Here is a 72,089-nt window from a genome sequence, read left to right as displayed (position 1 = left end):
ACCTAAACCCTAACAAACAATCTAGCAAATCATGGAGAAAAGGAAATCAAAACAGCAAAACCTTTTTCTCTATAAACGACCGTAGCCGCTCCCCCCGTTTCTCAAATAGTCATCCACCTTCTTATCCACCTTCCTTTTCTTTTATTTCATTAATCAAAGTATCAAAATAAATTATTCTATGAAATATCTTGCATGCAAGTTGATGTCGTCATCAATATCTTTCACCAAATAGTATTGCCACCTCATTCTTCCAATGAAATAATAAACTCCCTTTATTTCCAAAATCTCCCAAATGAAGAAAGATTTATTTTATTTCCAAAATAGTCACGTGTAATATTCCTCAATTAATTCTCACATGACAAATAAATTATCTTTCTCGGTGGAATATATTTGTAATAAAGTAAGAAAGATAAAATAGTTCTTATTTTCAGTTTCTATGTGCCAACCCCACTTTGATTTCAATTCCTTTGTTGCGTTTCTGCCTCGCTGATATATATGGAGATACCAGGCCAGCTACATTTTGTCATTTTTTTTTATTGTGGTATCTGATATATGGAAATACCAGGTCAACCCATTTCATCATTGTGGTTGCTGATATATGGAAATACCAGGCCAACCCGGCTGTTGATACATGGAAATACCAAGCCAGCATAATAAGTACTGCTGATATATAGAAATACCAGGCCAGCATAATAAGTATTGCTTATATATAGAAATACCAGGCCAGCCTAATAAGTGTTGATGATATATGGAGATACCAGGCCAGCATAGTAAGTGTTGCTGATATAGAAATACCAGGCCAGCATAATAAGCTGCTGATACATGGAAATACCAGGCCAGCATAATAAGTGCTGCTGATATATAGAAATACCAGGCCAGCATATTTCATCATTGTGGTTGCTGATATATGGAAGTACCAGGCCAACCACATTTTGCCATTTTCGTCGCAAACACCATTAAGTCTCACATTTTGCTGTTTATTCGCTGGATGATCGAATTCACTTGTACTTTCTACAAAAGTACTAAAATATTGTATCCTAGCTAATATAAATATGGGTATAAAATGTAGCATTTACATGCTTATCAACACCCCCACACTTATATTTTTCTAGTCCTCGAGCAAAACAGAGATATTATGCAAAAAAAATTATTTTATTTTTTTTGATAAAAATATGGATAATAACCCAATCCCCCACACTTAAACATTACATTGTCCGCAATGTAACTGAGTCATCCAACGTAAAAATTAAGATGGGAAATGCAAAAAAAAAAAAAAAAGATAGAGTAGAGGGAACAAATCTGATGGGTTGACTCCCGTGAAGTGAAATGTATTTGTTTCCCTGCTTTCAGTAGCACGTTCTCAAACAAGATGAGGTTGGTACCCCAAAGTACGCTGCAAATCATATATATACAGTCTGAAAATTTGGGGATCAATCCAACTAATTAGTTTTGATGAAAAGATGATCCTGTAGCAATGATGATTAGTACCCAGAGAGCAAAAACTGAACTCAGTCTTATACGGAACATTCACATAAGCTTTTAGAAAATCACGATCTGAGAAACAATTGCTCAACGGAACAATGATATCGTGACTAATTGGCCCATTATCATCTACAACGGTTTCATTATTAAGGGTCAAGGTCAGAGTTTCCTCAACTAATGGAACTAGTCGAAACTCGGGAAGAATTAAATGTTCTAGCTTGGGCTTCCATTTATTAGTGTCTAGCAGCGGTGTGGAATCTAACAAAGCATTGACTTCACAAATAACACTATCATCATCAAAACCATACCCAAAATGAGCTAAGCAAACATCTAATGGATCTTCCGAGTGGCTCTTACAAAAGGCTTGCGAGTGCATACTTTCTTTTCGCCCACAACACTTAAGGCTAAGGTACCTAAAAAAAAAATCAAATAAAATGCGTAAAAAGAACCAAAAAAAATCTAAAAGAAAAACAAAATAAAATTATGTACAAAAAGATATCAGTCAGAGAGTATTTTGCAACCAACTAGTAGAACAATGGCAAGTACAGGTCGTTCCCTCGAGGAGTGTGAAAAACTCAGCCAACGAATATCAAAACTAACTAATCGACAAGATGATGTTTTAACGATTTTTCAGGAGTTTGGAACAAAATGATATAATATAAAAATGGGTTATTAAGGTTTTCGGTTTCCACCAATTAATTATGCAAACTCTACTAATCTTTAAAAATATATTCCATGCTTTTATTTTCAAATATTGTTTCTTTGCTATAGTTTTCTTCGCTTCATGGGTAGTGATTCTTAAGCATTACCTATCAATCCTTGCATACCACGTCTAGGGATTTAACCGAAGCACGAAATATCAATTCAAAAGCATAAATAATCAAGAAAATCACATAAACGATTAAACACCAAGCTTTGTGAAGAAAAAATATTAATCAATCAAATCATTATTAAGCATATATAAATGTAGAATTTTCACAATTAATTGGTTTCTACCTAAATCCTAACAAACAATCTAGCAAATCATGGAGAAAAGGAAATGAAAACAGCAAAACCTTCTTCTCTATAAACGGCCGTACCCCCCCCCGTTTCTCAAATAGTCACCCACCTTCTTATCCACCTTCCTTTCCTTTTATTTCATTAATCAAAATAAATTATTCTATGAAATATCTTGCATGAAAGTTGATGTCGTCATCAATATCTTTCACCAAATAATATTGCCACCTCGTTCTTCCAATGAAATAATAAACTCCCTTTATTTCCAAAATCTCCCAAATGAAGAAAGAGTTATTTTATTTCCAAAATAGTCACGTGTAAATATTCCTCAATTAATTCTTCATATGACAAATAAATTATGTTTCTCGGTGGAATATATTTGTAATAAAGTAAGAAAGATAAAATAGTTCCCATTTTCAGTTTCCATGTGCCAACCCCACTTTGATTTCAATTTCTTTGCTGCGTTTCTGCCTCGCTGATATAAATGGAGATACCAAGCCAGCTACATTTTGTCATTTTTTTTCATTGTGGTTGCTGATATATGGAAATACCAGGCCAACCCATTTCATCATTGTGGTTGCTGATATATGGAAATACCAGGCTAACCCGGCTGTTGATACATGAAAATACCAAGCCAGCACAATAAGTACTGCTGATATATAAAAATACCAGGCCAGCATAATAAGTGTTGTTGATATATAGAAATACCATGCTAGCATAATAAGTGTTGCTGATATATGGAGATACCAGGCCAGCATAGTAAGTGTTGCTGATTTAGAAATACCAGGCCAGCATAATAAGCTGCTGATACATGGAAATACCAGGCCAGCATAATAAGTGCTGCTGATATATAGAAATACCAGGCCAGCATATTTCATCATTGTGGTTGCTGATATATGGAAGTACCAGGCCAACCACATTTTGCCATTTTCGTCGCAAACACCATGAAGTCTCACATTTTGTTGTTTATTCGCTGAATGATCGAATTCACTTGTACTTTCTACAAAAGTACTAAAATATTGTATCCTAGCTGATATAAATATGGGTATAAAATGTAGCATTTACATGCTTATCAACACACCCACACTTATATTTTGCTAGTCCTCGAGCAAAACAGAGATATTATGCAATTTGTTTTTATTTTTTTTGATAAAAATATGGACAATAACCCACTCCCCCACACTTAAACATTACATTGTCCGCAGTGTAACTGAGTCATCCAACGTAAAAATTAAGATGGGAAATGCAAAAAAAAAAAAAAAAAAAAAGGTAGAGTAAAGGGAACAAATCTGATGGGTTGACTCCCATGAAGCGAAATGTATTTGTTTCCCTGCTTTCAGTAGCACGTTCTCAAACAAGATGAGGTTGGTACCCCAAAGTACGCTGCAAATCATACATATACAGTCTGAAAAGTTGGGGATCAACCCAACTAATTAGTTTTGATGAAAAGATGATCCTGCAGCAATGATGATTAGTACCCAGAGAGCAAAAACTGAACTCAGTCTTATACGGAACATTCACATAAGCTTTTAGAAAATCACGATCTCAGAAACAAGTGCTCAACGGAACAATGATATCGTGACTAATTAGCCCATTATCATCTACAACGGTTTCATTATTAAGGGTCAAGGTCAGAGCTTCCTCAACTAATGGAACTAGTCGAAACTCGGGAAGAACTAAATATTCTAGCTTGGGCTTCCATTTATTAGTGTCTAGCAGCGGTGTGGAATATAACAAAGCATTGACTTCACAAATAACACTATCATCATCAAAACCATACCCAAAATGAGCTAAGCAAACCTCTAATAGATCTTCCGAGTGGCTCTTGCAAAAGGCTTGCGAGTGCATACTTTCTTTTCGCCCACAACACTTAAGGCTAAGGTACCTAAAAAAAATCAAATAAAATGCGTAAAAAGAACCAAAAAAAATCTAAAAGAAAAACAAAACAAAATTATGTACAAAAAGATATCAGTCAGAGAGTATTTTGCAACCACTCCCCGGCAGCGGCGCCAAAAACTTGATAGGCTCGAAAACCTACAATAATAATACTGTAAGTGCACAGTGTCTAACTAGTAGAACAATGGCAATTACAGGTCGTTCCCTCGAGGAGTGTGAAATACTCAACCAACTAATATCAAAAGTAACTAATCGACACGATGATGTTTTAACGATTTTTCAGGAGTTTGGAACAAAATGATATAATATAAAAATGGGTTATTAAGGTTTTCGGTTTCCACCAATTAATTATGCAAACTCTACTAATCTTTAAAAATATATTCCATGCTTTTATTTTCAAATACTGTTTCTTCGCTATAGTTTTCTTCGCTTCATGGGTAGTGATTCTAAATCATTACCTATCAATCCTTGCATACCACGTCTAGGGATTTAACCGAAGCACGAAATATCAATTCAAAAGCATAAATAATCAAGAAAATCACATAAACGATTAAACACCAAGCTTTGTGAAGAAAAACTATTAATCAATCAAATCATTATTAAGCATATATAAATGTAGAGTTTTCAAAATTAATTGGTTTCTACCTAAACCCTAACAAACAATCTAGCAAATCATGGAGAAAAGGAAATCAAAACAGCAAAACCTTCTTCTCTATAAACGGTCGTAGCCTCCCCCCCCCGTTTCTCAAATAGTCACCCCCTTCTTATCCACCTTCCTTTCTTTTTTCATTAATCAAAGTATCAAAATAAATTATTCTATGAAATATCTTGCATGCAAGTTGATGTCGTCATCAATATCTTTCACCAAATAGTATTGCCACCTCGTTCTTCCAATGAAATAATAAACTCCCTTTATTTCCAAAATCTCCCAAATGAAGAAAGAGTTATTTTATTTCCAAAATAGTCACGTGTAAATATTCCTCAATTAATTCTTCACATGACAAATAAATTATCTTTCTCGGTGAAATATATTTGTAATAAAGTAAGAAAGATAAAATAGTTCCCATTTTCAGTTTCTATGTGCCAACCCCACTTTGATTTCAATTCCTTTGCTGCGTTTCTGCCTCGCTAATATATATGGAGATACCAGGCCAGCTACAATTTGTCATTTTTTTCATTGTGGTTTCTGATATATGGAAATACCAGGTCAACCCATTTCATCATTGTGGTTGCTGATATATGGAAATACCAGGCCAACCCGGCTGTTGATACATGGAAATACCAAGCCAGCATAATAAGTACTGCTGATATATAGAAATACCAGGCCAGCATAATAAGTGTTGCTGATATATAGAAATACCAGGCCAGCATAATAAGTGTTGCTGATATATGGAGATACCAGGCCAGCATAGTAAGTGTTGCTGATATAGAAATACCAGGCCAGCATAATAAGCTGCTGATACATGGAAATACCAGCCAGCATAATAAGTGCTGCTGATATATAGAAATACCAGGCCAGCATATTTCATCATTGTGGTTGCTGATATATGGAAGTACCAGGCCAACCACATTTTGCCATTTTCGTCGCAAACACCATTAAGTCTCACATTTTGCTGTTTATTCGCTGGATGATCGAATTCACTTGTACTTTCTATAGAAGTATTAAAATATGTATCCTAGCTAATATAAATAAGGGTATAAAATGTAGCATTTACATGCTTATCAACACCCCCACACTTATATTTTGCTAGTCCTCGAGCAAAACGAGATATTATGCAAAAAAAATTTTATTTTTTTTGATAAAAATATGGATAATAACCCATTCCCCCACACTTAAACATTACATTGTCCGCAATGTAACTGAGTCATCCAACGTAAAAATTAAGATGAGAAATGCAAAAAAAAAAAAAAAAAAAAAAAAGATAGAGTAAAGGGAACAAATCTGATGGGTTGACTCCCATGAAGCGAAATGTATTTGTTTCCCTGCTTTCAGTAGCACGTTCTCAAACAAGATGAGGTTGGTACCCCAAAGTACGCTGCAAATCATATATATACAGTCTGAAAAGTTGGGGATCAACCCAACTAATTAGTTTTGATGAAAAGATGATCCTGTAGAAATGATGATTAGTACCCAGAGAGCAAAAACTGAACTCAGTCTTATACGGAACATTCACATAAGCTTTTAGAAAATCACGATCTGAGAAACAAGTGCTCAACGGAACAATGATATCGTGACTAATTGGTCCATTATCATCTACAACGGTTTCATTATTAATGGTCAAGGTCAGAGCTTCCTCAACTAATGGAACTAGTCGAAACTCGGGAAGAATTAAATGTTCTAGCTTGGGCTTCCATTGATTAGTTTCTAGCAGCGGTGTGGAATCTAACAAAGCATTGACTTCACAAATAACACTATTATCATCAAAACCATACCCAAAATGAGCTAAGCAAACCTCTAATGGATCTTCCGAGTGGCTCTTGCAAAATGATTGCGAGTGCATACTTTCTTTTCGCCCACAACACTTAAGGCTAAGGTACCTAAAAAAAATCAAATAAAATGCGTAAAAAGAACCAAAAAAAATCTAAAAGAAAAACAAAATAAAATTATGTACAAAAAGATATCAGTCAGAGAGTATTTTGCAACCAACTAGTAGAAAAATAGCAAGTACAGGACGTTCCCTCGAGGAGTGTGAAATACTCAACCAACTAATATCAAAAGTAACTAATCAACAAGATGATGTTTTAACGATTTTTCAGGAGTTTGGAACAAAATGATATAATATAAAAATGGGTTATTAAGGTTTTCGGTTTCCACCAATTAATTATGCAAACTCTACTAATCTTTAAAAATATATTCCATGCTTTTATTTTCAAATACTGTTTCTTCGCTATAGTTTTCTTCGCTTCATGGGTAGTGATTCTAAATCATTACCTATCAATCCTTGCATACCACGTCTAGGGATTTAACCGAAGCACGAAATATCAATTCAAAAGCATAAATAATCAAGAAAATCACATAAACAATTAAACACCAAGCTTTGTGAAGAAAAACTATTAATCAATCAAATCATTATTAAGCATATATAAATGTTGAGTTTTCAAAATTAATTGGTTTCTACCTAAACCCTAACAAACAATCTAGCAAATCATGGAGAAAAGGAAATCAAAACAGCAAAACCTTCTTCTATAAACGGCCGTAGCCTCCCCCCCCCCCCCCCCCGTTTCTCAAATAGTCACCCACCTTCTTATCCACCTTCCTTTCCTTTTGTTTCATTAATCAAAGTATCAAAATAAATTATTCTATGAAATATCTTGCATGCAAGTTGATGTCGTCATCAATATCTTTCACCAAATAGTATTGCCACCTCGTTCTTCCAATGAAATAATAAACTCCCTTTATTTCCAAAATCTCCCAAATGAAGAAAGAGTTATTTTATTTCCAAAATAGTCACGTGTAAATATTCCTCAATTAATTCTTCACATGACAAATAAATTATCTTTCTCAGTGAAATATATTTGTAATAAAGTAAGAAAGATAAAATAGTTCCCATTTTCAGTTTCTATGTGCCAACCCCACTTTGATTTCAATTCCTTTGCTGCGTTTCTGCCTCGCTAATATATATGGAGATACCAGGCCAGCTACATTTTGTCATTTTTTTCATTGTGGTTTCTGATATATGGAAATACCAGGTCAACCCATTTCATCATTGTGGTTGCTGATATATGAAAATACCAGGCCAACCCGGTTGTTGATACATGGAAATACCAAGCCAGCATAATAAGTACTGCTGATATATAGAAATACCAGGCCAGCATAATAAGTGTTGCTGATATATAGAAATACCATGCCAGCATAATAAGTGTTGTTGATATATGGAGATACCAGGCCAGCATAGTAAGTGTTGCTGATATAGAAATAACAGGCCAGCATAATAAGCTGCTGATACATGGAAATACCAGGCCAGCATAATAAGTGCTGCTGATATATAGAAATACCAGGCCAGCATATTTCATCATTGTGGTTGCTGATATATGGAAGTACCAGGCCAACCACATTTTGCCATTTTCGTCGCAAACACCATTAAGTCTCACTTGTACTTTCAATTCAAAAGCATAAATAATCAAGAAAATCACATAAACGATTAAGCACCAAGCTTTGTGAAGAAAAACTATTAATCAATCAAATCATTATTAAGCATATATCAATGTAGAGTTTTCACAATTAATTGGTTTCTACCTAAACCCTAACAAACAATCTAGCAAATCATGGAGAAAAGGAAATCAAAACAGCAAAACCTTCTTCTCTATAAACGGCCGTAGCCAACCACATTTTGCCATTTTCGTCGCAAACACCATTAAGTCTCACATTTTGCTGTTTATTCGCTGGATGATCGAATTCACTTGTACTTTCTATAGAAGTATTAAAATAGTGTATCCTATCTAATATAAATATGGGTATAAAATGTAGCATTTACATGCTTATCAACACCCCCACACTTATATTTTGCTAGTCCTCGAGCAAAACCGAGATATTATGCAAAAAAAATTATTTTATTTTTTTGATAAAAATGGATAATAACCCATTTCCCCACACTTAAACATTACATTGTCCGCAATGTAACTGAGTCATCCAACGTAAAAATTAAGATGAGAAATGCAAAAAAAAAAAAAAAAAAGATAGAGTAAAGGGAACAAATCTGATGGATTGACTCCCTGAAGCGAAATGTATTTGTTTCCCTGCTTTCAGTAGCACGTTCTCAAACAAGATGAGGTTGGTACCCCAAAGTACGCTGCAAATCATATATATACAGTCTGAAAAGTTGGGGATCAACCCAACTAATTAGTTTTGATGAAAAGATGATCCTGCAGCAATGATGATTAGTACCCAGAGAGCAAAAACTGAACTCAGTCTTATACGGAACATTCACATAAGCTTTTAGAAAATCACGATCTGAGAAACAAGTGCTCAACGGAACAATGATATCGTGACTAATTGGTCCATTATCATCTACAACGGTTTCATTATTAATGGTCAAGGTCAGAGCTTCCTCAACTAATCGAACTAGTCGAAACTCGGGAAGAATTAAATGTTCTAGCTTGGGCTTCCATTTATTAGTTTCTAGCAGCGGTGGGAATCTAACAAAGCATTGACTTCACAAATAACACTATTATCATCAAAACCATACCCAAAATGAGCTAAGCAAACCTCTAATGGATCTTCCGAGTGGCTCTTGCAAAAGGATTGCGAGTGCATACTTCTTTTCGCCCACAACACTTAAGGCTAAGGTACCTAAAAAAAATCAATAAAATGCGTAAAAAGAACCAAAAAAAATCTAAAAGAAAAACAAAATAAAATTATGTACAAAAGATATCAGTCAGAGAGTATTTTGCAACCAACTAGTAGAACAATAGCAAGTACAGGTCGTTCCCTCGAAGAGTGTGAAATACTCAACCAACTAATATCAAAGTAACTAATCAACAGATGATGTTTTAACGATTTTTCAGGAGTTTGGAACAAAATGATATAATATAAAAATGGGTTATTAAGGTTTTCGGTTTCCACCAATTAATTATGCAAACTCTACTAATCTTAAAAATATATTCCATGCTTTTATTTTCAAATATTCTTTCTTCGCTATAGTTTTCTTCGCTTCATGGGTAGTGATTCTAAAGCATTACCTATCAATCCTTGCATACCACGTATAGGGATTTAACCGAAGCACGAAATATCAATTCAAAAGCATAAATAATCAAGAAAATCACATAAACGATTAAGCACCAAGCTTTGTGAAGAAAAACTATTAATCAATCAAATCATTATTAAGCATATATCAATGTAGAGTTTTCACAATTAATTGGTTTCTACCTAAACCCTAACAAACAATCTAGCAAATCATGGAGAAAAGGAAATCAAAACAGCAAAACCTTCTTCTCTATAAACGGCCGTAGCCAACCACATTTTGCCATTTTCGTCGCAAACACCATTAAGTCTCACATTTGCTGTTTATTCGCTGGATGATCGAATTCACTTGTACTTTCTATAGAAGTATTAAAATAGTGTATCCTATCTAATATAAATATGGGTATAAAATGTAGCATTTACATGCTTATCAACACCCCCACACTTATATTTGCTAGTCCTCGAGCAAAACCGAGATATTATGCAAAAAAATTATTTTATTTTTTTTGATAAAAATATGGATAATAACCCATTCCCCCACACTTAAACATTACATTGTCCGCAATGTAACTGAGTCATCCAACGTAAAAATTAAGATGAGAAATGCAAAAAAAAAAAAAAAAAAAGATAGAGTAAAGGGAACAAATCTGATGGATTGACTCCCATGAAGCGAAATGTATTTGTTTCCCTGCTTTCAGTAGCACGTTCTCAAACAAGATGAGGTTGGTACCCCAAAGTACGCTGCAAATCATATATATACAGTCTGAAAAGTTGGGGATCAACCCAACTAATTAGTTTTGATGAAAAGATGATCCTGCAGCAATGATGATTAGTACCCAGAGAGCAAAAACTGAACTCAGTCTTATACGGAACATTCACATAAGCTTTTAGAAAATCACGATCTGAGAAACAAGTGCTCAACGGAACAATGATATCGTGACTAATTGGTCCATTATCATCTACAACGGTTTCATTATTAATGGTCAAGGTCAGAGCTTCCTCAACTAATCGAACTAGTCGAAACTCGGGAAGAATTAAATGTTCTAGCTTGGGCTTCCATTTATTAGTTTCTAGCAGCGGTGTGGAATCTAACAAAGCATTGACTTCACAAATAACACTATTATCATCAAAACCATACCCAAAATGAGCTAAGCAAACCTCTAATGGATCTTCCGAGTGGCTCTTGCAAAAGGATTGCGAGTGCATACTTTCTTTTCGCCCACAACACTTAAGGCTAAGGTACCTAAAAAAAAATCAAATAAAATGCGTAAAAAGAACCAAAAAAAATCTAAAAGAAAAACAAAATAAAATTATGTACAAAAAGATATCAGTCAGAGAGTATTTTGCAACCAACTAGTAGAACAATAGCAAGTACAGGTCGTTCCCTCGAAGAGTGTGAAATACTCAACCAACTAATATCAAAAGTAACTAATCAACAAGATGATGTTTTAACGATTTTTCAGGAGTTTGGAACAAAATGATATAATATAAAAATGGGTTATTAAGGTTTTCGGTTTCCACCAATTAATTATGCAAACTCTACTAATCTTTAAAAATATATTCCATGCTTTTATTTTCAAATATTCTTTCTTCGCTATAGTTTTCTTCGCTTCATGGGTAGTGATTCTAAAGCATTACCTATCAATCCTTGCATACCACGTATAGGGATTTAACCGAAGCACGAAATATCAATTCAAAAGCATAAATAATCAAGAAAATCACATAAACGATTAAGCACCAAGCTTTGTGAAGAAAAACTATTAATCAATCAAATCATTATTAAGCATATATCAATGTAGAGTTTTCACAATTAATTGGTTTCTACCTAAACCCTAACAAACAATCTAGCAAATCATGGAGAAAAGGAAATCAAAACAGCAAAACCTTCTTCTCTATAAACGGCCGTAGCCAACCACATTTTGCCATTTTCGTCGCAAACACCATTAAGTCTCACATTTTGCTGTTTATTCGCTGGATGATCGAATTCACTTGTACTTTCTATAGAAGTATTAAAATAGTGTATCCTATCTAATATAAATATGGGTATAAAATGTAGCATTTACATGCTTATCAACACCCCCACACTTATATTTTGCTAGTCCTCGAGCAAAACCGAGATATTATGCAAAAAAAATTATTTTATTTTTTTTGATAAAAATATGGATAATAACCCATTCCCCCACACTTAAACATTACATTGTCCGCAATGTAACTGAGTCATCCAACGTAAAAATTAAGATGAGAAATGCAAAAAAAAAAAAAAAAAAAAAAAAAAAAAAAAGATAGAGTAAAGGGAACAAATCTGATGGATTGACTCCCATGAAGCGAAATGTATTTGTTTCCCTGCTTTCAGTAGCACGTTCTCAAACAAGATGAGGTTGGTACCCCAAAGTACGCTGCAAATCATATATATACAGTCTGAAAAGTTGGGGATCAACCCAACTAATTAGTTTTGATGAAAAGATGATCCTGCAGCAATGATGATTAGTACCCAGAGAGCAAAAACTGAACTCAGTCTTATACGAAACATTCACATAAGCTTTTAGAAAATCACGATCTGAGAAACAAGTGCTCAACGGAACAATGATATCGTGACTAATTGGTCCATTATCATCTACAACGGTTTCATTATTAATGGTCAAGGTCAGAGCTTCCTCAACTAATGGAACTAGTCGAAACTCGGGAAGAATTAAATGTTCTAGCTTGGGCTTCCATTTATTAGTTTCTAGCAGCGGTGTGGAATCTAACAAAGCATTGACTTCACAAATAACACTATTATCATCAAAACCATACCCAAAATGAGCTAAGCAAACCTCTAATGGATCTTCCGAGTGGCTCTTGCAAAAGGATTGCGAGTGCATACTTTCTTTTCGCCCACAACACTTAAGGCTAAGGTACCTAAAAAAAAATCAAATAAAATGCGTAAAAAGAACCAAAAAAAATCTAAAAGAAAAACAAAATAAAATTATGTACAAAAAGATATCAGTCAGAGAGTATTTTGCAACCAACTAGTAGAACAATAGCAAGTACAGGTCGTTCCCTCGAAGAGTGTGAAATACTCAACCAACTAATATCAAAAGTAACTAATCAACAAGATGATGTTTTAACGATTTTTCAGGAGTTTGGAACAAAATGATATAATATAAAAATGGGTTATTAAGGTTTTCGGTTTCCACCAATTAATTATGCAAACTCTACTAATCTTTAAAAATATATTCCATGCTTTTATTTTCAAATATTGTTTCTTCGCTATAGTTTTCTTCGCTTCATGGGTAGTGATTCTAAAGCATTACCTATCAATCCTTGCATACCACGTATAGGGATTTAACCGAAGCACGAAATATCAATTCAAAAGCATAAATAATCAAGAAAATCACATAAACGATTAAGCACCAAGCTTTGTGAAGAAAAACTATTAATCAATCAAATCATTATTAAGCATATATCAATGTAGAGTTTTCACAATTAATTGGTTTCTACCTAAACCCTAACAAACAATCTAGCAAATCATGGAGAAAAGGAAATCAAAACAGCAATATGGGTATAAAATGTAGCATTTACATGCTTATCAACACCCCCACACTTATATTTTGCTAGTCCTCGAGCAAAACCGAGATATTATGCAAAAAAAATTATTTTATTTTTTTTGATAAAAATATGGATAATAACCCATTCCCCCACACTTAAACATTACATTGTCCGCAATGTAACTGAGTCATCCAACGTAAAAATTAAGATGAGAAATGCAAAAAAAAAAAAAAAAAAAAGATAGAGTAAAGGGAACAAATCTGATGGATTGACTCCCATGAAGCGAAATGTATTTTTCCCTGCTTTCAGTAGACGTTCTCAAACAAATGGGTTGGTACCCAAGTACGCTGCAAATCATATATATACATCTGAAAAGTTGGGGATCAACCCAACTAATTAGTTTTGATGAAAAGATGATCCTGCAGCAATGATGATTAGTACCCAGAGAGCAAAAACGAACTCAGTCTTATACGAAACATTCACATAAGCTTTTAGAAAATCACGATCTGAGAAACAAGTGCTCAACGGAACAATGATATCGTGACTAATTGGTCCATTATCATCTACAACGGTTTCATTATTAATGGTCAAGGTCAGAGCTTCCTCCTAATGGAACTAGTCGAAACTCGGGAAGAATTAAATGTTCTAGCTGGGCTTCCATTTATTAGTTTCTAGCAGCGGTGTGGAATCTAACAAAGCATTGACTTCACAAATAACACTATTATCATCAAAACCATACCCAAAATGAGCTAAGCAAACCTCTAATGGATCTTCCGAGTGGCTCTTGCAAAAGGATTGCGAGTGCATACTTTCTTTTCGCCCACAACACTTAAGGCTAAGGTACCTAAAAAAAAATCAAATAAAATGCGTAAAAAGAACCAAAAAAATCTAAAAGAAAAACAAAATAAAATTATGTACAAAAAGATATCAGTCAGAGGTATTTTGCAACCAACTAGTAGAACAATAGCAAGTACAGGTCGTTCCCTCGAAGAGTGTGAAATACTCAACCAACTAATATCAAAAGTAACTAATCAACAAGATGATGTTTTAAAACGATTTTTCAGGAGTTTGGAACAAAATGATATAATATAAAAATGGGTTATTAAGGTTTTCGGTTTCCACCAATTAATTATGCAAACTCTACTAATCTTTAAAAATATATTCCATGCTTTATTTTCAAATATTGTTTCTTCGCTATAGTTTTCTTCGCTTCATGGGTAGTGATTCTAAAGCTTACCTATCAATCCTTGCATACCACGTATAGGGATTTAACCGAAGCACGAAATATCAATTCAAAAGCATAAATAATCAAGAAAAATCACTAAAACGTATTAAGCACCAAGCTTGGAAGAAAAAACTATAATCAATCAAATCATTATTAAGCATATATCAATGTAGAGTTTTCACATTAATTGGTTTCTACCTAAACCCTAACAAACAATCTAGCAAATCATGGAGAAAAGGAAATCAAACAGCAAAACCTTCTTCTCTATAAACGGCCGTAGCCCCCCCCCCCCCCCCCCCCCCCCCCGTTTCTTCTCAGATACTCACCCACCTTCTTATCCACCTTCCTTTTCTTTTATTTCATTAATCAAAGTATCAAAATAAATTATTCTATGAAATATCTTGCATGCAAGTTGATGTATAGTATCTTTCCCCAAATAGTATTGCCACCTCGTTCTTCCAATGAAATAATAAACTCCCCTTATTTCCAAAATCTCCCAAATGAAGAAAGAGTTATTTTATTTCCAAAATAGTCACGTGTAAATATTTCTCAATTAATTCTTCACATAACAAATAAATTATCTTTCTCTGTGGAATATATTTGTAATAAAGTAAGAAAGATAAAATAGTTCACATTTTCAGTTTCCATGTGCCAACCCCACTTTGATTTCAATTCCTTTGTTGCGTTTCTGCCTCGCCTATGAAACAATTCTATGCTACTGATATATATGGAGATACCAGGCCAGCTGCATTTTGTCATTTTTCATTGTGGTTGCTGATATATGGAAATACCGGGCCAACCCGGCTGTTGATACATGGAAATACCAAGCCAGCATAATAAGTACTGTTGATATATAGAAATACCAGGCCAGCATAATAAGTGTTGCTGATATATAGAAATACCAGGCTAGCATAATAAGTGTTGCTGATATATGGAGATACCAGACCAGCATAGTAAGTGTTGCTGATATAGAAATACCAGGCCAGCAATAATAAGTTGCTGATACATGGAAATACCAGGCCAGCATAATAAGTGCTGCTGATATATAGAAATACCAGGCCAGCATATTTCATCATCGTGGTTGCTGATATATGGAAGTACCAGGCCAACCACATTTTGCCATTTTCGTCGCAAACACCGTTAAGTCTCACATTTTGTTGTTTATTCGATGGATGATCGAATTCACTTGTACTTTCTACAAAAGCACTAAAATAGTATTAGTAACTAAAATATTGTATCCTAACTAATATAAATATGGGTATAAAATGTAGCATTTACATGCTTATCAAGTCTTCATTACGATTTTAATGAATTTTAATTCCAAATCATTCATCCAATTAAACTTCATTAAGATTTTCTATATATACAATAATCTTAATAATTCATGGTTATCCCCAATAGTCTTGAGACGACGAATTGTTGGTTGTCTCAAATTACTTTCCGTGAAAGTAGAAACTCCCATTATTGGCAACTAGCCAACAATTTGATGAACTCTGCGAGATGGTACTTTCGTTACAAACCCAAATGTTGTCAGTATCAAACCCAAGTTAATGGCACAAGAATTATTTTCCGTATGTAATGATGTGATTCCTTTCGATCCATCGAAACCAGAAATACCTTCAATGAGATCACATATCATCAACGGACCCTAATGGCCTAGTGTCATATTGGTACCGTTCAAATTACTCCTGTAATGATAATACATGGTCCATTTTCTCCATCCCCACATTTCATGGGTATATATCTAATAGTCATGAAATCACGGAAATAGATTCCATCAAAAAGAAGAAATCACGGGGTCATGAACCCACAAAATGGAATTGATCCAACGGAGTAACTTAACACAGGAACTTGAATCTTCACAGGAACTAGATTAGATACTTAACTGTTTGGATGACAATTTCCCTAACAGTAAACATTTTCTATCTATCCACCACTCACCGTCACCAGGAAGCCATCTGAATCCCGCTGTAAAAGGCTCCATTAATGATACAAGCATCTTTCCGTCCAAAAGCATATCACAAGCATTTCACTGAACCATCTTCATACAACATTTCCATTCACTTTGACTTGTCCTACAATAGAAAGAAGAAACACCCTTTCCATCCAAAATTATTATCAGGAGACGAGCAAACCGTCAACAATATAACAGTCAAACATACATGTATCGATTTGGTTCAAAAGTGATGGGGTTTTGAAATGTTTCGTTTTGAACAGACACGACTGTTAATATTTCATTTCAAAGGTGATATCCCTATAACTAATTAATCCCAAACGGTTAGTAAAGATCAAAGCAACAACTTTTCCATTCATTCTATTTTCCTTAATTCACCCGGTCAAGAAAAGCTAATCGAAATGACCTTATTAACTTCTACTGTGAGTACTATTGCATGCAACAGATATACAATTAATAAGATCCTCATGGGATCCCGACATACAATTATGAAAAGCACACCCAGACTATGGGCGTCGTGCATCAAAAGTAACATATATATATACTTGCTATTTTGTGATGAAAATGCTTATCTCACTACAACAAATCAGGAAGCATGTATTATATCCAAAAGAAACCGAAAGTACAAAGAAAGGAAATGTCTTTAAGATTGTTGGAAATGACATGCGCTTTCATTTTCTCGGAAATCATGTTCATGCGACAAACAAAATACTAACAAAGAAAAGAATTAGAAAACTTATCGGATTGGTTGATCGAGGCGAGGTACTCCTCTTTCCTTAAAGACAATTGATCCTCGCATATGGTGCTCATGGTTCTACGGATGTCGCCTTCCAAGATACAACGATCACGCCTTATAGTAAGTAGCACTATAATACTATTAGACCATGTTGACAATTACTGTGCTCTTAAATGACTCTGACTCTTGACTTCAAAACTTGTTTTCTACTTCTCTGAAGGCTTGTAAAACCCATACAAAACAAAACTGAGAGATTGGTTTATATAGAGATGGTGACTATACAAGTTGTCTTTTCACTAACAGGTGACTCTCTATAACACCTACTAGGTATCATCCCGTCAACCTTTTGTGATTGTTTTTTATTGCTTGGTCGGCTGGTCAATATTTTCCCACAAAATTTTAGTCATTAACAAAACTGATAAGATTAGAACTGTCAATTGTCCAGCCTATAAGTTAGTCGGGGCTTGTGACCCTAGTATTTTATTGGTCGTGTCAGATTAGTCGAGGCCTATAAGCATGCCCTAGTGTTTTATTGGTCGGGTCATATTAGCCGGGGCCTTCAGCCCCGGCCTTGGCCACTAAAAAGATTCCCTGTATTTTGTTGGTCGGGTCAAAGGCCTCTTAAGAATACCATAGTATTTTGTTCGTCTGGTCAAATTAGCCGGGACTTACAGCCCCGTCCATGACCACTTAAACAGTTCTTAGTATTTTGTTAGTCGGGTCAAATTAGCGGGTGGTTTATCTTTGGTTTATTATCATTATTATTTTTTCTAAGAAGATCTTGTTGTTTTGTTGTTCGGGTCAAATTAGTCTGGACTCACGTCCAGGTTTTGCGCTTTAAGCGGGTCTAGTGTTTTGTTGATATTATCCTGTCGATTAGCCGGCACCTAAGATCCAGACCGTGGATTAAAAATCTCGAGTCAAACTTAATCCCACATTAAAATTAACCATGATTAGAATTGGAATCTAGAGAGTCAAGCCCCAGGACCTGCGGTATCGGTGCTTTGTTGATCTGCACGGACCCGGTCGTGGCCCTTGAAATTCTAGTGGAGTACCGAATAACAATAGTCCATATTGACGCTCATATCTCTTATAAAACTCGTTGTTCTGTCTTTGTATATTTTGTTTAGGGTTGATATTTTTGCTCATTTTGATAAAACACTTGGGAACATGAAATCAGATGCGATATATCCAAATTACTGGATTCACCATCTTTATTGTATCACTTAGAAGAATCCCAGCTTTTTGAAATTACTGGATTCTGTCCAGCTGGTAAAACTATGTTACAATCTTTATCAAGTCGTGGGATAATCCAATTGCTAAATGAATTCTAGTAAGTTAGTTACATCAAAACTATGTTAGACTTTGTTCTCTTTCAAATGATACTGGAAGTTCTGCCCAAACAGGAGAAAGAGAAATTAGCAAACAACCATTACTCTTATCCATACACTGTTATTTGTAAAATGTCTATATTTGACAACCCCTTAATCTACATTATGGAGGAAAAATCAAAGAAGAGTGTGGTGACATCTCTCTTCCTATGTTTTTAAAATCTTTACTTGGTACCCTCAAGTAGAGCCGTGAAAACATTCTACATTATGGAGGAAAAATCAAAGAAGAGTGATTACATATCTCTTCCTATCTTCCTAAAATGTTTACTTGGTACCCTCAAGTAGAGCCGTGAAAACATTCATGTTATAATTAACCACTAACAATCAAGGAAATTAAAAAAAAAACAAAAAACTGTGCAGTACAATCTAAAAAAAATCCAAGAAGACCATGAATTTGTTAAGGTACATAAAACTCCAAATATGTACTTACAACTTTCTGACTTGATACTTTTACCAAAAACAGAAACCATTAAGGGTGTTGCAAACCTGTAGGAGATCGTTCAAGAATGACTTGATACTCTCACCACAAATGTCTCAAATCCTTAACTCTCCTACGACCTGAAAACAATAAAATCGACGATTAGTGCTGTAAATAGGATATTTTCAACCAAAAAGCAATCTCATAATGATATTTGGTGTTTAAGAAATTAACCGACTAAAGTGAGGATTATGGTCATAGGCATGTTACATCCCATTCATGTGTACGATTAGTTCCTGCAAGTAAGAGATGTCGTTAGAGGAATTGGATGGAAGACTTGCACCAAAAATAACATGATCCTTTGCTCTATAGAATGACAATGGTACTCGATAAAAGAATATGTTTCATTCTAGCAATTTAGTCATTTTAAAAAAAAAAAATCATTGAGATCCAGTGCGGACTATGCTTAACCCAACAATTACAAAAATAGAATCTTCATGAAGTGGGAAAACCACCTTCACAGTGACTTGTTGTTGACTGTTCTACGGTACAATATAAGTTCTACTGTACAATATAAGCTTGGACAATTAATAACTTTCACATAAAAACTAATTCCTTGCAGGTCATCATTTCCCTCACCACCATTGGAAGTCCAGCAACCCAGCATGAGGATCATGACATAGAAAAAGAGAGTAATGGTTATTAACACATGAATGACTATACAAGAAAAACAATACTACATATATTCACTTGAACCTTATATGTAAAGAATAAGATATCATATTACTGAACACCCTAAAAGCTCCCATCTTTGCCGGAATCTCAGTTTAATTACCCAACCAAATAAATTCATAAATCCTCCAATGACAGAACCATAAAGAAAGAAACTCAATTCAATTTAGTAAACAATGGGGAAAGGTTTCCACAAAAATCAAAATTTGAAGTTCTCTTGATTCATTGTTAACGAAAGAAAAGAATTAATCAAAAGCTATTATTGTTGTTAGCACGAACTCGTGTTCGTTTAGACCTGTTTCAAACTGATAAACCCCTTTCTGCGAAATCCAAATACAGGTCAAAATTTTAGATTAATCGAAAATCAAAATAAAAAAAAAAACTGCCCTAATTTTTGTTTCACCCTTCACTGAACACAACACAAAAAGACAGTGAAAAAGGCTCAAGAAAGTAAGATAAGAAGACTGAAATTTACCTGGTATGCAAGGATAATTACTGGTGAAGAAACAACGACATCTAGTTTGTTTAGATAATTAATGGAGAATTTTAGAAAACAAATTTTTATATATCAATCACTAATACATCTTCTTTAGTTTGTTTTCCAAACCCCATCTCAGACCTTCAATCTTAGCAAGCACCGACTTCTTCTTCTTCCTTATCTTCTCCAATTTCAAATCTCTGTCCACACTTCCAAATCACCAACTCGTGGAAAAAATTCGGGGTTACTCTTGTCTAGAAATTCCTTTTATAAATAGTCATGACAATTTCGGTGTGCGAAAAATAGTCAAATCAGGAAACCCAAGGATCCTACGTTCGTAGATTTCTGTCGCATTAATTACCGAAACAAATTATTGAATGACAGTAAGCGATTTACAAAAATTGGTTTATGAACAGCTTACCTGTGACAACAGTAAACGTATGAATTGACATACATATGATCTAAGGGATAAATTGACTAATCTTACCTTTGATAACTCGTATTAGGGTTCACACCTGCATGATCGATCTCGTGTGCCGGAGTTTCTAGAGAGTCGAGCATAACCTAAAAAATCAATCAGACAAAGCAATCAGGACAAAATCAAGAAAAAAATTCATAGGGTTAGAGTTCTCAGAGAACCATGGGCAGAAGCAGGAAACCGAGAGAATATTCCCGATTCGAAACGAATCGATGGGCAAAGCTCTTTTCAGAGCAAGTCTTATGGTGGAGTCCGTCTTATTCCAAGTGTGGAAAAATTGTGCAATGTAAGTATTGTAGCTTTTAAATTGGTGTTTTACATGAAAATTTCAAGCAGTATTCCGAGGTTTCGCGGTATGTTATTTGGAATCTATTTGAACGCCCATTAAAATAGCGCAAAACGCTATTCAGAATAGCACAGTAGAAAACAGAAAAAGATATTAAGAATAGCGTCAAACGCTATTTTGATTCACGTTAAATCCGTGAAAATGTGATCTACAACCCAATCCAATTAAGCCTTTACACATCTAACGTCTGTAGACACGACACGTGACAAATAATATTATATTCTATGTTTAAAGCTGCAAACGTGGGGTATTTGTGTTGACCTGTTACTTCACCAGCTAATAAAATTGAGACACGTATATTAGTCCAACAGAAGTTGCGGATAAATGGGGACAGTTGAAAAACGTTAATTGAAATTGACCTAAAACGCTATTCTTTTAAGTGTTTTGTTTGATTCCGCCATTACAGTTAAACTTCCATGATCTATTCCAAGTGCTGATGTGTCATGGAACTTGGAAGATAGAATTCTTCCATTATTAGACTTGTTCTTATGCACCAAACCAATTGAAGAGCATTAGGAAACCAATGTATTAACGGAAGCCTAATAAAATCAGGAAACCAACGATCGCACGGATGGGTATATATATCTATATGTTTTTATATAAACGATCTGACGGACGGCTATATGTTTTTATATATAAAACATAACCGATCGATCCGAGCCGTGGGATGACGAAATCGATGGTCGGATTCAACAGGCTACACAGAGGCCACTTCTTTTTATAATATAGATCCATGACTAGGTGTCTTATGGTGAAAAAGGCATAACCCAAACACATCTCTTGGATTTAAATCTTGAAAACCAATTTTCACTCACATATTTATTTTTTACTAAAAATTCCAACAAGATGTGGTACCCAAAAAGATTGAACAATCAAAGAAACTGAAGATTGAACAATCAAGGGTAACTTGCCCTCAAGACATTTCCCTAAAGAAAAACTGAAGATACAAACTTGGTCTCTGCCTAATAGGTCTCAGTTCAAACTTAACATTGATGCTGCATGGAGTTCTATAGATTTACCTGCAGGTTTTTCTTTAATTTTGAGGAATAATGCAGGGGACTTCGAGATTGGAAAGGCAAGATCTTTCACAGTCTCTACCCCTGAAGAAGCGGAAGCCATAGGACTATTACAAGGAGCAAACTAGGCAGTTGAAAAGGGTTTGTCAAATTTCAAAGTTGAAGGAGATTGCAAAAATCTGTTTGATTACTTAAATGGGAAAGATTCTCAAATAAGTTGGCAAAACAGATTGATTATGAATGAAGTTCAGGAAAAATTTAATCAATGCCAGAATTTTTTGGGTTTTTGTTTAGTTCGTAGGACTGCAAACAATGTGGCAGATGTTTAGTCAAAGAAGTAAAATCTTTTATTTATTTTTTTAAATTGGAGGACTGTTCCTCCTTCTTGTATTAATCAGGCGCTGGCAGTAGATAAATCAAGTGTTAGGGGCGTTTCCACCAACCTAACATTGGATAGCTCTACTATTTCTTTTGTAAGGGATCCTAACTCCCCAAATTAGGTTTTTCGGAATGCATTATTAACTTACAGAAAAAAAAATAAAAAAATCAAAGAAACTGAAACAGCTAAATACTGAGTAGGAATTAGGCAGCGTATGCCCAAAATATTCAAAAGCACTCTCGCACAACTTCGTGTCATATTTTGTTCCGCCTATGGCGTTTTCGTAAACAAAGCTTTAACTTTTCGTTTAGCCATTTGGACGCGATATTTCTACACTTGAAACGTGGGTCAAAAAATATACAGAAGCTTTTAGGCCTACACCGAACCATCACCAAACGATGCAGTGAGTTTTAAATACCTCCACTTACTTGTGGGTCCACAAAAACGAAAACTTTTACCTAACCGTTTCGTACACTGACATTTCTTTGCGCGTCTTCGTTTTTCTCAATTCTTTTTCATAAATACAGAAAATGAGAAGAAGAAAAAAATGAAAAAGAAAAACACTCTTCTACACTCTCAAAAGTTCCCCATTTCCATTTTCCACACACAACAGTCTTTCTCTACTCCGAAAACCCTAAAAATGGGGAGCAATCGAAGTTCGTTTTTCTTTCTCTCTGGTTTCTGTAGTTGTAATTTGAATCTTCAATCTTCTTCTGGTTTCTGACATTTTCATTTTCTGATCTTGCAGCTCCAGCTAAACAACGATATATTGGTTTTTCACCGGATAAAGTTGAGATCAATAGATTTTATGCTCCATGTCTATATTTTTTCTTTTCAAAATCCTTGAGTTTCGCCTATTTTAGTTTTTTTGTTTTTTTCTCTTGATTTTGAGTTTGATTTTGACTCTGTTTGCAGCTTCTGAATCAGCGTATTTTGATCTTTTGAATTCTGCATACAAAGGGAATCTAGATCGTTTCAAGAGTAAGCTCAAATATACACAGTTTGATTAGTTTTTTTTCTCCCCTTTCTTGTGTATTACTTATAAGATATGAGTACTGCTGTGACGAGGTCGCCGTCGTGACAACTACTATAAGGGTGCATGTTATGACCGTTGGATATCATATCATAGATAAGTGTGTATTCCTATGTAAATTTAGAAAATAAAACCAATTTATTATTTTCCTTTTGTTTTTTTACATATATATTTAATTTTATTTGATTTTTATTCCTAAAAAAGAAACATTCATCGAAAAAAAATCTTATTAGCATGTAATTTTCTTAGTAAACTTAGACGTGGGTTTTTAGAACATGGAAGAAGATTTATTAACATTGCCAATGATGACTTTGAAGTAACTCAAACATGTAGGTAATAAAAAACGTCTAACAATCAGGACTTCCTATACCTAATTTCACCGATCAAAATTCACCAATCGAGAACAAAGCTCTACCAAACCCAATGACTACTGTCATTAGCAATGATCGATCCCAACCATCATAGCTTAGTCTCAACCTCCTGCTACAAAGAGGATTTTAAGGATTTAAAGACAAAACAAGAAGAACTAATGACGATAGACATTCTAAGGATATTAATATATAAAAGTTATTATTGGGGCGTCACACTCCAATAGAGAGGCTTCATTTGGATTCTTAATGTCCAAAAAAGTGGTTATGGGATATTCTAACCCATATACAAAATGTCTAGATTACCTTTTAATTAGAAGTGATTTTACGTCCAGGTTTGGATTAATTCCAACCGTAGAATTTTATTTGCATGTATTTTACGCCCAGGTTTGGATTAGTTCCAACCTTAGAAGCTCATTTTACGTCCAGGTTTCTTTTAATTCCAACCGTAGAATCCGATTTTACGTCCAGTTTTCTTTTAATTCCAACGGTAGAATTGATTTTACGTCCAAGTTTGGAGATTTTACGTCCAGGTTTGGATTAATTCCAATCGTAGAATTTTATTTGCATGTAGTTTACGTCCAGGTTTGAATTATTTCCAACTGTAGAAGCTCATTTTACGTCCAGGTTCCTTTTAATTCCAACCGTAAAATATGATTTTATGTCCAGTTTTCTTTTAATTCTAACCGTAGAAGTGATTTTACGTCCAGGTTTGAATTATTTCCAACCGTAGAAGTGATTTTATGTTCAGGTTTGGATTATTTCCAACCGTGGAAGTTTATTTTACAGCCAGTTTTTCTTCCCAACTTTGTCCCAGAATTGACCAAGTATACAACAAAATTCATTAATTTAATTTTTATCTTATTAAATTAAATTAAAATTAACTAAATAAGGGTTGTTTAGTCATTACAAAATTATTTGAGATAAGAGGATTTTAATATTATTTATGGGTGACTCGGTTTTGTCCTATTAGGTGACGCCCCTCTAATAGAATGTGACTCCCCAATAATAACCCTCTAATATATACTCCGGAAAACACATAAACGGGATAGGATTTTTTCTCGCCGACCAAATATTCGTTTTTGTAACTTGCTGCTACAAAGATGAAGGAGCAAGTAATAATAAATAATAAGATATAAAAAATAAGAAAGAAAAATATTTACTATAATTTTTATTTTCTTTCTCGAGATGTGTAGCATCTATGATCCAATATCCAAAGGTTATAAGTGCACTCTTAGAGCATCTCCAATGCTAGGGGTGGAGGTCTTAAAAAGACATGACACCTAGGATTTAACACTTTTCTTGCCAAGAATTTATCTCCAATGCCAAGGTCAAGGTAAAGGTAAATACATGACATGGATGCCATCTCATAGGAAAGGGTAAAGGAGAAAGTCATATCTTTACATTCTCCATGACCCAAGGTCTTTTGATAAATCATCAATTCTTTATTAAAAAGTTAATTTTTCTCTAAGTTTTAGGGGAATAATACCTTGACATTGGAGATTGAATTATAGATTGAAAATATAACTTTCATTTTTTTTTGCCACATAGTAATGACCCACGATAAAAAGATATTAATAGAACCTCCACTTAATATTACCTTCACCCCTAACATTGGAGATGTTCTTATAGTAGTTGTCACGAGGGTAACCTCGTCACAGCATGACTGTATCAGATATTTGTATTTTATGTTTGGGTGATTTTCAGTTATAGCTTCAAGGTACGATGACAAAGGGGATGGACTAGCAATAACGATCCAACGTCTTAAGGATAAACTTGGAAGAGGATCTCTTATTTTTGCTGCTGCTGGAGGAAGCGTAAATGTCTGTAGATACTTGATTGAAGAGTTGAATTTTGATATCGATGTGCAAGATAATCATGGTAATATATTTTTTTTAATGATTTACTTTTGATTTTTTCCCCTTCGAATTCGGTTTCTGATCTTGTTTTCATTGAAAATAAACTCCTAGCTCTTAACAAATGTCCATTTATTGCTTCATTTTCATGGATTTCATTATTGATTAGGAAAAAATTGTGAGGATAATTTTGTCAACTATCATACTTGTTGTCAACAAGATGTGGTGGATCTTGCTGAAGTTGTTTGCTGGAAAAATAAAAATTCAAGCACTTAGTTAAAGATTTTAAGTCCCTTATTGTAAATCTTCTGCTTGTTTATTTTGTCGTTTTGGGGTTGATGGTCTCACCATGCACCATTGTTGACTTTTTGATTCGCGGTGGCCTTCTTCAGAAGCATATCACAGAACTAGTATGCTTTCCATATATTAATTGCTTGAAAAAACATAGTGTAGGGGACTGAAATGGAACTTGGATATTCTTCGATCAATTAGGTTTTGGTATTTTTCCCAACTATATATCCTTGTGAATCGTAAAGGGAAACAACCTCTTTAGTTGAAATAAAAATTTATCTTACAGTTGTTTCTGTTTTTCAGGTGGAACTCCCTTATGTTATGGAGCTGTAAAAGGACATCTGAACTCTGTAGAGTATCTTCTTGAGAAGGGTGCCAATCCTAATGGTTCAAATGATCCGAATAGTACATTTAGTGCTCCTTTGCATTATGCTGTATTAGGAGGTACCTCCCATATCTTTAACCTAGGAACAGAACTTGTACATTCTTATAAAGCTACCCCTTCTCTTGTGTATATATGTATGTCTGTGTGCGTGCGTGCACATGTTTATATTTTCCTCTTAATCTTTAGTAAGTGAAAGCAATTTGACCCAGTATTTATTAAACTCAATGGTACATCAATGTAGGCTTCTTCCACTTTGCTACTTCTTTATCACAAAAATAGCATAAAGACTTAGCCTATTTCTTCTATAATATTATTATTATTTACTTTAATTTGCAGTTGGAGATACAATTAGGCGTGGATTTCATATGCCGTTTTATATGCATGAGACATAAACATACAGAGGTTGCTACTTTCAAAAGGTGCTCGTGTTAATTTTGTGACTGCAGCTGGGACAGCCCTATGTTATGCTGCTGGTAGGGACCAGCTTGATTCTGTTAAACTCTTGTTGGATCACCATGCAGATGTAAGTTGACTTCTCTTCGACTAAATAAACAGCTAATCTTTTTCAATTTGTTGATCAACAAAGAAAAATGAAACAGGGCATTGTAACAATCTTTCAGTTATCTTTTATATAAAAAGGAAGATATATTTTTTTTGCGTTTTAGAAACTTTATGCAACCCTTAACTTACTGTTGTAAAACCGCAAGAGTATTGTGTGGTGCACAACTGATTTTCATTACTATTGGTTTTCCAACTTGGTGGGGCTATTCACTAAATCTATGTTCCTTCCTATATGCAGCCTAATGTAGTGTTGAAGGGCCTGATTACACCGCTGACGGCGAGTATTCTTAACGGTACACTGCAAATGACAGATCTTTTACTACAGGTACAGAAAGGTTGCTAAGAAATGTTTTGCGAGTAGTAACTACAGTATTTATTTATCCACTCACAATGGCATTTTGAAGGAATTTATACAATATGTACATTTAGTGGATCTAGATTACAATTCCTGCTTATGTGAAAAGACTCATCCCTTCATTTATCTGTTTGACAATTTCTAAGTAAAACCACTGGTAGCAAATTTTTGAAGTTATATTTGAGTTTGCTTCTGAACTTCTTTATCTTAGTTTGTGCCATTTTCTTATGTTTGTGTATAGCTCGTCTTCTAGGTCAAAGGATAAATGTAACTCAACATATGAGGGCCGTTACACAAGTTGGTGCTGCACCCAATCCCAGAGTCGGGAACCCTAAGTACCCCATACCCTGGTTAATCAACCCCAAGTTGTATTAATGTGGTTCACATGGATGCAGCGCCCATAATTTACCATTTTACCTTACTGAAAATTATGATGTAAAACGATGTTTAGCTTGCTGGTCATAGGTGCACATAACTTGGATGTGCTTAAAATTAATGTGTCTGGTTCATTAAAATTGAAACCTGAACATAAAATAAATAAAAGCATAATAATGTGAAAAATAACTGTGGACGTGGGCAAAACTCTCAAAGCACAATACTCTGGGGCACATACTAGTGTCATTCTTATCTCAGATTCTTCTCGATCATGTAGTGCATTGTCTTCCTAAACTTTTGTGTGATTTTTTTCGCATATCTTGATATTTTTTTTCTTTGCATCTATCTAGGCTGTTGCTGACCCAAATGCCGAATCACGTGGAATTGCCCCTCTTGGATCTGCAGTAGAATATGGGCTAACAAAATTTATCGTGCCCTTACCGGAGGCCGGTGCTGATCCAAATGCTACGGACAATGTATGGATACCTAATTCTTGGCCTTTTAATTCATTTCTCTCCAGTTCAAACCTCTTGTGAAAACCTATTTGGTTGCCAAGATGCTCTACTTGCATTAAAACCTATATCCTGAGAATGTAAGTAGCATGCTGGTTGGGTGTGACTAATTTTCCACCAGAAGTCAGAATTGGCAATACCATCTGAGAGCACTGGTTGACTGGCTTATGGAATCAACTCTTTTAATTTTGAAACACAGGAAGGCATGACTGCAGTAGAAATTGCTGCTACAATGGGCAAGAGGGAAATTGTTGAGATTCTGTTTCCCGTGACTTCTTGCATTCCAACATATCCAAGTTGGACCATTGGTGGACTTATGAAGCATGTGCATTCTGAGGCCGCCAGAAAGAAGGTACAGAATCTTATGCAATTGACGGGTTGGCTTTTATCTTATGGTGTTAACTTAGCGTTGGAATTCTCAACCACTGGTATATATATGCTATTTTTATTATTTGGCTTACAAGTTCTACACTATCCATTAAGCTTCAAATTAGTTTATTCACTTCCTAGACCTTAGTGCAATACAAAGTCACAATATACTGGCATACAAACCTATACAGCTGATTCTAATATCACTAAGTAACGCCAGATGGCTCCGCCCAACACACACGTTTAGCTGTTGTCATCTGCAGCAATATCAAATGCTACAGGTGCCTGACAACCATTACATGTATAGCAGCCCCTTATGTTCGGAATTAGAGGTACATTTACAAGGGATTGCCACATAAATAAGGGCCAAATTTTATCAAGAATTCTAGACCACTGTATCTTTTATAAATTTAAACAGTAAGGATTGGAGACTTTATCATGAAGGGAACAACTAAAGGCTTTAAAACTCATCTGCACTTCTTGGCTAAAGTCCTTTTAGAAAAAAAATCAGCAATTCAAGAAGAACAGAAGAACACTAAAGGAAGGATAACATGTGTCGTGTTATGATAAATCAGTGCTGTAACTATCTTTTCACATCTGCTACTCTTTGCTGCCATAACCGCCAATTTACGTTTTAAATGCCTTGTAATTCCATTTTGTTTCTGAATTCTTTAACAATACAAATATTCGAACTTTGGAACAGAAGAAACCCGAAGGTTCTGAGAAAGTTCTTCAAGAAAAAATGAACGGTGCAGAAGCATTCAAGGAAAAGCAGTATTCGCTGGCAGCAATGTGGTACTCAAAGGTATTTAATTACCCTTAACTTTGAAGCAAATGATCTCTCAGTAACATAATGGTAATTGAATGACACTTTATTGGTGGTATGTGAGAGTACACTTAGTTTGATGAGTTTATTTATATAGCCTATGAGTATTGTTACTGAAGGTGAATATTTTTGTTTTTGAGCTTTACATGTACATTTCTGATTGCACACAATCAATAAGACAGTGGTATATGAGTGTAGTGCTTGTTATCTGCTTGTTTGGTATAATATGCAGGTTAAGTTCAATACGTTAATTGGTATTTTCTTTTTCTTCCAACTCTACCATGAGTGTTTGTAATTTCATCGTAAAAGACAATAGGATGAACCATTTTTCAGATAGGCAACCAACTTGCTTTAACCTTCTTCAGCCACATGAGAAACTAAGGTGTACATTACATTTCCATTATACAGTAGAATGATTGTATGCTTCTGGAGTAGACTTACAGCTGAAAGCTACCATAATTATGATCTTTAAGTAGTTGACTAATAGTTATTACGGATTTCTCGATTTCTGGTAAAGCATGGATCTACGGCAAGTTAAGAACACATTTATGTCATGGTATGATCAATTATATTTGTGTCTTTTGAATTGCATTACGAAGTTTCCAGCTAGCCAATTTCTACCTGTGTTAGATTTTGTTTTAAAAGTCCTAGTTTCTTACTGTCTGAACTACTTTTTAAATACTTCACGTTTTCCTTCTTATAATCCTATTTTTGGTGATGGAAATGTAGGCGTTGGAAATTGCTCCAACAGATGCAACTCTGCTATCCAATAGGAGTGCATGTTATGCATGTATGCAAGATGGACCTGAAGCATTAAAGGATGCAACTGAATGCATATCTTTAAGGCCTGATTGGCCAAAGGCACACTATAGGGCAGGCGTAGCTCTCAAAATTCTGAAAGTCTGTGTCTTTTCCTCTGCTTTGCTTTTTCGGTTTTCCCTAGACAAATCACATTATAAGTTATTCACTTATTTGTTGCATTTGTTATGACAGAGGTATGGCGAAGCGGCAGACGCCTTTTATAAGGGTTTGACGCTGGATCCTGAAAACAAAGAGCTTCAAGATGCATTCAGGTTCAGTTTTATCGACCTTCGTTAAGAATTCTATTTCCATGTTTATAGTTATTAATTATGTCATTCATTCACCATCAAGACAGATAATTAAAGTGCTTGGATCCCATTCAAATTTGGCAACCAATTTGGCTGTCTAAACGTCCCTTATGTTTTCTGGATATCACTGTCTCTACATTTTGCCAATTAGAAATGTCTTATTCCTTTTCCTAAAGAACTTTGTCTAGAATAATCACATCTTCAAGAAATGTGATTTACATCTATAGCCACAACTTACATGGCCAGAGTATTTACTGGTTAAACCTGATTGAAGTCGCATGATGGGGTTTTCATGCATGACCCCACATGGAACATCAGTCAGTCGTCAATGTTACACATGGTTTCACAACCTTTATTATCCATAAACTGTCAAGTGGTGGGAGAAGTGTCATTTCTGTTTTTAATCTGTATTTTGTTTAAATTGCTCAGCAATTTAGATTGAAGTCCTGCTGAGCAATTTAGATTGAAGTCCGTCTTCCTACAACCATAAGAAGAAGAAGATGATGATAGTAGCTCATCAATAACTAACAGCAAACTGGCAATATATATTATCTTAACCAGAAGACATTCTATTAATGTTTCGGTGGCCAACTTTTGTATAGCTCCTACTGAAAGGGGTTTTCCTGACATCGTAACTATTTGCAACAAACTATAGGGTTTTTTACATTACTATTCCACTAGGAATTTCTGTAGAAGAAGGGCTCTTTTAACTTCTTATATTATGTCTCCACAGACCTCTAACTTTGAGTATGCTATTCCATCTTCTGGTTTCTTTCTTTGGTTGCACTCCCCAAACTAAGAACTTTCAAGATGCGTGGCTGTTAATAATCTATCCCAGATTGTATCTTTTACCTGAATCGCCATGCTAGTTTCACATAGAATTTCTGGATCAAGAAATCATATGAAGCACACAAATACCTTGACGGAAGTAAAAATGATCCTAAGTATTTGTCTGTATTCTTCATAATTGCCACACCAAGTATGTCAGCAAATTCAACTTTGTGCTCCGAATTCATTTTGTAGTTCAAGTGGATTAAAGATTTTATGTATTACTTTTTGTCAAGACCAATTTTCGGTCGGACTACCCCAAAATATCGGATTGCTTGCCCCTATTTGTTAGAGGCACGACCAAAGAAGAATAAGTCGTTGACAAACATTAGATGGGTGGTACAAGGAGCTTCATGATTAACTTTATAACCCTCGAAACAACCTTCATTTCCTGCTTTGTTGAGTGGCCAAGTGAGACCCCTTGATCTGGTGATGTCTACAATCCCTGTGATGTTGCTGTCCTGTCCCTGCTTTTGACAAGGATATATTGTGGGAGTTCCAATTCTGTAAACTTAATGATGAGTTGCATACTTCAAGTGTATCATCTAAGAGGTGTCACTAGTTTATTGCCTAATCGTATAGAAGACTCTATTGATCCTGTTTACATGCGAGGGAGGTAATTTAACTGGTGGAAACTTTTATGCTGTAAGTTTTACAGTCTGTGATTCTTTTGTATAAAGTTGGTGACTTGTCATAATGGTTTCCATCATCAAATATGTTATTTTATCTAAACCATTGCATGGATAATATGTGATGCAGACGTCTCAGGGAGCAGTTTGATGCAACATCGCATTGCACTTCCACCTGATGCTATGGGAAAGATCATTTATGTTGCCCCAGCTGGTCAATACTCACTGAGTGTATGTATCTCCTCCTTTACTCTCTTAGTTACTCTGGCAAGGGCAGCAGTGGCATCATATTTTTTGGTGGTCAAAAACTGCATACAGGAACTCATACTGGAAATTTGATGTCGCCTCTCTTGCTTGGCTCAGGTCTATTTTCATAGTTATTGCCATTTTATTTTATTTTTTTCTTTCTTTTTGTTTTAGGCTTACTGGTTTCCTATAGATGTGTTGTCACTGGCTTTAGGGATTTGGTTCACAGTGCAATTTCCATTATGGTTTTTATAACTGAATATTAAAATATTGTTCCTCTTGAGCCTGTTTCTGATCGAACCTTGCTTACGATGAACATGCTAGCTACACGACACCTTGCCGCGCTACAAATCCATAAAAAAAAAGGTCAACAACTGGATCAGCACATTGTTCCAGGCATGGATTAACTTGGCTCAATTCCCACTGTGCCTAAACCACCTAATTGGCCGCGTTTGGTGCTTTCAATCACGCAACTCGTAGGTATGTACATGTGGCCATAAGTGCATACATATATGCAAACCATTTCTTTCCCCTTCACTTGCAATATCATAATCCTTTATTTATTTTCTTCTTTTCCAATGAGGTTTGAGGCCTTCAATCACGCAATTCAAAGCCGCTTTTCAAAGGGGTACATGTGGCCAACTGGCCATAAATGCAAACCATTTCTTGCCCAACTACTTGCAATATCATAATCTTTTTTTTTTCCGATGAGGTAGGTGGGTTGCTTCTTTTGGTAGTTATATATATTATACAGCCAACCCATTGTACTACATCCCATTCGCAGAATCTCTTCAGCAAGAAAATGGCTTCATTTTGTTCCCTGTTGGTTTACAATGCTGTGTTTCTCCTGGTTTCGATTGTTCTTGTTTCTTCGTCTACCGATCAAGAAAGCGTCGTTGCCTCTGCTTTTCCTTCCTCTAAGTATCACTGTGAAGTGTTTCAGTCAGTAACATTGTCTCAGTTTAATTTGTTCTGACTATATTTGCCATCATATAGATCTTTTCTAATATATGCAGTGAATTTTGTTGCGTTCATGCAGTAGAGATGGGAGCTCTTACACGTACCTTCGAATGTGAGCCAGGTGTGGGCATAAAAATGAGGACTCAGGAATTTAATATAATTAGAGGTTGCCTTCCCTGTTTAGCTTATTGTCGGGGTGCTTGTGATGCGCTGGGTACCTATTGGTATCGCCAAAGATGCCTGACACCTCCAGAAACCACAAATGTAGTTTGCGACTGCTGTTGTAAAAAACCCGCACCACCCCCTCCATGCATATGTCCCACTCCTACTACACCACCCCCACCCCCACCTAGTACTCCTTCGGGTGGTCAGTGTGCTCCTGGAGACACATACACAGAAACTACGATACCAACCTCAAATTGCTCCGATTGTACAAACTGGTGTAAAGAAGATTGTTCAGAATTAGGAGGCCGTGTGACTGATGACAAGTGCGCCATAGGTGAATCTAACTTTGTAAGAAAATTTTGCAGTACAAGACTTTTTAAAATGGAGATTTCTAAAGGTAGAAAATTTGCTCATGATTGTATTTGATTTCAAGACTTCAATAATATCCTGATAACAAGGGTACAACTAATATAACATTCTAGTTAATGCAAATGAAGGACACTCCCCATTCCACAATTAAACAAACGAAACTAAGAGCAACAAATATAATTTTGTAGTTCTCAAACTCCCTGCTTTTACTTTCCACTTCTTCACAAATACACTGAACCGTAATTCTCTAACAATTCTGAATCTGAACCTGGATCTGCATCCGGATAGTAGGCCAAAGTAACACTATCCTCCAGACGCGAGGCTTCACGAACGAACGCCTCCGAAGACTCGAACATCGTTCTCACCGCTAAATTCCAGTCTTGTGTTTCACTGTTAACATAGTACTTCACTTGCGCATGGTTCGGACGATGTTTTATGCTAGTGAGAAATTCTGAGGATACTGACCGAATTTCAAGCACATCACGCTTCAAGTCATCACATATGACTGTCATATCAATCATTTGAGGTTGAGGGAGTGCCAAGTTAACAATCACGATGTCTCGTAGTGGGATCACCATGAAAGGTCGTCCTGCTTCAAGCACAACTAAGGCAGAATAAGTCAGGGCAATGGTGGCTAATTTCCCGGCCGAAAAAGCCCCAACAAATTCGCACTCCTCTAGCGCCTGAAACTCTAACGGTATTATAGGTACAGTACTCCAGCCAACCCGCCGATGAGATTCATGAACTTTTTGGACAAAGTTCTTTAAATCTTCGTTAAGCTTGTTATCGGTGATATTTGGATTGGGTTGCCGCAAACAGAACTGGATATCCGTCGTTTCTTTTGCCTCTATCACGATGGGGCGCTGCAAATGGAATAGCAAGAGAGGCGGCCACTTACAGTCCCCAAGTCGCACGAAACACCCTCGTGCATTTGCATTCATGAAAACTATACGTAACTCCGAGGCTGTGTATATGAATCCATTTGTTCTTCATAAATATAGGATTGAGAAGAAGATAATTCTTATTATGATAATCCTTTTTCAATTCTGGTTACACAGCTCATGAATATATAGAGCCCAATATTACGATAAAGCAAAGATCCTATACACTAGGAAACAATATATTATCCTTAAATAAGGATATATGTTAACACTCTCCCTCAAGTTGGTGCATAGATATGACACATGCCCAACTTGTCCAGAAAACTCAAGTATTTTTTGCTTGACACTCCATGTGTGAGAATATCTGCAAGTTGTTCTTCAGACCGAACCGGTGGCAGCTCAATAATGTTCTTGTCCAGCTTCTCCTTGATGAAGAACCTGTCAACCTCCACATGTTTAGTACGATCATCCTGAACAAGATTATGAGCAATATCACGCGCAGCTTTGTTATCACAATACAAAGTAATAGGATCCTTGAGAGGAATCCCCAAATCCTTAAGGAGAAGCCTCAACCACAAAGTTCCACAAATGCCATCTGCCATACCTCTGAATTCAGCCTCTACACTTGATCGTGTAACAATATTTTGTTTCTTACTTCTCCAAGTAACTAAGTTACCTCCCACAAAGGTAATGTAGCCTGCAGTAGAACGTCTGTCATCTATTTCTCCTGCATAGTCAGAATCTGTATATGCCACAACCTTTCTATAATCTTCATTTTTAGAGAATAAAATTCCTTTTCAAGGAGCAGACTTCAAATACCTCAAAATACATAAAACTGCATCCATGTGTTGTTCACCTGGATTGTGCATGAATTGACTAACAACACTGAGTGCATAAGCAAGATACGGCCTTGTGTGAGATAGATACATCAATCTCCCCACAAGTTTTCGATATCTCCTTTTATCAGCAGGAACTTGATCAGGTTCAATACACAAATTTACCTTTTCTTCTAAAGGTGTATGGACTGACTGACATGCTGACATGCCCACTTCTTTTAGCAGATCAAGAACATATTTCCTTTGTGATAAGAAAATTCCTTCACCGGATCGAGAAACTTCAATCCCAAGGAAGTATTTCAATGAACCAAGATCTTTCATTTGAAATTCCTTTGATAAGTATCTTTGCAAAGATTTCCTCTCCTCTGGATCATTTCCTGTCACCACCATATCATCTACATATATGATAAGAGCAGTAATTTTATCCTTCCTTTTCTTTATGAACAAAGTATGATCAGAATTACTCTGACGATATCCAAAGTTCCTCATAGATTTGGTGAATCTGCCAAACCAGGTCCTTGGAGATTGTTTTAGCCCATACAATGACTTGTTTAGCTTACATACCTTCTTACCAAAGTTCCTCACGATCCAATACCGTACTTTCTGTTTCTTCTCTTGAAGAACCTTCATCAACAGATTCTCTTACCATATCATCAGAGTTGACAATAACAGATACATCAATTTCCGATATATCTCATCATAGTTAAGAGTCTGAATTTCCTTATGGTACTCCCCCTGAAGTTCAGACTCACATGAAAAATACATAGTATCTTCATGAAATACAACATCCAAAGTAACAAACATTCTTTTGGTTGGAGGATGATATCAACGGTATCCCTTTTTAGTTGTTGCATATCCCACAAATACACACTTCAGAGCTCTAGGAGCCAACTTATCACGTTGGTTCTTGTGCAGATGAACATAAGCTACACAACCAAACACATGAGGCTGCATATTAGGAATAGTTGGAGCCACAACTGCTTCAACAAGAGCTTGATGGGGTGTTTGGAACACAATGGTACTAGATGGAACTCGATTTATAAGATATGTTGCAGAAGTAAGTGCCTCTCCCCAATACATCAATGGCATATGTGCTTCTATCAATGAAGCACAGACCGCTTCCAGTAAGTGATGATTCTTTCTCTCTGCTACTCCATTCTGCTGAGGCGTATTAGAGCAAGTAGTTTGATGAATAATTCTGTGCCCCTCCAAAATGTTGAAGGTCAGAATCCATATATTCACCACCATTATCACTCCGAAGTACTTGAATCTGTTTGTTGTACTGAGTGTTAATCATCTTATGGAACTTTTGAAACAAGGCGGTAACTTCACTTTTGTTTTTCATGAGACACACCCACGTCATTCTAGTGCGATCATCAATAAAAGTAACAAACCATCTTGAACCACCCAGGGTAGTAGTTTTAGATGGCCCCCAAACATCAGAGTGTATGATCATAAAAGGAACTGGACTCTTATTGAATGATAATGGAAAAGAAGCACGATGGATTTTTTGCAAGTTCACATACTTCACAATGAAAACTAGAAATAGCAAGTTTTGCAAACAAACTAGGAACTAATTTTTTTAAATAACCAAACGACGCATGTCCCGATCGTCGATGCCATAACAACATTTGAGATTTTTGTCTCTCCCCCTCAGAACTATCAGCAAGAAGAGTTTGACGCAGCTTATCCGAACTACTTGACACCAAATCCAGATAATATAGCTTCCCACGCTTAACACCATAACCAATCGTTTGCTTCGTTGTGATGTCCTTAAAAACACAACAATCAGGCCAAAATATCACTACACAATGTAAACTGATAGGAGATTACAGTCTAATGTAGGAACTACTAAGACAGAATCTAAGTTTAAAGTTTCAGTGAGAGATATTGACCCTTCACCAGGAATTGGAGCTTGTGAGCCATTTGCAGTAGAGACTGTTTTTTGTAAGGATGGTTTAAGGGGAGAGATTTGTTTATAATCACATGTCATATGGTCTGTGGCACCGGAATCAACTATCCATGAATTATTCGAAACAAGTGAAGAAACATTTAAAAACTTACCATCGCTACCTTTCCTTGCTACTGATGCATATATTACCATGGAATCCTTTCCTTTTTTTGTTGAAGCCATTGGAGCACCAGAATTTTTCTTTTTCTCCTTCTTCCTCTCCAGATGTTGATCCCACCAATATGGATATCCAACCAACTCGAAACACATGTCAATTGTATGTCCAGATTGATTACAGCGTGTACACTTAAGTGATGACTTGTCCACCTCAGTCTTTGAGTATATCTGAAAAGACCCTTTTTGATTGTACCGGTTTCGAGTTGCCATAGCAGCACGTTCAACTTCTTCCGATTCTTTTGCCATCATTGTACGTCGAACAGATTCACGTCGAACAAGTGCATAACATGATTCCAATTCAGGAATATGATCCTTTCTCAAGATTTCACCACGGATCTGCTCAAAACTTTCATCTAATCCAGCAAGGAATATATGCACCCTTAGGCGCTGAATTGATTTTCGATAGGCTTCAATATCATTAGAATTCTCCATAACCACCTTGTCACGATGATCCAGCTCTCCAAATATTTCAGTTAGTTCTCCAGAATAAATTGAGAGTGCTCTGCCATTTTGTTTTGCCGAAAACGCTCGTCGATTTAGAGTAAATACCTGCATCTCATCATCTCCATCATAAAAGGATTTAGATAATGCATCCCAAATCTCTCTAGCAGTAGGTATATCTCTTCATGATTTCAGGTGACATAGACATCAACAACCATCTCTTGACCTTTTGATTATCTGTGTGCCACTTCTCATATCTTGGATCTTCCTTGGTAGGTTTTCTTGTCCTTCCCATAATAAAGGAGGTTTTTTCTTTTTCAGAAATATACATCTCCATGATTTGTGACCACAAATCATAGTTTGTTTCATCAAGAACAATCACATCCTTGAATGATGCACCTTCAGATTGAACGATAATAGGAGCATATTTGTTTTCCATCTGCCCTTTTTGTTTTGATTTATTTTGGTATAATTTTGAATCACTACCCATGATTCAAGAACCCTAGCTCATAGATACCTTCTTCATAAATATAGGATTGAGAAGAAGATAATTCTTATTATGATAATCCTTTTTCAATTCTGGTTACACAGCTCATGAATATATAGAACCCAATATTATGATAAAGCAAAGATCATATACACTAGGAAACAATATATTATCCTTAAATAAGGATATATATTAACACTCTCCCTCAAGTTGGTGCATAGATATCACACATGCCCAACTTGTCCAGAAAACTCAAGTATTTTTTGCTTGACACTCCATGTGTGAGAATATCTACAAGTTGTTCTTCAGACCGAACCGGTGGCAGCTCAATAATGTTCTTGTCCAGCTTCTCCTTGATGAAGAACCTGTCAACCTCCACATGTTTAGTACGATCATCCTGAACAAGATTATGAGCAATATCACGCGCAGCTTTGTTATCACAATACAAAGTAATAGGATCCTTGAGAGGAATCCCCAAATCCTTAAGGAGAAGCCTCAACCACAAAGTTCCACAAATGCCATCTGCCATACCTCTGAATTCAGCCTCTACACTTGATCGTGTAACAATATTTTGTTTCTTACTTCTCCAAGTAACTAAGTTACCTCCCACAAAGGTAATGTAGCCTGCAGTAGAACGTATGTCATCTATTTCTCCTGCATAGTCAGAGTCTGTATATGCCACAACCTTTCTATAATCTTCATTTTTAGAGAATAAAATTCCTTTTCCAGGAGCAGACTTCAAATACCTCAAAATACATAAAACTGCATCCATGTGTTGTTCACCTGGATTGTGCATGAATTGACTAACAACACTGAGTGCATAAGCAAGATCTGGCCTTGTGTGAGATAGATACATCAATCTCCCCACAAGTATTTGATATCTCCTTTTATCAGCAGGAACTTGATCAGGTTCAATACACAAATTTACCTTTTCTTCTAAAGGTGTATGGACTGGCTGACATGCTGACATGCCCACTTCTTTTAGCAGATCAAGAACATATTTCCTTTGTGATAAGAAAATTCCTTCACCGGATCGAGAAACTTCAATCCCAAGGAAGTATTTCAATGAACCAAGATCTTTCATTTGAAATTCCTTTGATAAGTATCTTTGCAAAGATTTCCTCTCCTCTGGATCATTTCCTGTCACCACCATATCATCTACATATATGATAAGAGACCAGGTCCTTGGAGATTGTTTTAGCCCATACAATGACTTGTTTATCTTACATACCTTCTTACGATGAGATCCTGGAACTTAAATACCAGGTGGGAGCTCCATGTAAACTTCTTTAGTTAATTCACCATGCAAGAAGGCATTCTTTACATCAAACTGCTGCAAAGGCCAATCCAAGTTTGCAGCAAGCGATAACAAGACTCGTACTGCGTTGATTTTCACCACTGGAGAAAAATTTTCTGTATAGTCGATACCATAAGTTTGGATGTACCCTTTAGCAACTAATCTTGCTTTATAACGTTCAATCTCACCATTTTCCTTGTATTTAATGGTGAAAATCCAACGACACCCCACAATCTTTCTTCCTTCTGGACCATCAACATAATCCCAAGTATCATTCTGAAAAAGGGACCTCATTTCTTCTTCTATAGATGCTCTCCATTTTGGATCAGCTAATGCTTCCTGCACATTGTTAGGAATAAAAACAGTAGATAGTTGATTCACGAATGCCTTATTAGCTTTAGACAAACGATGGTGAGAGACATAATGACTCACAGGGTGCTTAACCTTACTAGAGATTTCAGGTTCATATCTGGGTTTAGGAATACCTCTGTTTACACGCTGTGGAAGTTGTTTCCTTGATTCTTCAAGAACATCCGTAGCAGGCGATTAGTTAGGTGTTTCATCTTCTTGAGGTAACGTAGACTCTGGAATCTCTTCTATCATAACCTCATTTTGAATCTCTATATCACGATCCAATAATGTACTTTCTGTTTCTTCTCTTGAAGAACCTTCATCAACAGATTCTCTTACCATATCATCAGAGTTAACAATAACAGATACATCAATTTCCGATATATCTTCATCATAGTTTTGGATCAGCTAATGCTTCCTGCACATTGTTAGGAATAAAAACAGTAGATAGTTGATTCACGAATGCCTTATTATCTTTAGACAAACGATGGTGAGAGACATAATGACTCATAGGGTACTTAACCTTACTAGAGATTTCAGGTTCATATCTGGGTTTAAGAATACCTCTGTTTACACGTCGTGGAAGTTGTTTCCTTGATTCTTCAAGAACATCCGTAGCAGACGATTGGTTTGGTGTTTCATCTTCTTGAGGTAACGTAGACTCTGGAATCTCTTCTATCATAACCTCATCTTGAATCTCTATATCACGATCCAATACCGTACTTTCTGTTTCTTCTCTTGAAGAACCTTCATCAACAGATTCTCTTACCATATCATCAGAGTTGACAATAACAGATACATCAATTTCCGATATATCTTCATCATAGTTAAGAGTCTGAATTTCCTTATGGTACTCCCCCTGAAGTTCAGACTCACATGAAAAATACATAGTATCTTCATGAAATACAACATCCAAAGTAACAAACATTCTTTTGGTTGGAGGATGATAGCAACGGTATCCCTTTTTAGTTGTTGCATATCCCACAAATACACACTTCAGAGCTCTAGGAGCCAACTTATCACGTTGGTTCTTGTGCAGATGAACATAAGCTACACAACCAAACACATGAGGCTGCATTAGGAACAGTTGGAGCCACAACTGCTTCAGCAAGAGCTTGATGGGGTGTTTGAACACAATGGTACTAGATGGAACTCGATTATAAGATATGCTGCAGAAGTAAGTCTCTCCCCAATACATCATGGCATATGTGCTTCTATCAATGAAGCACGGACCACTTCCAGTCAGTAAGTGATGATTCTTTCTCTCTGCTACTCCATTCTGCTGAGGCGTATTAGAGCAAGTAGTTTGATGAATAATCTGTGCCCCTCCAAAATGTTGAAGGTCAGAATCCATATATTCACCACCATTATCACTACGAAGTACTTGAATCTGTTTGTTGTACTGAGTGTTAATCATCTTATGGAACTTTTGAAACAAGGCGGTAACTTCACTTTTGTTTTTCATGAGACACACCCACGTCATTCTAGTGCAATCATCAATAAAAGTAACAAACCATCTTGAACCACCCAGGGTAGTAGTTTTAGATGGCCCCCAAACATCAGAGTGTATGATCATAAAAGGAACTGGACTCTTATTGAATGATAATGGAAAAGAAGCACGATGGTTTTTGCAAGTTCACATACTTCACAATGAAAACTAGAAATACAAGTTTTGCAAACAAACTAGGAAATAATTTTTTTAAATAACCAAACGACGCATGTCCCAATCGTCGATGCCATAACAAATTTGAGATTTTTGTCTCTCCCCCTCAGAACATCAGCAAGAAGAGTTTGACGCAGCTTATCCGAACTACTTGACACCAAATCCAGATAATATAGCTTCCCACGCTTAACACCATAACCAATCGTTTGCTTCGTTGTGATGTCCTTAAAAACACAACATCAGGCCAAAATATCACTACACAATGTAAACTGATAGGAGATTACAGTCTAATGTAGGAACTACTAAGACAGAATCTAAGTTTAAAGTTTCAGTGAGAGATATTGACCCTTCACCAGAATTGGAGCTTGTGAGCCATTTGCAGTAGAGACTGTTTTTTGTAAGGATGGTTTAAGGGGAGAGATTTGTTTATAATCACATGTCATATGGTCTGTGGCACCGGAATCAACTATCCATGAATTATTCGAAACAAGTGAAAAACATTTAAAAACTTACCATCGTTACCTTTCCTTGCTACTGATGCATATATTACCATGGAATCCTTTCCTTTTTTTGTTGAAGCCATTGGAGCACCAGAATTTTTCTTTTTCTCCTTCTTCCTCTCCAGATGTTGATCCCACCAATATGGATATCCAACCAACTCGAAACACATGTCAATTGTATGTCCAGATTGATTACAGTGTGTACACTTAAGTGATGACTTGTCCACCTCAGTCTTTGAGTATATCTGAAAAGACCCTTTTTGATTGTACCGGTTTCGAGTTGCCATAGCAGCACGTTCAACTTCTTCCGATTCTTTTGCCATCATTGTACGTCGAACAGATTCACGACGAACGAGTGCATAACATGATTCCAATTCAGGAATATGATCCTTTCTCAAGATTTCACCACGGATCTGCTCAAAACTTTCATCTAATCCAGCAAGGAATATATGCACCCTTAGGCGCTGAATTGATTTTCGATAGGCTTCAATATCATTAGAATTATCCATAACCACCTTGTCACGATGATCCAACTCTCCAAATATTTCAGTTAGTTCTCCATAATAAATTGAGAGTGCTCTGCCATTTTGTTTTGCCGAAAACGCTCGTCGATTTAGAGTAAATACCCGCATCTCATCATCTCCATCATAAAAGGATTTAGATAATGCATCCCAAATCTCTCTAGCAGTAGGTAACCAGATATATCTCTTCATTATTTCAGGTGACATAGACATCAACAACCATCTCTTGACCTTTTGATAATCTGTGTGCCACTTCTCATATCTTGGATCTTCCTCGGTAGGTTTTCTTGTCCTTCCCATAATAAAGGAGGTTTTTTCTTTTTCAGCAATATGCATCTCCATGATTTGTGACCACAAATCATAGTTTGTTTCATCAAGAACAATCCCATCCTTGAATGATGCACCTTCATATTGAACGATAATAGGAGCATATTTGTTTTCCATCTGCCCTTTTTGTTTTGATTTATTTTGGTATAATTTTGAATCACTACCCATGATTCAACAACCCTAGCTCATAGATACCTTCTTCATAAATATAGGATTGAGAAGAAGATAATTCTTATTATGATAATCCTTTTTCAATTCTGGTTACACAGCTCATGAATATATAGAGCCCAATATTACGATAAAAAGATCCTATACACTAGGAAACAATATATTATCCTTAAATAAGGATATATATTAACACTCTCCATCAAGTTGGTGCATAGATATCACACATGCCCAACTTGTCCAGAAAACTCAAGTATTTTTTGCTTGACACTCCATGTGTGAGAATATCTACAAGTTGTTCTTCAGACCGAACCGGTGGCAGCTCAATAATGTTCTTGTCCAGCTTCTCCTTGATGAAGAACCTGTCAACCTCCACATGTTTAGTACGATCATCCTGAACAGGATTATGAGCAATATCACGCGCAGCTTTGTTATCACAATACAAAGTAATAGGATCCTTGAGAGGAATCCCCAAATCCTTAAGGAGAAGCCTCAAACACAAAGTTCCACAAATGTCATCTGCCATACCTCTGAATTCATCCTCTACACTTGATCGTGTAACAATATTTTGTTTCTTACTTCTCCAAGTAACTAAGTTACCTCCCACAAAGGTAATGTAGCCTGCAGTAGAACGTCTGCCATCTATTTCTCCTGCATAGTCAGAATCTGTATATGCCACAACCTTTCTATAATCTTCATTTTTAGAGAATAAAATTCCTTTTCCAGGAGCAGACTTCAAATACCTCAAAATACATAAAACTGCATCCATGTGTTGTTCACCTGGATTGTGCATGAATTGACTAACAACACTGAGCTCATAAGCAAGATCTGTCCTTGTGTGAGATAGATACATCAATCTCCCCACAAGTATTTGATATCTCCTTTTATCAGCAGGAACTTGATCAGGTTCAATACACAAATTTACCTTTTCTTCTAAAGGTGTATGGACTGGCTGACATGCTGACATGCCCACTTCTTTTAGCAGATCAAGAACATATTTCCTTTGTGATAAGAAAATTCCTTCACCGGATCGAGAAACTTCAATCCCAAGGAAGTATTTCAATGAACCAAGATCTTTCATTTGAAATTCCTTTGATAAGTATCTTTGCAAAGATTTCCTCTCCTCTGGATCATTTCCTGTCACCACCATATCATCTACATATATGATAAGAGACCAGGTCCTTGGAGATTGTTTTAGCCCATACAATGACTTGTTTAGCTTACATACCTTCTTACGATGAGATCCTGGAACTGAAAAGACCCTTTTTGATTGTACCGGTTTCGAGTTGCCATAGCAGCACGTTCAACTTCTTCCGATTCTTTTGCCATCATTGTACGTCGAACAGATTCACGACGAACGAGTGCATAACATGATTCCAATTCAGGAATATGATCCTTTCTCAAGATTTCACCACGGATCTGCTCAAAACTTTCATCTAATCCAGCAAGGAATATATGCACCCTTAGGTGCTGAATTGATTTTCGGTAGGCTTCAATATCATTAGAATTCTCCATAACCACCTTGTCACGATGATCCAACTCTCCAAATATTTCAGTTAGTTCTCCATAATAAATTGAGAGTGCTCTGCCATTTTGTTTTGCCGAAAACGCTCGTCGATTTAGAGTAAATACCCGCATCTCATCATCTCCATCATAAAAGGCTTTAGATAATGCATCCCAAATCTCTCTAGCAGTAGGTAACCAGATATATCTCTTCATGATTTCAGGTGACATAGACATCAACAACCATCTCTTGACCTTTTGATTATTTATGTGCCACTTCTCATATCTTGGATCTTCCTCTGTAGGTTTTCTTGTCCTTCCCATAATAAAGGAGGTTTTTTCTTTTTCAGCAATAAGCATCTCCATGATTTGTGACCACAAATCATAGTTTGTTTCATCAAGAACAATCCCATCCTTGAATGATGCACCTTCAGATTGAACGATAATAGGAGCAGATTTGTTTTCCATCTGCCCTTTGTTTTGATTTATTTTGGTATAATTTTGAATCACTACCCATGATTCAAGAACCCTAGCTCATAGATACCATCTTCATAAATATAGGATTGAGAAGAAGATAATTCTTATTATGATAATCCTTTTTCAATTCTGGTTACACATCTCATGAATATATAGAGCACAATATTACGATAAAGCAAAGATCCTATATACTAGGAAACAATATATATTATCCTTAAATAAGGATATATATTAACATTTGTATGGACCTCAAGGGTACCAAGATTTTCTTCTGTGGAATGAAGTAGACAGACGTTGGTTAACCTCATAACCCTATGGTCTTCATGCCTCCGCAGCTCCAGAGGAGGTCTCGGGCCGCCGAAAGGCGAAGTCACGCTATCTGATCCGGCAGAATTCTTCTTCCCGTCAGAACTATCAGCTGGACCGTACTGACGACCCTCATCACGAAATCTCCTGGCAATTTTTCTCCTTAACTCGTTACCAAGTCTAGCCTTATTAATCATGTGCATCTCCTCCAAATCATGAAGCTCAGTAAAACTACAAAGCGGTGGAAAGTTTACATATGAGTCGCGAACAATAGGTCCAACTCGCTCCGAGGATTCTCTCTTTAACTGAATTAACCGGTGACAAAGTTTTGATAGAGGAGCCACATACGTATCCGGAACCTCGGTAAATTTGTAAACCGGCGGACGGATAAAGTATGAGGTGGGAGCGTTATCTCCCGTTCTCTCCGAGGATTCGGGTACCTCCATTGGGGAAAAGAGAAACTCAAGAAAATTGATTGTTCGATTGACGATCAGCTACCTTAATCTTTTGATCGGAAATTAACCACCTTAAGAAGAATTTGTATCAATCGACAGAAAATACTTATATACAATATATAGCTTATGGTTCAGATCAAATTAGGAAACATACACTTTAAAGGAAAACCCCAGAGAAGGACATAAATCCAATGAGAGTCGGACTCCTCTGCTCTTATCAACTTAGGTGACCTTTTTTAACCCCAACGCATACCATATTTACAAAAATTCAAATGTCTCACTATTTGGGTTTATAAAGTTGGCTTTTTCAAGGCTTCTCTTAAATATAGCCCACACATTTATTAATCATAGCCCAAAAAATTTAAGTTAAAATGAAAACCAAAAATTAAAACGAAACACGTTTTAATTTTTTACTAGCAATTGTACTTAAATGTCCCTCTTACTCAAATCAATGTAAACCCTAACTTTTCTTTTTAATCATACTTAAAATTAATTATCATTGTTGCCGGTAGCAGAGGGAAAGAATTCATCCCATTCAAAGATATCCGACGGATGTAAGATTTGTAACCACCTTCAGTTATGGATATATACATTGATAACCATCATAATTAGCTCCTAATCAATTAAAAAAATTAACATGCCAAAGAAAAATCCTTACCTTTAATTGATAAAAAAAACTAAAAAATAATTATCCTATAAAAAGCATACAAAAAAATTATTTGCTAAAAGATATCTTAACAGATTATCCATCTTTTATCAACCCGGAAATAAAGAACATCGTTAGAACTTTTGCCAACATAAATAATAAAATTATTTATTTATTTATTTCATATACATTTAAATATGATTTTGAATAATAATATGCACGTATGTTGATTCAAATACAGTCGAATGCAAAAATATACGAGTCAAAAAAAATAAAAATAAAATTACAAAACAGAAAGGGTTTTTGAGGCTTTGACGGTTGGATAATATTTTGAGAGACAAACTTTTCATCCGACCATCCCAGTCTCACCACGGCCAAAGACATCCGACAGATGTAAGATTCGTAACATCCTTCAATTATTGATGTATGCATTGATAACCCTCATAATTAATTCCTCACCAGTTAAAAAAAAATGTATGCCAACAAAAAAATCCTTACTGTTTAAATGCTACAACTATGTAAAACTCTTTTAAAAAAAACAAAAAAAGTTGACTCATATCTTTTTTAAATCGAATTAGCCCACCTTCATCAACCTACAACAAATAACATTAGAACATTTACGGTTACAACATATAAACCCCTTATTTCTGCCTTGAAATAAATTAGCTGTCCTTCATCAGCCTGCAAAGAACAAAGAACATTATGTTAAGAGTACAAAAAATTCATTTTCATTTGATTCATTTTTTTTTTTGTTGGGAATAATCGAAAAATAAAAATAAATACATACATACAAGTGAGAACTATCCAAATAATGAATAGCCAAAACTTTTCACTTCAACCGTAGGCCTAATTTAATTTTAGTGAAAAACAAATACTATTTTAAAGCCATGAAGACTCGCAAGCTTGCATTCTTTGCAGCCTTACAAATGAGACAACAATCTAGCTTGGAGTCACATTCCTTTTCAAAGCTACAATTACACTGAACCTCAATCTTTTCATAAACCTTCTTGACTTTTTGGGTGGTTTCATTTTTCCTCTGAATCTTCTAATTTTTTTTTTTTATCTTCTTGATCATGATTGTCTTTTCCTCCATAACAACACGATTGAGCGTTGTCATCTGAATTTTCAATTACTGACCCATCACTATCACCAAATCTTTTTTTATTCTCATGATCCACCTTCAGCTTTTCAACTCCTGATGTTATTTTTATGGAGAATATTAAGAGATTCAGTAGATTTAAGGCTACAAGCAATATCTTCATCATTCTCGGTATTATTGAACAAAACGAAACTCGATTCTCTGCATTTAACTGTTTTAATTTCTCTAAAGCAGTCATTTGGTATCTCGGTCACTTTTGCTGCTAGCCTTTTCAGAACTTAATCCACCAATAAACGTTACAAACAGGGGCATCATAATTAAGGCTAAAATTTAGAACGTGCATTACATAATTAGGTTTCATATAACTCACTTTTTTCCTATTTTAAGTAAATCGAAGACAAATATTTATGGACGAAATAAGGGCAGAGTAGACTTAATGCTAAAAGCAATGCCTTGAACATGATCTAACTGCTCTGATCTTCCTCTCTGCTACCGGTTTTCTTCGCTTGATTATACTCCTCATCCCCCTAATCGTCCTCACCACATACACATATTATCGACCCATAATCACTAATTTACCATCACAATATTCATTTCACTGAAATACTTACCAATTAAGAAAATTACGTTCGTAGTATAAAGTATGCATGCATAAGAAACAATTGCTTTTATGATTAATATATTATTAGAAAAACCAAAGGAGCGTAATGGAAGTTGAAACTCTGACAAATCAAATATCCAGGATGAAGGAAAGAAGTCAGGAGAGATAGAATAAGAAACCCCGACTATGATAACTATACGGCCAAGACTTTGCAATGAACAATGAGGCATACAAACACTTGCAATCCGCGAACCAAGATGAGGCGAAACGAACAATTCTCCTGCCAAAATTTAGACCAAGACACCCTTTGGAGACGTCTAAATCTAAAACTGACAAAAAGATAACGAAACTTATCGAGACTGCTGAAAAATATCGTGAGGAATCGAGACAATGATATCGATGTTCCCTTGAGGAGGAAAATGAAGGAAAATCATACTGCATGCATCATTTGTACACGAAAATATTGATGATCCGTGAAGAGAATGAGAGAATAGATTTTTGGCTTCGGCAAAACCATACAATGCATATGACCTGGGATAATACATGAAAAAAATCACCAGAACATGTGGATAATGAAACACATGACGATAGTGCAGTGATCGAGGAAGAATTTCTGAGAGGATGTAATTATATGTATTTCTCATCCAATAAAGATTCAGCACAAAGATCTAAATACAACAAAAATCAGTATCAAAGACGGCCAATCTTTGGGGATTGACTAAAAATTTATTATTTCAGGGCAACATAAAATAATTTACCCAACATTTTTATCAGAAATTATTATTTTAATCAATTGCAAGTGTAACTGAATTTATAATTATTCCGATGACAAACATCTAAGATTTTCATAGCTACAAATTCTCATGGGCGAAAATAAATCTTATCAGAGGGTCCAAGAGCATAGCTCAGTGGTATCCCATCAACTCCAGTAAGGAGGAAGTCAGGAGTTCAATCCCCGCTGCCGTAAAGATTTGTAGTAGATTAGTTGTATAGTGGGTTTAGTGGTGTTGGCTCTGGCAGTGGGCCAGTTCAACTGGCTGGGTTCGGGTAGGGGCTTGTGTCCGGCTTTCGCGTATCAAAAATAAAAATAAAATAAATAAATCTTATCATAGTTTGTAGTATTTATTTAAATCATTCTGACCAAAAATTATTCTGTCTTATGCCGTGCCATTATAGCACGGGTTATTTCTAGTATCTTATATAAAGTTAATTAGATAATTAGCTTCTTTTTGTTGTTGTTGTCGCTGATGTTAATAAATGTGTGGGCTATATTTAAGAGAAGCCTTTTTCAATTGGACCCTGCTAGTAGTTTCTACGTTCCCCGATGGTCGGATCTCGTGGATAATTCCTGACCCTCAAAAAATTCAGTTTTTTGGTAATTAGCCCTTAAATTTGAATTCCCGGGTCTACAAGACGAGTAAAATGTGACTGTCGTTTTAATAACCAAGAGTTAAAATTTAATGGTTCTAATATCCTCTTGGGATATTTTGTCCAAAAATTTTATCCGGTTTTTACTAAGAGAAGCCTATATTTATCCGCGAAGTACACAATGCACCTGAGTGCAAAATGTATAATTCTGACGGAAAATAGGTTTTGGCTGGTTGCATCCGGGTGTATATTACATATTTTTTTGATTTTTATAGAAAAGATGTTTTGGTCAGGTTGCACCAGGGTGCATAATTCATATTCTTATAGAAAATAAATTTTGCCAGGTTGCACCTGGGTGCATAATGCATATTTTTATATGAAATAAATTTTGGCCAAGCTGCACCTAGGTGCATAATGCATATTTTTATAGGAAAGAAATTTTGGACAAGTTGCACCTGGGTGCATAATATATCCTCAGCCTAGTTTAAAATAATTATTTTTTTCTTTCGAATTTCATATCAACAATGGATCTTGCTTTATAGAGATTTTCGAACCCTTTTCAAAAGTATAAATTTTATTAAAATTGGACTTATATTATTTCGGAAGTTAAATTTTTTTTCGTGATTAATTTTAAATTGGAGTGAGAAAATAAATGAGAGAAAAAAAATATAAAAGAGAATAAAGTTTAAAGTACAGGGCATATAAGACTAAATTTCCTTGTGTCTTTCTCACCTAGACCTATAGTTTGTTTGTCTATTACTTTATTACTCTCATACTTTATGGGTTATAGTCATATGATCCCATTTTCCGCAAAAAATTTCAACCCGCGGTCAATATATCATTTCCGTTTTCATTATAGGCTATGATGTACATCTTCACAGGAATGATCTTTCCATTTGAAAAGACACAAAATTGGTTAAAAAGATCAAAATCAACAATTCCTGGGTGAAATGGACAGTTAGATTTTGATACTGTTTAAATAAACAAAAATGTAAAAATAGGCAGGATGTAACCAGTTTCATCGTGCCCATTTTCAAATATTTTTTCTTATTTTTAATTTACACATGATGTATCCAGTTTCATCCTTGCTATTTTTTCAAATATCCTTACTATTTTATTTTTTTTTGGCCATTTCACCCAAATTATTTTCGGAAAATGGGTCATTTGTCCAAATATTTTTAAATCACGGTTCAAATGGATGAGTAAAAAATAGTTTGGGTGAAATAGCCAAAAAAAAATAGTAAGGATGAAACTGGATACATCCTGTGTAAATTAAAAATAAAAAAAAATATTTGAAAATGGGCACGATGAAACTGATTACATCCTGTCTATTTTTACATTTTTGTCCATTTAAACAGTATCAAAATCTAACTGTCCATTTCACCCAGGAATTGTTGATTTTGGTCTTTTTAACCAATTTTGTGAATTATTTTTTACTCGGCCATTTGAACCGTGATTTAAAAATATTTGAACAAATGACCCATTTTCTGTTGAAAAGAATGGAAGCATAACTAGGAAGTAGGAAATGTGTCTTACCTTCAATTGCCCAATGATCCTCCGAGGTTTGAGTGAGTAGCTAGACCCAACAATTTTTGGTGTGATCCATTTCCAAAAAACAATCTACAAGGATGCCAGGCGACAGATTATGACGTAGTGCCAAACAAGAGCAAAAGAAAGAAAGAAAGAAAAACAAACAAACAAGAAATCAGTTTTGTGCCGTGGTAACAACTGAATATGCATCATACTGATCTTCTTCTGTCCATGACGTTTTCGTAAACGAAGCTTTAAACGTAGACTCGATTCATTCGAAACGTGGGTCAACAAATATAGAAGCTTTTAGGCCTGTATCGGTACCATGCTCCCAATGATGCGGTGAGTTTTAAATACCTCCAATTACTTGTAGGTCAACAAATACGAAATGTTTTCACCTAACTGTTTCGTACCCTGACATTTCTTGGCGCGTCTTCGCTATTCTCAATGTTAATTCATAAATACAGAAAATGAAAAAGAAAAAGAAAAACTCGCTATAGTAATATAAAAATCTCTCTCCACTCTCCTCTCCCCTTTTCCTCACACAAAAACACACCAATCTCCAGTCTGGAAACCCTAAAATGGAGAACAATCAAAGTTCGTTTTTCTTTCTCTTTGCAGCTCTAGTTCTAGGTCTAATTCTGAATCTTCTTCTGGTTTCTAACATTTTCGTTTTCTGATCTTAGCAGCTCCAACAAAACAACGATATATTATTGCCGGCCCGGATAAAGTTGAGATCAACAGATCTTATGCTCCATGTCTGTATTCTTCCTTTTCAAAACCCCTGAGCTTCTCCTATTTTTTTTTTATTTTTTTTATTTTTTGATCTTGATTTTGATTTTGATTTTGACTCTGATTGCAGCCCGTAGATCGTCGTATTTTGATCTTCTAGATTCTGCATACACTGGGAATCTAGATCGTTTCAAGAGTAAGCTCAAATATACATAGTTTGATTAGTTTTTTTTCTTCCCTTTTTTGTGTACTACTTATAAGATAGTTGTATTTTATGTTTGGGTGATTTTCAGTTATAGCTTCAAGGTACGATGACAGAGGGGATGGATTAGCAATAACGGTCGAACGTCTTAAGGATAGACTTGGAAGAGGATCTCTTATTTTTGCTGCTGCTGGAGGAAGCGTAAATGTCTGTAGATACTTGATTGAAGAGTTGAATCTTGATATCGATGTGAAAGATTACCATGGTAATATCTTCTTTTCAATGATTTGCTTTTGATCTTGTTTTCATAGAAAATAAACTCCTAGCTCTTAACAAATGTCCATTTATTGCTTCATTTTCTTGGATTTCGTTATTGATTAGGAAAAAATTGTTAGGGTAATTCTGTCAACTATGATCCTTGTGGTCAACAAGATGTGGTGGATCTTGCTAAAGTTGTTTGCTAGAAGAATAAAAATTTAAGCACTTGGTTGTTTATTTTGTCGTTTTGGGTTGATGATCTCACCATGCACTATTCTTCACTTTTTTATTCGCGGCCGCCTTCTCCAGAAGGACGCCACATAACTAGTATGCTTTCCATATACTGACTGAACAGACATAGTGTAGGGGACTGAAATGGAACTGGGATATTCTTTGATCAATTAGGTTTTGGTATTTTTCCCTGTTAGAAAAAACGATTTAAAATTACCAATTTTTCCATGGACTGTGTTTTGATCCCTAGACCTGTTGCCCATTAGTTGTTTTTTCTTTTGAATAGATAAAACAATAGTCCCACATTGACTAAAATCTAAAGAGTTTTAGACATAAATACCATAGAGTTGGCTATAAGGGCATGGCCCTTGGGTCATTAGACTTTTGTGCTTGGGGGGAGGCTTAGACTAGGGCAAGGTTGCCTTTCCCGTACGCGCGGTGCTTCGCATAGAAGCACGCCGCCGCCGTCCGTCCGGTCGGGCTCGGGTGTGGGTGTGGGTGTGGGTGTGGGTTTGGTACGTGTTTTCCACACAAGTAGAAGAATCTTTTCTTTGTCTGAACGTGCTTGTCTTGGCTTTTTTGTCTGCACGAGTTTTCTCCTGACTTCTTTGTCTGAACGTGCTTGTCTTGGCTTCTTTGTCTGTACGTGTTTTGTCCTGGCTCTCTTGTATGTACGTATTTGGCTTGGCAGCAACACACTGCTCCATGCCTGTCAAAACAACTTTTCTTGCACTATCTTTAACCCAACATAACCAGTTTTTCCTGTCATACGCATGGGTTTTCTTTCTTGTTTGTAACTACACAAACACTATATAAGAGAGTAGTTGTAATCTCATAAGACATACCATAGAGAAATATCTCTTCTACTCTCCCTCAGTTTTTCTATAAACATCTCTTCTACTGTTTTAAGTTCGGCCAAGCTCTAAGGGTACCCTCATTGTATGCTACATTGAGGGGTACTAACTGTAGTTGTATCCTGGAGGTGACTCGCCAACTGCTGTAGCATCTCAGAGGAGTGGCAGGCGATATTGCCTTTAGGACAGCGTAGTCTACGTGCCTCTACATTCTCTGTGCAGCAACATCAGCAACATTATTTTGTGCTAAGTATCTTCTTCTCAGTTACTTTATTAGTAATTTTCTCAACAATAACTATATATCCTTCCTTGTGAATCGTAAAGGGAAACAACCTCTTTAACTGAAATAAAAATTTATCTTACAGTTGTTTCTGTTTTTCAGGTGGAACTCCCTTATGTTATGGAGCTGTAAAAGGACATCTGAACTCTGTAGAGTATCTTCTTGAGAAGGGTGCCAATCCTAATGGTTCAAATGACCCGAATAGTACATTTAATGCTCCTTTGCATTAGGCTATATTAGGAGGTACCTCCCATATCTTTAACCTAGGAACAAAACTTTACATTCTTACAAAGCTACTTGTTTTCTGTATATATATATATGTATGTCTGTGTGCGTGCGTGCACTTGTTTATATTTTCCTCTTAATCTTTAGTAAGTGAAAGCAATTTGACCCTGTATTTGAATGTTGGTTAAGGCTTATATGAATTTTCTCTTAAAACTTTTTATCTCCATAAGTTCATTTGTTAGAATTTGTTTACCTTGTTTGGATTTTTGTGGAGCAGTGGAAGATTGAGGTTTACGGCTTACCTGCCACATAAAGGCAGAAACTCAGTACATGAATATTTACTTTAGGAGGAGTTGGATACTTAGATGTATACTTGAATGTGAATATGTTGGGAATCTCTTGTAGTGAACCTTGAGATATAACTTAATACTTCACCTTGGTGCTCGGACTAACTAGAGCAATGTAGATTCTTCCGCGTTGCTACTTCTTTATCACAAAAATAGCTTAAAGACACAGCCTATTTCTTCTATAATATTATTATTTTTTACTTTATTTTGCAACTGGAGATACAATTAGGCGTGGGTTTCATATGCCGTTTTATATGCAGGAGATATAAAGATACAGATGTTGTTACTTTCAAAAGGTGCTTGCGTTAATTTTGTGATCACATCTGGGGCAGCCCTATATTATGCTGCTGTTGGTGATCAGCTTGATTCTGTTAAACTTTTGTTGGATCACCATGCGGATGTAAGTTGACTTTTCCTCGCCTAAATAAACAGCTAATCTTTTTCAAGTTGTTGAGCAACAAAGAAAAATGAAACAGGACAGTGTAACAATCTTTTAGTTATGTTTTATATAAAAAGGAGGAAGATATACCTTTTTGGCGTTTTAGAAACTTTATGCAACTCCTTCAGTTACTGCTGTAAACCCGAAAAGAGTATTGTGTAGTGCACAACGGATTTTTAGTACCATTGGTTTTCCAACTTGGTGGGGCTGTCACTAAATCTATGATCCTTCCTATATACAGCCTAATGTAGTGTTGCGGGGTCTGATTACACCGCTGACAGCGAGTATTCTTAACGATTCACTGCAAATGACGGATCTTTTACTACAGGTAAAGAAAGGTCTCAACCTTCTGGTGGCACAATCTGTTATTATTTTCTCAGAGGGTTAGGAGAAGTTTTGCGAGTAGTAACTAAAGTATTTATTTGTCCACTCACAATGACATTTTGAAGGAATTTACTCAATATGTACATTTAGTGGATCTAGATTACAATTCTTGCTTGTATGAAAAGACTCATCCCTTTGTTTACCTGTTTGACAATTTCCAAGTAAAACCACTGGTAGTAAATTTTTGAAGTTATATTTGAGTTTGCTTCTGAACTTCTTTATCAGTTTGTGCCATTTTCTTATGTTTGTGTATAGCTTATTTATTTTCTAGGTCAAAAGATAATTGTTAACTCAAGATATGAGGACTGTTACACAAGTTGGTGCTGCACACAATCCCAGAGTCGGGAACCCTTAGTACCCCATACCCTGGTTAATCAACCCCAAGTTGTATTAATGTGGTTTGCATGGATGCAGCGCCCATAATTTACCATTTTGCCTTATTGAAAATTATGATGTAAAACAATGTTTAGATTGCTGGTCATAGGCGCACATAACTTACATGTGCTTAAAATTAATGTGTCTGGTTCATCAAAATTGGAAACCTGAACATAAAATAAATAAAAGCATAATAATGTGAAAGATAATTGTGGACATGTGGAAAACTCTCAAAGCATAATACTCCGGGTTACATGCTAGTGTCATTCTTATCTCAGATTTTTCTCGATCATGTAGTGCATTGTCTTCCTTAACTTTTATGTAATTTTTTCGCATATCTTGATAACTAATAAACTCTTTTTTTTTTTTTCTTTGCATCTGTCTAGGCTGGTGCTGACCCAAATGCCGAATCACGCGGAATTGCCCCTCTGCGATATGTAGTAGATTATGGGCTAACACAGTTTATCGTGCCCTTACTGGAGGCTGGTGCTGATCCAAATGCTACGGATAATGTACGGATACCTAATACTTGGCCTTTTAATTCATTTCTCTCAAGTTCAAACTTCTTCCGAAATCTATTTGGTTTGCTAAGATATCCTACTTGCATGAAAACCTATATCTTGAGAATGTGAGTAGCATGCTGGTCTGGTGTGACTAATTCTTCCACCAGAAGTCAAGAGAATTGGCAATACCATTTGAGAGAACTGGTTGACTGGCTTATGGAATCCAACTTCTCTTTATTTTTGAAACACAGGAAGGCATGACTGCAGTAGAAATTGCTGCTAAAGAGGGCAAGAGTGAAATTGTTGAGATTCTATTTCCTGTGACTTCTTGCATTCCAACATATCCAAGTTGGACCATTGGTGGACTTATGGAGCATGTGCATTCTGAGGCCGCCAGAAAGAAGGTACAGAATCTTACACATTTGATGAGTTGACTTTTATTCGTAATTATGGTGATAACTTAGCGTATTAAGAAAAGTATGGTGAGGTACTTCTGTCTGTTTGCACCTATAGTAATCCTTTGCAACCTTGACCTTTATTGATTGCGCACCAGTCTATTGCCCCACCGCTCCGCTCCACCTTATTGGTTAATAAATTTCTCAACCACTGATATGTATATGCCATTTGAATTATTTGGCTCTTACTTCTCCATATACAAGTTCTACATTATCCATTAAGCTTCAAATTAGTTTATCCAGCCCCTTACGTTCGGAATTAGAGGTACATTTACAACATCATAATACAACTCTTAAAACTGCATGTTATGGGATTGCTGCCTAAATAAGGGCCAAATTTTATCAAGAATTCTAGACCACTGTATCTTTTACAAATTCAAGCAGTAAGGATTGGATACTTTATAATGACAAGGGAACAACTAAAGGCTTTAGAGCTCATCTGCACTTCTTGGCTAAAATCTTTTTAGAAAAAAGTCAGCAATTCAAAAAGAATATAAGAAAACTAAAGGACGGATAACATGTTTCACGTTATGATTAATCAGTGCAGAACTATCTTCTCACAGCTTCTACTCTTTGTTGCCATCACCGCCATTTTACATTATAAATGCCTTGTACTTCCAGTTTGTTTCTGAATTCTTTAACAATACAAATTTTCGAACTTTCGAACAGAGAAACCTGAAGGTTCTGAGAAAGTTATTCAAGAAAAAATGAACGGTGCAGAAGCATTTCAGGAAAGGCAGTATTCGCTGGCAGCATTGTGGTACTCAAAGGTATTGAATTATCCTTAACTTTGAAAGCAAATGATCCCTCAGTAACATAATGGTAATTGAATGACACTTTACTTTTGCATAGCCTATGAGTATTGTTACTGAAGGTGAATATTTTTGTCTTCGAGCTTTACATGTATATTTCTGATTGCACACAATGAATAAGACAATGGTATATGAGTGTAATGCTAGTTATCAGCTTGTTTGGTATAATATGCAGGTTGAGTTCAATACCGTTAATTGGTATTATCTTTTTCCAATTCTACCATGAGTGTTTGAAATTTCATCGTAAAAGACAATAAGATGAACCATTTTCCAGATGGGGCAACCAAGTTGCTTTAACCTTCACTTAACCACATGAGAAAGTAAGGTGTACATCACATTTCCATTATACAGTAGAATGGCTGTATGCTTCTGGAGTAGACTTACAGCTGAAAGCTACCATAATTATGATCTTTAAAAAGTTGACTAGTAGTTATTACGGAATAGTTATTACGGAATTCTCGATATCTGGTAGTGCATCGATCTATGGGAAGTTAAGAACATATTTATGTCATGGTATAATCAATTATATTTGTGTCTTATGAATGGCATTATGAAGTTTCCATCCAGCCAATTTTTACCTGTGTTAGATTTGTTTTAAAAGTTCTAGTTTCTCACTGTCTGAACTACTTGTTTAATACTTCACCTTTTCATTCTCATAATCCTATTTTTGATGATGGAAATGTAGGCGTTGGAAATTGCTCCAACAGATGCAACTCTACTATCCAATAGGAGTGCATGTTATGCATGTATGCAAGATGGACCTGAAGCACTAAAGGATGCAACTGAATGCATATCTTTAAGGCCTGATTGGCCAAAGGCACACTACAGGGCAGGCGTAGCTCTCAAAATTCTGAAAGTCTGTGTCTTTTCCTCTGCTTTGCTTTTTAGGTTTTTCCTAGACAAATCACATCATAAGTTATTTGTTGCATTTGTTATCACAGAGGTATGGCGAAGCAGCAGACGCCTTTTATAAAGGTTTGACGCTGGATCCTGAAAACAAAGAGCTTGAAGATGCATTCAGGTTCAGTTTTATCGACCTTTGTTAGGAATTCTATTTCCATGTTTATAGATATTAAATATGTCATTCATTCACCATCAAGACAGATAATTAAAGTGCTTGGATTCCCATTCTAATTTGGCAACCAATTTGGTTGTCTAAAGGTCCCTTGTGTTTTCTAGATATCACTGTCTCTACATTTTGCCTATTAGAAATGTATTGTTCCTTTTCCTAAAGAACTTTGTCTAGAATAACCACATCTTCAAGAAATGTGATTTACAGAATCATTAGACTTAAGACCCCATATTTGAAAGGGGTCAAACCTGTACCCATAACTTACATGGCCATAGTATTTACTGGTTAAACCCGATTGAAATCGCATGATGGGATTTTCATGCATGACCGATATGAAACATCAGTCAGTCGTCAATGTTACGCATGGTTTCACAACCTTTATGAGCCATAAACTTTTGTCAAGTGGGTGTGGGTGGGAGAACAAATATCATTTCTGTTTTGCCAAATTTGTTTGAAGCAGAATAAGAAGTAGAATGTAAAAACTTGTAATATTTTCTAAACCTTCTCTTATTTTGTTTTTGGTTTAATTACCCCATTAATTTCTCCTTACTCTGTAGCCATTCGATTATTAAATCTGAAGAGAGTGTTGTATCCTTTAATAACAAGAAACTCCTATAATAATTTTCCTGTTTTACGACCTGGCATAGATTAACTTTTTCTTGTTTGTGCTTACAGGGATGCTAATGAAGCTAGATTGAAGTCCATCGTCCCACAACCATAGGAAGAAGAAGACGATAGCAGTAAACTGGCAATATATTATCTTTACTAGAAGACGCTTTTGTGACCAACTTTTGTATAGGCTCCTACTGAAAGGGATTTTCCTCACATCTTAACTATTTGTGACATACCATAGGGTTCTTACATTTCAACGATTAGTGTCTTTCTATTCCACGTCGATTTCTGTTAATGAAGGGCTCTTTTAACTTCTTATATCATGTCTCTAGTAGGTGTGTAAGTAAGTCATTTATGTTCTTGAGACAATCTATAAGCACTAGTGTTTACCGGCGAAGGATTAGCATTGATTTTCTTTAATATGTTCCGTAGAATATGACAAGCTAATTTTAGACCAAAACCATTAGGGTCGGAGATAAACCATGTGAAAACTACAGACAAACCCATTCTTCAGATTTTCTCCATTGTGAAACCCACGCCCAGAAATCTACAAGCGCGCACCCATTTTCTCAGTGAAAATTTCTCCCACACCCAGATTTTCTAAAATTGTGTTATTCCGAGATTTCTTTTCTTTGTTCATAAAACGAGAGGCAAAAAGAGGAACTACGAGATCAGAGATAATCATCCTACTGTTAATTTTGAAGATTCAATCTTTGGAACAAGAAATATGACGACGAAGACACCATTAACAATATATTTATTTTGATATCTTTTGTTACGGTATTGACCCTAAACTCATCATAAGCCCATGGGTAGAACTCAACTCGAAAACCGGTTGACTAGATGAGGGAACCCATTGACTTATAAACTACCAATTAAGCCCCATCTAACCAATGTGGGACTAGGATCCCAACATCCCACCACGCTTCCAGACCCAACGTCCTCGTTGACCCACTCTATCGACACTGACCCGAAGGTAGCCCTTTCTCTTATGGTGACAACTACGCCCATACATAGGTGCTCCAACACTTTAATCTAGCCTATAGGTCACCCCTTCCGTGGAGCGGGCATGGGTCGTGGTGGTTGGCTCTGATACCCAATTGTTAGGGTACCGACCCTAAACTCGTCATAAGCCCATGGGTAGAACTCAACTCGAAAACCGGTTGACTAGATGAGGGAACCCATTGACTTATAAACTACCAATTAATCCCCATCTAACCAATGTGGGAATAGGATTCCAACATCTTTCTATCTAATTCAATCAAAACCCTAGAAGACATAACCTAAAACTCAATTCAATCTTTCTTTTGTTGCTTCAGATTTTGATGATTTGATTGAATCTTTTGGGCTTCCATTGAAACCCAAAGTCGTGAGCAGAGCCAGAGAAGAATTGTGTCTCTGTGCCACAGCTGCTGTTGATGCTTCAAATCTTGTTACCGTCATTAGCCAAGGTTCGATGTGTATTTGTCATGGGTCAGGGTCCCTATTTCAGACTGAGAAGCATGGAAATGGATCTATTGCGATATGGATGGAATTTGGGTGAATTTGTATGTGAAATGATATGAATGAAGGGGGATCTAAGGCTGTGTGGATGAATTAGATTGTTTGCAGTGGATGTTCTTGGCAAGATAGAAGGCTGTTAACATTCAAGACATGGAAGAAATTGAGTCAAGACGAAGAGGCAATAGAGCGTACAACTTTCTTCCTCTCTTCTCTGTCCGTACAGATATGAGAGGCGCTGTTGTGGTTGATTGTGGCAGTAAATGGTGCAGATTGATGAAGATTTGAAGTGCTTGATGGAATTGGAATTATGGGTTTGTGATTGAACTTGAATGTGCATGAATTGGAGAGCTGGAGATGGGGTTTTCTTGATGCACATCAACAACATCAGTTTCTGCTCAAGAGGTGTTCGAGAAAATGCTTGAATGTTTTTGATGTTAAAGATAGAATTTAGGGGTTGGTTGTTGGTTACTGAGAGCTGCAGGAATCAGTTGGTGTTCTTGTAGTTGCTATAGTGCTGCTAATGAAGTCGTTGTTGACAGTGGTTGGATGGATGGTAATGAAGCGGTGATGTTGTTATGACTGCATAACATGTCATGCAGTCGAGAAAATGTCTGCATAAACTACTATGCAGTCAAGAAAATGGATGCATAACACATTATCCGACATCTCTTTTTATTAGGTATGACATCGAAAATTGTTGCATAACTTGTTATGCAGTCAAGAAAATGGATGCATAACTTGATATGCATCCAAAATATGAATGCATAATGCATTATGCATCGAGAAAATGGATGCATAACATGATATGCATCCGTAAATATGGTTGCATAATGCATTATGCATCAATCTTTTCTGTATGCACTAAAATCAACCAAAACAATGGTTACATAACTTGTTATAAATGCATAATTTGTTATGCAGTCGAGAAAATGGTTGCATAATTCGTTATGCGTCTGCAGAATGTGTTATGCATCCTTTTTGTTGGCTGCATAATGGTTATGTTGTCAGTTTTCAAAATTTTGCCTAAAATGATGATCACCTCCGATTTTTTTCGTGAAAAACAAAAATTTGATATTGTTGTTTGTACTCATTGCGTAGCTCTCTTAAAAAGATTTCCAACGATATAAAATTTGTAAAATTCCAAGGCGCGGATTTTTAGATATGTTAAATCCAAGTTGCTTTGCCAATTATACCCCTGATGCATAACCCATCATGCGGATGCATAATCCGTCATGCAAACATTTTTAATAATTTCATATAATTAAGGGTGTCACGGAAATAATTATGGATGTCACGGTACCTAAAATTAATTGTGGGCCTGACAATGAGAATATTATTTTCTTTGGGCCTGCGCCTAAGTTTCCCATAAATCATTCACTTGTGATATCTGAAATTGTAGAGCTGTTGGGTCTTGACTGGAACCCCAGTGGGCTTTGTATCGACAAATTATTTGCTAAGGAAAAAATAGAACCCATTTGAGATTCACGAAGTTTATAAACTGATTTGGCAGAAAAAATATCAGTCGGTGTATAGGTCCAAACTAGCACCTAATTTGTTTACAGCTTACTCATCTGAGTCGTTTGGATCTGAGTGAAATCACCTGACTGATCTGGATCTGACCCAGTAAGATCCGACTCAGAAAATGTGTTTGTTTTGTGAGTCAGACCTGACTCGGCTGACTGAAATTTATGGGACAGAAAATACCCTTGTACACTTTTAAGCCATAAGCATTTACCACTACCAACTTGTTCAATAGACTCTCAACCATATCAGACATCATAAAATAATAAATTCCAAAAGAACATTTCAAGTTAAAAAATCCTAAAAGCATAAAAAAGAACTTGTTATCCTCCAAAAAGTTGTAAATAGGTACTCCATGTTCTTTGGTGCGGAGCACTTCCGATTCCTGCCTGAAATGTCGTAGTGAGAACCATTCATGGCATGGACAGAACAAACCATCAAAATCCCCAGGCATTAGGCAAAGGGATGCAACCAAGATGGGTATAAACACCAACAACAATAAGCCATTCTGGGTTCTTGACTTTAACTGCATTGTCCTTTGGATCACGTAGGGTGCCCTGGTCTGCAGTGTTGGCAAGTTTTATATCATCCTCATGCGCGGCGTTTGATGAAATCTGCTTTCCCACGCCACTTGAAAGTCACAGTAGAGTCAGGCTCAATGCCTGACAGGTCAACTTTGAGAGAGGCCAGGGCCAAGACATCCATGCATACATGCTCAAAACAAACTTGAGGACCAGCAGACGAATCAGGGAAGACGAACCAGGGCCAAGAAATCCTTACTCACAGACATGCTCACCATAAAGTATCCGAAGAGTTACTGGGGTTTCTTCCTCCATCCCAATGTTAGATATTTGTTGGGAAATAAAATCCAAAGCAAACCCTGGCACAATTAAAAAACCCATCAAATGAAACGAAAACTTGGGATAATGCTATAATCTTAATCATTTATATATGTAACTGTATTGATAGTGTATATCTAACGGTAACCACAGGAAAACAAATACGAGACGTGGGTAATTTGAACGGAGATCGTGCGTACAGATTTTATACATTTGCGAATTAACAAAATAAATTATCACTAAGCATATGCCTCCAGTCAAGTACGCACAAATTAGCAGGATGTGTAGAGAAACCATTTTATATATCATATGAAATAAATTATGCATGCAGTCCTCGCTTGTATCATTTTATGAAAAATTGACAAAACAACACCATGAATACCCAGAATTTGAAATGTTTAGTTATAAAGTGTTAGACAAAACAAGTGATTGCAATAGCTCATATCGGGATTCTCAATTATGTTATGGTAATGAGATTCACAGAACATCAAAATTATATGGTTTCAACTATGCTTACTTAACATATACTACATAATTTGTTTAGCTTACATATAACAAGCACAACTGTTTCTCTTCATAATCAAACATTTGTCATTTCACTAAATGGTAGATGGAGCAATAGAGATACATGAGAAGGAAACTGGAAACAATCAGGTGAGAGAGGTGGTCCAATTTCCCCTCATTGTTAAAGCTTGGGTTTATTATGGTTTGGTGGTTTATAATCTGGGAGCATACAATAGAACCTTTCTTAGTTAGCACAAGGAATGTAACCAGTACACACAACAGGAAAGATACATATGTAGCCAGGTCATGGTTTAATCAAAAAAAGGAACAGAGAGAAAGACCAGGGCACAACAACTATGTTTTTTTGTTTTCTTTATAGAAAGAAAAATGGCATTGGAATACCATTTGGAGACATCTTAGGTATACTGACTAGATAACTTAGCAACATTCACATAACATGACACAAAAATCTGATCAAATATACTTCTCTTCTTGGCATTTTCATAAACACCATCTAAAAGCTAAAAAAACATCCATCAAATCCTCAACCAGCAAAGCCAACCATCCAAGAAGAAAAAAATTATCAAGTAGAGTATGAGCATAGGAAACCCCTGGTTCTAAATGAGAACAACATGGGATGAAATTGTTATACCTTCACGAAATTTTAATCTTCTTCTCTCTTACTTATTTCCTTCCCCCTTGAAGCCAATTAAGAACTCAAATTAGAACATAAATAAAAACCCATGTTCCAAATCACACAAAATCCATAAGAAAATGAAAGAAAATACATGGATGAAGAATTAGTAGATTTGCAAATCATACCTGAAGATGATGATTCTTCTAAAAGAACATTAGGTGATTTAAAAGAGATGGAGAGATAAGTTGAAAGTGACGATGAAGATAGAAATTAGTGGATTTGTTGAGAAGAAATCTAGGTTTTGGTTCCTCGTCTCCCATCTCTGCTCTCGACGGAACAAACGAAGGAAATGAATTTTTTTTTTTTTTGATATAAAGCGTTGAGGGAATTTTGGTCGATTCTAGCGAGTCAGGGGTTTGAGCCATCGACTCAGGGGCTAATCCATGCCTGACTCAATAGGACCCGGGTCAGGGGTTATCTCTGACTCAGATGCCGAGTCAGGAGTTATTAATTATTCAAACCAAACAGTCTGACTGCTGACTCGGCGTGAGTCAGGAGTTGACTCAGACCCAGATACCGAGTCAGCTGCAAAAAAATAAAGTGATGATCCTCACTGTAGATCTACAGTATATGTATGGACTTAATTGCTACAACTTCATGCTATGAGGAGGAAGTTCTTAGCATACCGATATTGCAAGACTTGTTGTCTTGGCTTATAAGCTCCTGGATATATTTGGTTGATTAGGAGTACAAATTGGATTAAATTGAGGTAGGTTTGGTATTGAAGGATCTGATACCGGATTGATGCATTTACCCTTTTCAAAACTCCAACAAGCACTCCGGCTCAACAGACCTTGAACCTTGAGTATGCTATTCTAGTTCTGATTGCTTCCTTTGGTTGCATTCCTAAAACTAAGAACTTTCTAGATATTTGGCAGTTTATAATATAATGCATATTGAATTTTTTCCCACTGCGGAGGTAGTGGTTCGAATCCTGTAATTGCTGAAATCCACTCCAATTTAAAGAGTTTGGATGTAGTATAGGGACCACTAGTCTAGGACATCAAAAAATTAAATAATAATATAATGTAGATTGAATCTTTTTCCGTAATGAACCCCCATGCTAGTTTCGCCACCAGGGACTCGTTAACCATTTTCCAATTCTTTAGGCTTCTCTTAAATATAGCCCACACATTTATTAACCATAACCCAAAAAGTTGAAATTAAAATGAAAACCAAACACCTTTTAATTTCAATAATAATTAAACTTAAATTCTTCTTCTTTTACAAAATGAAAATAAACATTAATTTTTATTTTAATCATACTTCATCATATTTCGAATTAGTTAATTGTTCCCTTTATAGTGCTCCCACAATTGTAAACGCTAATTCTTATTTTTCATCCAAAACAAAAAGATCCTAATTCTTCATTCTCTTTAAAAGTGATATTCTTTTTTCTTAATCATGATAATGATAATAATAAAATCAATAAGAGTGTGTATTCTAATATTCCATTCAAAATTTTCCACAACAACATCAATCGAAACGGAATAAACTTGGGGTTTAATTCTTTTACTAGGACCATTTTCCTAAAACTCTATGAACACAATCAATAAAAGAAAAAATTTTAAGATGATTTTTTTTCTCAATCATGATTGCACTAAAATCAATTGAGGGTATTGACTATTCTTCAAAAATATTGATCATGTCAAATATCTTATATAAATTTAATTATAAAAAATAAACAATTTTTTTTTGTTGATTTAGGGTTTAATGATCATCTTATTTTGGGCTATGTATAATTTTGTGGACTATGTGTAATGATTTTAAAGGTCTGTTTGGTTAGATAAAGTCCTTATTTTAAATGGGTTATGGTTAATAAAAGCATGAGCTACATTTAAGAGAAGCCATTTCTTATCCCTAATCGTCCATCGTTCTTTGGGCGACTGAAATATTTCCAGTTGAGAAAATGCACAAAAATGCATGGGTAAGGTAAGTTTCGTATAAAATTTTATATATACTTGTTAACCATCTGTTTGAATCTTCATGTCCCCACCAAAATGCACGTTGAATTCTTTTAATTTCTGCAATAGCAGAAGCTGGAGGCAAGCAAATTCTCACATGATAAATAGGGATTGAAGCCAATGTGGATTTGATTAGTATAGTTCTTCCAGGATGGGTAAGGTAAGTTTCGCATATAACTTCTGGAACAAGAAATCATATGAAGCACACAAATACCTTGACTGGTAAGAACGATTCTAAGTATTTGTCTGTATTCTTCAAAATTACACACCAAGTATGTTAGCAAATTCAACTTTGTGCTCAAATTCATTTTTTAATTGAAATGGGTTAAAGATTTTGTGTAGTTAACTTTCTGTTCAAACCAATTTTCATGCTCCCCCAAAATATCTTTAATGACTTGCACTGATTTGTTAGTGGCACGACCAAAGAAGAATAAGCCGCCGATAAACATTAGATGAATCATAAAAGGAGCTTGATGATTAACTTTAACCCTCAAAACGAGTTACGTTTGCTGCTTTGTTGAGTATCCAGGCGAGTCCTTTTGTATACATGACAAATATGGAGAAAGTTGACACCCCTGATGGAGGCCTCTTCCTCCACGGAAATCTCCTTGCAGTCATATGAATAACGATTAAGAGGTTGTTTCTTATACCCTTTCCCTTTATTACGCTTTGGGTGCGACTTTGTAGAGACTCCTTCAGTAAGATTCTTCAAGGTTTGGTTCATTCTCTGCATGACTACATATCATTTGAAGTTTCATAACAAACTTGTTATTTATCTTGAATCCTCGACATCTTTCTTAAACATGTCCATAACTGCCACAGAGTGAACAATGTTTATATGGATTTTCTCTTTGAGTTTTAGCTCCTTTGCTAGAAGTACCAGAACTTTCACTTTATTTAGAGGTTCCTGCAAGAATGAAGGTATTATTCTTGGTGTAGGACGTGTTTCCATTAAACCTTATATCACTAGTGTTTCTAAAAGACTTTTGACCAAAAAGCATGGACGGGATTTTATCAGAACTTCCAAACAGCCTTTGTATATCATTTTTAAGGTATTAATCTCTTGTTCATTAACAGATAGGGTTTTTGAGTATTTCACATAATTTTTTTCATATTTATGAGATTCCTCTGAAAAATGTATGTCTGCTTTATTTAAATCTTTCTTAAAGCAATTCCTCACTTTCTCTAAAATAAATAAATAAAGAATTAGATCTGATTCTAGGTCAAGACGAGAATCTACAAATGTCTCTGCAACAAAGGCTGAATTATCTGCACAGATTTCAAAGATGTGCTCATCAGGCATATCATCAAGGGATAAATCAAGAACTTTCTTTTCTTGATAATATTTCTTAGTAGGACATTTTTTTCCCATCATCTTTAATTGTCAACCCAGTCAATTATGAATCTTAGATTAGTCATTTGAGATTAAGGCCCTGCATTTCTAAGATTAGAAAATAAGCTAATTTAGGAACTGGAGAGCTTAAGAAGACCAAAATTGTAGTTGCAGGAAATCCTACACTACACCCCTCATATGATTTCATTATTAATCAACTCATTTTTAGGTTTACACTCTTAATTTTATTGATCAATCTTTGAATATTCTTACAAGAAAAGATAAAGAAATCAAGAATGATCTCTACTCTAGACTTTCTCTCTCCTATTTACTTGTTTCTTACTCAAAAAAGATCTCTCCTTCTCTTTACAACTTGAACGACTATTTATAAGGAAATACATAGTGGATGACAGCTAATCTGTCCTTTATTTTCGGGTATGGTCTGCGACATTCTCGCAACCTTACAAATGTTAATTTCACAAGCTCTCTAATTTTCGCAGGACTATCATATCTTTCTCGTGATCTTAGCTGATGTCATTTATTTTATTCTTCCTGAAATTGTTCTGCGACGCTGTTGTATTGTATTGTTGATAATTTCGCTGAAATATTATCGTTGCGAGATTCTGATCCTAATCTTGCCTCTTCTCATATCTTCTCTGCAAAGTAGAGAATGATGTGATAAATGCCGCAGCTGTTCATCTTTTCATATTCTGCATTTATCACACGTATTATTTCTTCCATTTGTTTCTTGACACGTCTTCTGTAACCGCTGCTTTTCAACCGCTCACGTCTTTTCGTCTTAATGGTATTTATTTCTTCGAGTAAAAAAAATCTCCTTTATATACTCTTCTTACTCTTCTTTCCACTTTTCTTTTTACTTTCTCTTCTATTTTTATTTTCTCATCTCTGCAACTCTGTTATTTTTCTGCAAGTTCTGCTGCTGTAAATTTTTTTCTCCTCCAATCCTCTTACTTTTTATTCATTCCCATACTCTATATTCAAATATGGCTCTAAGTGGTCATAGACATGAGAAGAGTTTAAAAGATGTCCAAAAAGATCTTGCTGATAAAGGTTTCACACTCTCCACCATTCCTGGTGAAAATGCCAAATCAATTCTTTCTGTCAAACTTTCCTCTGATCAGTATTGTGATGATCAATCAATCATAATTTCGCAAGGTCAGATTCTCGCAGGTCTCCCTATTCCTCTTTATAACCCAGATATTCCTTTATTTTATGAAATTCTCGCTCACTCGGGATTTTCGCGAGCTATCTTCCAACTGAGTGGGGACTGCATCCGTCTGATGCTAGAGTTCGCTAACCGTGGTGCTGGTAGGATCTCTTACTCCAAAGAACTTAGGGATCCTAAATTCGCAACCTAGAGATAATTGCTGAGAATACAAGTAGCGAGTTTCTTTGAGAACTATGAACTTATCTCCATGAAGAAAGAGAATACTCGCTGGGGTATTCGCTTAAAAAGGAAAGATAACATTGATGAAGCCAAAATTCTCATGCAAGATATTGACTGGCATTCTGGTAAAAACACAACTCCTCGCCAATCCAAAGATGATAAATGGTGTGTTTTTCCTTTAATGCTAAAAGGACCCTACATTGCTGGGTCAAATGTTCTTCCTGCGAATCTCGCTGCTTATCAACCTTGGGTTTTCTCTTGGCCCGAGAAGGAGAAAGAGGTATGTTTCTTCCCATTTAACTCACTTTATATTTCTTTATTGATTTTTATTATTCTGTTCGCTAACTCTTGCGACATTCCGCAGATCCAAAAACTGAAAGATAGTTATAACAGGACTGGGAAAGCTAGTACTCTGTTAGCTCTTCGCTCATACACAGATGAGGTAAGAAATTTTCTCTTATGATTTTAAATTAACTTATGATTTGTACTGTTTCCATGCTTCCATTTCTTATTTCTATCTGTGTGTGAAGATTATTGCTGAAGTAGAAGAATCTGCGATGTTGCGAAGACTGGTGATAAAGGTAAAGGTGCTCTTCGCAGGAAAAATCAACTGGTCCTCCTCCAAAGAAAAGGAAAGTTCGTTCTTCTTCTCCTTCAAATATTCCTCCTCACGAAAATTCCGAAAGTGACAAGGTGATGAGTGACAATGATGATCTTGCTGCAAGTGAAGATTCTCCACCTGAATCTTCTATGGCTAAGCTCTCTGGCCTCTTTCTGATTCTCTACAAGGAATGGGAGATAGCCAATTCCAATACCTGCAAAGCTCTCGCTACCCTTTGCGATGTCCCTTAACTGGATGGTGATGCTCTCTTCGTGAGTTTCTAGATCATGGACTCCCGACTTCTGCATTCTCTCCAATAGTCTGGTATATTTTTATCCTTTTACTTCTTCATTGTTATAACTCAAAATTTCTTTCTATATTAATTTTTTTTATATTTTCTCGCAGGCTGGAAAACTTCTTTTGCTGTGCCTCCAGATCTAGAGAAGACGCGAAAATCTTGAGAAGAAGAATCTTCAATTTCGCACAAGAATGAAGATGGAAGCTGAAGTTAAAGGTCTTCGCGAGAAAAATAGACAATTAGAAATTGATTCTTCCTCGTATAAGAACAAAATCTCTAGTCTTCAGCAAGCTAATAATCAGCTTTACGGTATGTTACTTTTCTCTTTATTCATTCATCCTTGTTTTATCTTATTTAAATGATCCTTTTTGCAGACATTTATGGTCTTTCTGATGAAGCTACCCTTCTTCGTTCATTTCCTAATGCCTTGGATAATGATACCCTTCTTGAGCGTCTTAACAATTCCTTAAATAGCTTCTCAAATGATAGAATTTCATCTCTTTCTCTAAATGAGCTTAGATCTAAATTTCGCCTCTTAGAAATTGACCATAGATCTAGTTTAGGCTTAGCCAACCGATTTAAGCGTCTCCTTCTTGATTCTAAAGAGAAAACCAATGAGTTAAGAACCAAAATTAGCGGTCTCATAGATGATAAGGATCGCATCTCTGATCAAGGTGCCAAGGCTTTGGCGAAATTCCAAAGGCTCTTCTTGAAGTTCAACTTGAACGAGATGAAGCTAACCGCAAGAATATCGAACTCTGCGAAAGGGAAAATCAAATTCGTTCTCGTCTTCTTATAAGTAGTGAGGATGAATTTGTTTGGGCTGCGAAAATCTTAGATGATGCTAGAAAAGATTTAGGTGTAAATGTTAGTCTCCAAGTTGAGCATACACCTTGATTAGAGATATGATTTCTGACAGAGAAGGTTACTAACTGCTCTTCTTTACTAATCTTTTGCTTCTTATGAATTCTCATCAAGTTAATAATTGATTGTCTTTTGCTCGCAGATTCTGAAAATAGATATCGTGAAAAGATTGAAGAACTCGAAGCTGAAAAGGAGGAACTCGCAAAGAATCTTTCTTCTCGCAACGACAAGTATTCTAGATTAAAGAATCAAATCAAGATCACTGTTGCGAATTTTAAGAATGATGCTATGCATTTTCGCAATCAAACTATCCAAATGGTTTGTGACGATCATAATATCCCACATTCTGATTATCCTTGTCTCTTGGAAGAAATCCCACAGAATACTCCCAGTTTGATTATCTCTGATAGCGAAGCTGACGATGAAGAATCTGATAGTGATGGAAGTTCTGATGGTGATGAAGATTCTGCAGACGAAGAAGGGAACAAGTCTGATGAAGATAATGAAGGATTAACTAAGAATAGTCTTTATTTCTTTCTTTGATTCTTTGTAATACTTGTACATTTATTTCTTCTTTCTGTATATTTGTGTTTCTTTCATTTTGACCTGCATTAATTAAAACAATTCTTCTTTGCAATACAGTTAATCAATATAATCATTAATTCTTGAATCTTTGAGTAAATCTATCATATGGAGACAAATAACATTTTCTAATTTCATACATTCCCATACTTGCCTCTGTTATTTGAATCCAAATGAGAGATTTCATAAATTTCTTATTTTATGTCTCAATTTCGGTTAATTATGTAAACTTCGCAATCTTATGCGAAGTGAATTTTGTTTCTTTTCAAAATCTCATTCCTGTGTGGTCTTATTTTGCCTTCCTAATTAAAGGTCTTATTATGCCACCTCTTGTCATTGCGACAAAATCGCAGGACGTCCTTGCACTTTCATGCAAAAACCCATTGATCTTGCCTTAACTTTTTCTTTTGTATTATGGCCTCTTCAGGAATGTTGCGACAATATGACAGGCCTAAATATTCTTGCGAAAATGAAGCCCCATGACATTGCCGTCTTGCGACGAAATCGCAGGACGTCTTCGCACTTTCATGCGAAAACCCATTGATCTCGTCTTATCCTTTTTTTTGTATTATTGCCTCTTCAGGATTGTTGCACAAATATGACAAGCCTTAATATCCTTGCGAATAAAAAGCCTCATGAC

The 72,089-nt window shown here is 35.8% G+C and overlaps 3 protein-coding genes, 1 long non-coding RNA gene and 1 pseudogene across 24 annotated transcripts; 3 read left to right on the top strand and 2 right to left on the bottom strand.

Moving 5' to 3' along the window:
- Positions 1-19,172: 19,172 nt before the first annotated feature.
- LOC113298875 lies at positions 19,173-21,261 on the bottom strand. Of its 3 annotated transcripts, none has more exons than XR_003334447.1 (4): positions 21,156-21,261; positions 21,004-21,080; positions 19,541-20,861; positions 19,173-19,446 (listed from the first exon to the last, which is right to left on the bottom strand). It is a non-coding gene; the product is annotated as an uncharacterized LOC113298875 (long non-coding RNA). The 3 variants fall into 3 exon arrangements; XR_003334448.1 differs by having other exon boundaries at positions 19,541-19,602; positions 19,822-20,861; positions 21,004-21,235; XR_003334446.1 differs by having other exon boundaries at positions 21,004-21,236.
- Positions 21,262-23,259: 1,998 nt separating this feature from the next.
- On the top strand, positions 23,260-34,092 carry LOC113298874 (hsp70-Hsp90 organizing protein 1-like). 19 transcript variants are annotated; one of them, XR_003334434.1, is made up of 14 exons: positions 23,260-23,391; positions 23,484-23,716; positions 25,844-26,017; positions 26,587-26,727; positions 27,005-27,191; positions 27,468-27,554; positions 28,310-28,435; positions 28,671-28,823; positions 29,544-29,645; positions 30,396-30,566; positions 30,660-30,739; positions 32,363-32,463; positions 32,551-32,595; positions 32,803-34,092. XR_003334434.1 is itself a non-coding variant. In XM_026547738.1 (13 exons), the coding sequence occupies exons 7-13, from the start codon at positions 27,534-27,536 to the stop codon at positions 32,409-32,411; spliced, it is 702 nt and encodes a 233-aa protein (XP_026403523.1). In that variant the 5' UTR covers positions 23,260-23,391; positions 23,484-23,524; positions 23,651-23,716; positions 25,844-26,017; positions 26,587-26,727; positions 27,005-27,191; positions 27,468-27,533; the 3' UTR covers positions 32,412-34,092. The 19 variants fall into 19 exon arrangements, 4 of the variants coding, with proteins under 4 accessions (XP_026403523.1, XP_026403526.1, XP_026403522.1 ...); XR_003334439.1 differs by having other exon boundaries at positions 32,363-32,958; positions 33,062-33,190; positions 33,263-34,092; XR_003334437.1 differs by lacking the exon at positions 32,551-32,595.
- Positions 34,093-52,065: 17,973 nt separating this feature from the next.
- LOC113293203 (myotrophin-like) lies at positions 52,066-54,346 on the top strand. Its single transcript, XM_026541916.1, has 5 exons — positions 52,066-52,151; positions 52,244-52,312; positions 52,417-52,482; positions 52,580-52,753; positions 54,214-54,346. The coding sequence occupies exons 1-5, from the start codon at positions 52,136-52,138 to the stop codon at positions 54,339-54,341; spliced, it is 453 nt and encodes a 150-aa protein (XP_026397701.1). The 5' UTR covers positions 52,066-52,135; the 3' UTR covers positions 54,342-54,346.
- LOC113293202 (ankyrin repeat and protein kinase domain-containing protein 1-like) lies at positions 54,242-59,692 on the top strand. Its single transcript, XM_026541915.1, has 9 exons — positions 54,242-54,354; positions 54,944-55,083; positions 55,364-55,450; positions 56,268-56,393; positions 56,636-56,788; positions 57,509-57,609; positions 58,337-58,507; positions 58,593-58,672; positions 59,399-59,692. The coding sequence occupies exons 2-6, from the start codon at positions 54,961-54,963 to the stop codon at positions 57,548-57,550; spliced, it is 531 nt and encodes a 176-aa protein (XP_026397700.1). The 5' UTR covers positions 54,242-54,354; positions 54,944-54,960; the 3' UTR covers positions 57,551-57,609; positions 58,337-58,507; positions 58,593-58,672; positions 59,399-59,692.
- A 2,806-nt stretch (positions 59,693-62,498) lies between these two features.
- On the bottom strand, positions 62,499-64,117 carry LOC113295429 (annotated as a pseudogene).
- Between the last annotated feature and the right edge of the window lie 7,972 nt (positions 64,118-72,089).

This window comes from Papaver somniferum, chromosome 7 (genome assembly GCF_003573695.1).
Source record: "Papaver somniferum cultivar HN1 chromosome 7, ASM357369v1, whole genome shotgun sequence".
In the NCBI taxonomy this organism is placed as follows: Eukaryota; Viridiplantae; Streptophyta; class Magnoliopsida; order Ranunculales; family Papaveraceae; genus Papaver; species Papaver somniferum.
This window is presented reverse-complemented; position numbering and strand designations above follow the sequence as displayed.

Excerpts from the sequence above, each read along its gene's own strand:
- LOC113298874 (XM_026547738.1), top strand. The coding sequence starts at position 27,534 with ATGACAGATCTTTTACTACAG. Across the intron at positions 27,555-28,309 it reads TGACAGATCTTTTACTACAG|GCTGTTGCTGACCCAAATGC; the intron begins GTACAGAAAGGT and ends GCATCTATCTAG. Across the intron at positions 28,824-29,543 it reads CTGAGGCCGCCAGAAAGAAG|AAGAAACCCGAAGGTTCTGA; the intron begins GTACAGAATCTT and ends ACTTTGGAACAG.
- LOC113293202 (XM_026541915.1), top strand. The coding sequence starts at position 54,961 with ATGTTGTTACTTTCAAAAGGTGCTTGCGTTAATTTTGTGATCACATCT. Across the intron at positions 55,084-55,363 it reads TGTTGGATCACCATGCGGAT|CCTAATGTAGTGTTGCGGGG; the intron begins GTAAGTTGACTT and ends TCCTATATACAG. Across the intron at positions 56,789-57,508 it reads CTGAGGCCGCCAGAAAGAAG|AGAAACCTGAAGGTTCTGAG; the intron begins GTACAGAATCTT and ends ACTTTCGAACAG.
- LOC113293203 (XM_026541916.1), top strand. Across the intron at positions 52,313-52,416 it reads CAACAGATCTTATGCTCCAT|CCCGTAGATCGTCGTATTTT; the intron begins GTCTGTATTCTT and ends CTCTGATTGCAG. Across the intron at positions 52,483-52,579 it reads GAATCTAGATCGTTTCAAGA|TTATAGCTTCAAGGTACGAT; the intron begins GTAAGCTCAAAT and ends GGTGATTTTCAG.